This window comes from Ranitomeya variabilis, chromosome 3 (genome assembly GCF_051348905.1).
Source record: "Ranitomeya variabilis isolate aRanVar5 chromosome 3, aRanVar5.hap1, whole genome shotgun sequence".
Lineage (NCBI taxonomy): Eukaryota > Metazoa > Chordata > Amphibia > Anura > Dendrobatidae > Ranitomeya > Ranitomeya variabilis.
The window spans coordinates 21766438-21838526 of record NC_135234.1 but is presented as its reverse complement, the minus strand read 5'-3'; the positions used below and the strand labels follow the sequence as shown (position 1 = coordinate 21838526).

General features: G+C 46.5%; 2 protein-coding genes across 3 annotated transcripts in view; one reads left to right on the top strand and one right to left on the bottom strand.

Annotated features, from left to right (window-relative positions):
• The window catches only part of MPZL1 (myelin protein zero like 1), a 24382-nt gene extending 20397 nt beyond the window's left edge, over window positions 1–3985 (top strand). The window contains exons 5-6 of one of the 2 annotated variants that reach the window (XM_077293734.1): window positions 1924–2038; window positions 2708–3985. In XM_077293734.1, the coding sequence (XP_077149849.1) occupies window positions 1924–2038; window positions 2708–2809 (217 nt within the window). In that variant the 3' untranslated portion in view covers window positions 2810–3985. Of the gene's footprint in view, window positions 1–1920; window positions 2039–2707 lie in introns of both variants that reach the window. The other variant, XM_077293733.1, reaches the window with a different exon arrangement.
• Window positions 3986–17645: 13660 nt separating this feature from the next.
• On the bottom strand, window positions 17646–44153 carry TMEM39A (transmembrane protein 39A). The gene is made up of 9 exons (XM_077293732.1): window positions 43871–44153; window positions 33998–34185; window positions 30379–30601; window positions 23937–24020; window positions 23197–23351; window positions 21493–21841; window positions 21139–21326; window positions 20936–21056; window positions 17646–18363 (listed from the first exon to the last, which is right to left on the bottom strand). Exons 2-9 carry the CDS (start codon window positions 34108–34110, stop codon window positions 18130–18132), a joined length of 1467 nt encoding a protein of 488 aa, XP_077149847.1. The 5' UTR covers window positions 34111–34185; window positions 43871–44153; the 3' UTR covers window positions 17646–18129.
• Window positions 44154–72089: the final 27936 nt, after the last annotated feature.

The window sequence follows — 72089 nt, the reverse complement described above, 5'->3', positions numbered from 1 at the left end:
CAATGGAGCCCGTCAGCAAGCAGTGTGCAATAAAGCAATAATCCCACCTGGCAGACATTGTGTGCTCACCTTGATTTGTGATAATTATGCTCCATTCACATCCTGAGCTGTCTTTGTAGTTTTGCTAGAATCTAAGGGTATGTGTCCACGTTCAGGATTGCATCAGGATTTGGTCAGGATTTTTCATCAGTATTTGTAAGCCAAAACCAGGAGTGGAACAATTAGAGGAAAAGTATAATAGAAACATATGCACCACTTTTGCATTTATCACCCACTCCTGGTTTTGGCTTACAAATACTGATGAAAAATCCTGACCAAATCCTGATGCAATCCTGAACGTGGACACATACCCTAAGGCTTGTGTACAGACTTTGCAGCGGATTGTTTGTTTTTTTTTTTTGCAGGAAAAATAGTGCGTAATACTTGTTTTTGATGTCTTTTCTTCCCACTGATTTAACGTTCTGCAGATTTAAAAAAAAACAACAACTTTTTGGGTCAAACCTGCAAGGAAAGAAAAATGCGCTGAAAGCTTGAGACTTCAGCGAACGCATTAGTTTTGCTGGTAATGTAAAACACTTTTTTTCCCCCATGGTAAAAAAAAAAAAAAAAACTTCGTAGAAAAAAATCACCAAAAAATGTAGTTTAACAAGCCCTAAGGCTATGTGCATGTAAGGTTTTTTTTTTATTTTATTTTTTTAAAATTATAGTTTTTAGGTTTCCCAAAAATGACAAACTTTCCACTTTTTTTTTTTTTTTTATTATTGAAGTAGTTTGAAAGTGTTTTGTTTTTTTTTTTTGTTTGTTTTTTTTTAACATGCTCAAGAGATTTTTTTTCCTGAAGTTTTTATATATTTGAAGCAGGTGTTTTTGTTTGTTTCTTCTTTACTTTGCCCCCCAAAAATGTGGATTCCGAGAATTTTGTTATTTGACCATATCAGTTGCAAAAAAAATTCTATGTACACAGGGCCTGCGGTTGCAGGATGGGACAATATTGTTCCTGGACACGTGATTTCCTGCGGTGCTGCATTGTGGGTAATGTACTGTCTGCCAGGAAAATTGCCTGTCAGCAGAATTTTGAATACAGCTCTTGATGTGACTGGAGTATGATACATACAAGGTAGATACGGTTTCTCCATTGCAGATGTTTTCACGGTCTGAGTACGGACCGCATTGTCTGGACGGGCCTGCAGATCTCGCCCCGAATGCACAGCCTCCTGTATCCCAAGGGCGTGTTGACTTTGGTCAGGAGAGACGCGGCCGCTCCGTACTCGGGCCGTGAACTTCGGACACCTGCTTCCTGTGATCTGCAACCAGGAGAATTGTGAATGCAGCTTTGGGAGTGACTAGAGTACATGGGACCGTATAATATTCAGTTTCGATTTAGTGGTTGCAGTGGAAATCTCCCTTTAAAGGGGTGGCTCAGGATAATAAAAAACATGGCTGCTTTTTTCTCAGTCGAGTTCCAGTAGGAGATGCTTCCCGTGGTCAAGGGCGGCACTGATTATACAGGCATTGCTTCCTCACCCTGGACAACCACTATAAGTCTGTCACTGGTCGTTCTGCTTCCTCCTAGACGTTACCAGGGGCCCTGTTTGGGGGCCCCACTGTGCCTCTGTGTAGTGCTTACATTGTCCTCCACATCCGGTGTTGAAGTGCATCCCTGTGTTGTGTTTTACACCCCCCTAAGTCCTGTTAGACGCCATTTTTTTTGTAACTTGTGTGTTAGTTTTTTGTTACACATTCCTCATTATTTCATCATTTGTTTTGTGTTTTGTTTTTTTTTTCTTCCCTTCTTTCTGTGTTTTTTTTTTTTGTCTCCATCATTTCTACCATTCTGCCTTTTTTTTTTTTTTTTTTTTTTTTTTTTTTTATATTGTCTGGCTTCATTTGTGTACGGTCCACCATTCCTTCGCTTGCTAGCAGCGGCGGTGACGGCGGCCAGACGGAAAGCTTGATGTCCCCCGTTAAGCAGCCGCCACGCCGGTCTCCCTCTGATACTGAGGCTTTGGTAACCGGCGCCCCCTCTGGAACCGTGCAGGTAAATGCTGAGTGTCGCACGTCTTATCTGCCGCTTTGATTTGCTTCAGCTTTGCGAGGTTTCCTGCTGTGACGTTTGCCGACTGAAATGGACCCTGGGACCCCCGTGCAACATAGATTTTCTCAATCAATGGACCTGTCCGTACAGCAGGAGAGGCGGACATTACTGCATCAGTTAAAGGGGGTCACAGTCATTAACTATGGAGACAGGTGGGGGGTCCGACCTCTGAGACCTCCGAGCCGGTCGTACGTGTAAATGTCGCTGCCATCAGAGCTGCAAAAGCTGCGGTTTATTGTTGGGTTGAGCTTAAAAAAAAGAAAAATTACAGGTAATGGGAAAATTACTACCAGTTACCCATCCAAGCGGACGCGACATTGGTGCGATCCAAAGATAGGAGAGGAATAATCCATCATCTGCTCCCACTGTAGGAAGACCACCACGAGGGAGCCTTTATAGGGGTCATTAGGCTCGTGCAGGAGGGGTCCACATGCCTTAGTCAGACGCCCACTCCCCAAACTGCTGTCACCCTGATCCTTAGCATTGCAGACATATGAATTGCCTTGAATTACTAAGGAGTTTCACCTTTAATGGGAACATCGGCGAGAGTCGCCCCCGATACCCCGGGCAGCGATGTCTCAGAAGTAACCTCGCTCTCTTCTGTTTTCTCAGGGACCAGTAATATACGCTCAGCTGGATCACTCGGGAAAAGCCGGCAACCAGATCAACAAATCCGAAACCGTGGTTTACGCCGACATCCGGAAAAACTGCTGACTTTCCCGCCTTGGACATATAGATGTATATTCCCATAAGCAACTTTTTTTTTTTTTTCCTTTTCCCGTAAGACTTTTATGCGACACGCCATGATTGTCGCTCACACTCGGTGTGCGCCGCTCGGGACCAATGCATGTGACTATAGAGATGTGTATCGTGTATGTAACGTACAGCAGGGTCTACGGCGGAGAAAGGTTCACCGGACCCTCGAATGTACAGCAATGGTTCTAGGTGCCTTCACCAGCGTCGCCCGTGGACCCTGCAGCCGTGAGTAATTTGTGTCCGCTGGTGTCTTGTTGGGTTTATTCACATTTCTGAGGATTATTTCTTCTCCCCCTTCACCTAATCCTGCAGATCCAACATGAACATACATGTGTATCGGAGCCGGAGGGTCTGCTTCATCTGCGGACAGTAGTCTGTAGTCCGGGGGCTTTATCCTCATTGGTGCTGCCCTAAAGGGTCATCCGTGGGTTTCTACATATTTCGGATGTAGCAGAGCCGAGTGTGTCTTGCTCTGCCGTATCATCTGTGCTACTCTGAAAAGTGTCGCCTCCCTTGGCACTCATGGTGCCGTTCCTCTTCTTCCTCCTGGAATTAATTGCTAACTGCTTAATCCCTTACAGGCTAATAGTCAGTCATTTGTTGCGTTTTTATTTTTTTTCTATTTCCAGGAGGAATAGTAGAAGGACTAGATAGTACAAAGAAGAACAAACTGGGTAAAGTAAGGACTTCCTGAAGTTGCAGATCTTGTATATTAATCGCACGCTCGGGTCTGCTACATCTGGACGTTCACTCCCAGATATGTGCAGTTAGTCTCTGACGTCTGCCGCCTGTTACTAGTGCATGGGATTTTTCTTTTTTTTTTTTTTTTTTTTTTTTGCGTCCTCATTTCATATTTATTTTGTATTATACTTTATTTTTTGGAGGGAAAAATATAAAAAACAAACAAAAAAAAAAAAAACTGCCCCCTTAACCCTCTGCAAAGCATTAAAACAAAACTGGATGGGCTGTGACATCACTAATGCTCCATAGAAAACTCAGTTGCTTCACTCTATGACATCACAACCCCACCTTCTTGCTTTACACTACATCTGTACGCTAATCATCACGCATTAATCTTGGCTGTAAAGCCAGATTCTTCTTTTTTTTTTTTTTTTTTTCTTTTATAATTTATTTTTAACAAAAACAAAACACAACGCACTGCCAAAAATAACGGTGTCCCTTTTCGAGGCAGAACTCGGCACCAATAACCTTCCACCTGCAGAGCCTTACTCTTTGGATGTCGGCGATGTCGCAGCTGCTGGGCCTGTTAACATTAAAAAAACACTATTTTACCAGTGTATATTTTGCGTCTTTTGCTAGAATTGCATCCAATTCTGCAATTTTTGAGGTACTACAGCACTCTCTTTTAAGCCGTGGTGAACGATTGCAGAATTGCAAATGCAGCTCTGGGTGCAACTGGAGAATAAAGTAACTTATCGAGCAGTTTAATCCTAGAAAGCGATTTACTCCTAACTAGAAATGTCCTTTTAATCCTCCGTCTGCATTAATCTGTCAGCACTAGAATATTGTACATACTTTATTTAACGTCACTCTGAGCTCCGGAGCTGCATGCCTCAGCGTGGTTTGGCCATATTTTTTTTATATTTAATAGAAAAAAATAATAAAAAAAAAATATATATTGAAAAAGTCAAACTGTTCTGAAAGTAATTTTTAGAAACCACCCTGAACGTGAAGGGGATGTGTAAGGGAGAAACTTCATGAGACGTATCTCCGTCTCCAGGTAGGAGAGACGTGAGACGGACGCCTGAGCGCGTCGCAGTTGAACACTAAGGGACCCGAGGTCAGTTGGCGTCACGGGAAACTAATCGTACGTGTGGTGGGTGTACAAAAATGTCCGCCTTTCTTCCTCTCGGCCCGTTTTTAGATGTTGTATTTGCAGTTATTTGCCGGTGATCGTTCGTCATCCGTTTCCGCGTTGCTTGCCAATAATTCCGCCTGCCAAGAAACTTGTGTATGTTCATAATCTACGCTTACAGCAGCGTTTCATGGTTATTTGGGCAACCTTAAAGCGTATCGATATGTGCACATGAACCTCCTGGGAGAAAAAAAGAAATCTCATGTAGTGTAAAAAATGGTAAATTGTAAAGGAGGGAGGAGGGAGATGCAGCTGCAGATTTTCATTCATTTTCTTCCTGTCTCAGGATGCAATACAGTGGGAGCTAAGCCGCAGTCTGCACATTACCCCCGTATACAGCGGCCTAAGGAGAGATTGGGTATGCTTTAATGGGGTTCTTTATTATCATCAGCATCATCAGTGGCAGCTGAAGCAAAACCATAGGTCACCAATGAATGTTTTATACAGCCGTACCCGCAAAGGGAATGCAAGAGCCGCGCAAAACTGGTGCTTTACTTTTGCTTGAAGTGGCGGATGTGGGGTCTATTTAAGAATTCAAGCTAGCCGTGAATTTAAAGGACACCCCTAAATCAGTTGGGAGTGTTTAATTACTCATTAATAAGAATCATTCACTCTATGGCTGCCCTTAAAGAGCCTAATCATGTTGTGAAACTTTATAATCTACTTGTCTCCTTTTTAATCACCTTTTACACTACATGCATCATATTCTACTCCAGAGCTGCACTCACTGTGTACATACATTACATTACTGATCCTGAGTTACATCCTGTATTATACCCCAGAGCTGCACTCACTATTCTGCTGGTGCAGTCACTGTGTACATACATTACATTATTGATCCTGAGTTACATCCTGTATTATACCCCAGAGCTGCACTCACTATTCTGCTGGTGCAGTCACTGTGTACATACATTACTGATCCTGAGTTACATCCTGTATTATACCCCAGAGCTGCACTCACTATTCTGCTGGTGTAATGTGTGCACTCCGTATCGCTTCTATTTTGTTTTATAGGTTTTAGTATGTCACTTACTGTGTTGAAGAGATCACTCATCTCACAGACAGAATTACAATTAGAGGTGACATCTCAATATAGCTAACAAGGGATCCAACATTCACAATAGGGGATGTCACAGCTCACCTTCTCCACCTACCCGCACTGTGACCTCTGCACAGGATACAGAGCATGTCTACAACACGCTCCCCACAAATAAATGAGACAGGTCTATGTATCTGTTGTGCAGTTTCTGTAAATACAGTGAGATGTCCACCCCCCCCCCAATAGTCATGTACAGAATATTAAATTAAAGAAAATATTAATCAATTTCTTGAATTAATTATTAAAAATAATATATTGTAGATGATCCCTTTAATTTGAAGTTCTGTACAGTAGAAGCTCCTGACACAGACCTGTGCTCCAACCAGCTGATTAAGGGCGGCCATACATACACGGGCCGATGTAAGGGCGGCTGTACACGGGCGGGCCGATGTAAGGACGGCTGTACACGGGCGGGCCGATGTAAGGGCGGCTGTACACGGGCGGGCCGATGTAAGGACGGGCATACACGGGCGGGCAGATGTAAGGGTGGACGTACACGGGCGGGCCGATGTAAGGGCAGCCATAGGGCCTTGTATCATCTGTTCATCCTCTGACCTTTAAAAAAAAAAAAAAAAAAAGAGAGAAAAAATTACCTGAAAATGTCTGCGCTACATGGACGTCAGATCCTCCCCATCGCTTGTTAGTAGGGGGTCATTATGAGAGGGGCGTCCGCTCATGGGGTAGATGTCAGGGCAGACTCTCCCCCTGGCACCACCATCGCAGGAGGCCGCCGATACTTTATAACATTCCTGGTGAATATTTGCTCTTGTTTCATAATCGCTGCGTTACTTTTGTTTCCATTTTTTTGTTTCTTTGACTTGTAAACTGGAATTGTATTTTTCATGCCTCGGATTGCATTCAGATGTTGTCTGCTGTAAGGTGCCAGGACCGGAGGTGGGGTCCCCTGTCCCCCCAACTACCACCACCACCAGCTCCTGAACATCCTGCGGATTTCATATCAGTGCAATTGTCAAAATTATATTTTCTGTATTTTTTACAGTTAATTATACTGGAATAAAGTTATTTTGAAAAACTGAGACGTCGTCCCGACTGTTGTCGTCTCGATTTGCCGCCGATCAGTTGGGGGTCACCGGATGTCTGCGCTCTCGCTCGCTCATGGCTGAAGTTTGACAACTCTTGTGAACCATAAACGTGCTCAGCAGTTGTCACTTTCTCTTCCTTTACTTAGAAGGTGAGAACGCTCCAACAAAGACAACTGCGGGGCGATGCGAGGGGTCGTCAGAAGTTCCTCCAAACTTTTTGATGCTCTTCTTTGCTTGGTCACTGATCTTAGAGGACAAGTTGGTAAAACAAGTCACTTACAATGGCCTCCTCCAGACTTGTCACTAAGCAACAGCCCAAATACGAGTGACGCCAGCCCCCGAGTGACAGATCCGGCTTTGTCTTCGCGCTGGGATGGAAATCTGTATTTATATGGGCCGAAACAGATGCAAAGGAGAATGTTGGCGGGTCCCAGAGCTTAACCCTTGATGGGGGTTCTCCTTCCATTTTTAAGTGTCCACCTGCCTCCTGGCCTCATGCTTTCTCTGCTGCGATGCGCTCCTAATTGACAGTACAGCACGGGTGCTGCGCCACATTTTTGTCACCCTCAGAGCAGCACTTACAAGCTCTACAGCAGAGAGCTTGTAAGTAGTGATCAGTGAACCCAAAGTTTGGGATTGGAACCTAGTGTCCGATGCTGAACTCTCAACACGGACTTATCCCAGAAGTCTGTTTTTACAGTTTGTGAGTTGAGAGAGGAGAGAGATTTACCAACTCCAAAGTTCGGGTCCCCATTGATTTCTATGGGGTTCGGGTACATTTTGGTCTAAAGCTCAGCTGCTCCTGAACTTCCACAAGTCAGCTCATTGCTATTTGTAAACACTGCACTCCTTGCTTAGGAGAGCGACCCCCAATAGACTGCAGCGGTGGTCAGTAATGTAAGCTACAAGCATTTCACTATCAAATTAAAAATTTTCAGGAATTTGCTTGCATTTTACCAGATGAGAAGAAACCACCCTTAAAGTGCATCGCCACAGTTTCCATGCACATCACCTATCAATTCCATTGTGAGTCGAGTCTAATTGCGGGGCTAAAAGGCTAAAATGTGTCCACATGCTATCCATTTAAAAAAAGAAAAAAAAAAGTAAAACGGCTGTGTGAATGAGCCCTTCATGGTCTGCATGTAATCCTTCTAGGATGTTAATAAACCTCATAACATGATACCTGATTCTCCAGTAGTCATGAACCTGCTGGAAGCGAGAGCCCAAGGTCCGTTATTGCCAGTGAGAATACTGCGGAGTGAGATGATAAAACGGTGTCTGCTAGATACTTGGTCATAACGTTTTACCAGTATTCAGTGCGCTCCCCCTAGTGGTGGCTGCAGACAGGATCTTATCATGTATCTCGGCATACAGGGAGCTCCCCCTAGTGGTGACTGCAGACAGGGTCTTATCATGTATCTCTGCATACAGGGAGCTCCCCCTGCTGGTGGCTGCAGACAGGATCTCATCATGTACCTCTGCATACAGGGAGCTCCCCCTGCTGGTGGCTGCAGACAGAATCTCATCATGTACCTCTGCATACAGGGAGCTCCCCCTGCTGGTGGCTGCAGACAGAATCTCATCATGTACCTCTGCATACAGGGAGCTCCCCCTGCTGGTGGCTGCAGACAGGATCTCATCATGTACCTCTGCATACAGGGAGCTCCCCCTGCTGGTGGCTGCAGACAGAATCTTATCATGTATCTCTGCATACAGGGAGCTCCCCCTAGTGGTGGCTGCAGACAGAATCTTATCATGTATCTCTGCATACAGGGAGATCCCCCTAGTGGTGGCTGCAGACAGGATCTTATCATGTATCTCGGCATACAGGGAGCTCCCCCTGCTGGTGGCTGCAGACAGGATCTCATCATGCACCTCTGCATACAGGGAGCTCCCCCTAGTAGTGGCTGCAGACAGGATCTTATCATGTATCTCTGCAGACAGGGAGCTTCCCCTAGTGGTGGCTGCAGACAGGATCTTATCATGTATCTCTGCATACAGGGAGCTCCCCCTAGTGGTGGCTGCAGACAGGATCTTATCATGTATCTCTGCATACAGGGAGCTCCCCCTAGTGGTGGCTGCAGACAGGATCTTATCATGTATCTCTGCATACAGGGAGCTCCCCCTAGTGGTGGCTGCAGACAGGATCTTATCATGTATCTCTGCATACATGGAGCTCCCCCTAGTGGTGGCTGCAGACAGGATCTTATCATGTATCTCTGCATACAGGGAGCTCCCCCTAGTGGTGGGTGCAGACAGGATCTTATCATGTATCTCTGCATACAGGGAGCTCCTCCTAGTGGTGGGTGCAGACAGGATCTTATCATGTATCTCTGCATACAGGGAGCTCCCCCTAGTGGTGGCTGCAGACAGAATCTTATCATGTATCTCTGCATACAGGGAGCTCCCCCTAGTGGTGGCTGCAGACAGAATCTTATCATGTATCTCTGCATACAGGGAGCTCCCCCTAGTGGTGGCTGCAGACAGAATCTCATCATGTATCTCTGCATACAGGGAGCTCCCCCTAGTGGTGGCTGCAGACAGAATCTCATCATGTATCTCTGCATACAGGGAGCTCCCCCTAGTGGTGGCTGCAGACAGGATCTCATCATGTATCTCTGCATACAGGGAGCTCCCCCTAGTGGTGGCTGCAGACAGGATCTCATCATGTATCTCTGCATACAGGGAGCTCCCCCTAGTGGTGGCTGCAGACAGGATCTCATCATGTATCTCTGCATACAGGGAGCTCCCCCTAGTGGTGGCTGCAGACAGGATCTCATCATGCATCTCTGCATACAGGGAGCTCCCCCTAGTGGTGGCTGCAGACAGGATCGCATCATGCATCTCTGCATACAGGGAGCTCCCCCTAGTGGTGACTGCAGACAGGATCTCATCATGCATCTCTGCATACAGGGAGCTCCCCCTAGTGGTGTCTGCAGACAGGATCTCATCATGCATCTCTGTATACAGGGAGCTCCCCCTAGTGGTGGCTGCAGGCATGATATTATCTGGTATCTATATAGGGAGCTCCCCCTAGTGGTGACTGCAGACAGGATCTTATCATGTATCTGTATACAGGGAGCTCCCCCTAGTGGTGACTGCAGACAGGATCTTATCATGTATCTCTGTATACAGGGAGCTCCCCCTAGTGGTCGCTGCAGACAGGATCTTATCATGTATCTCTGTATACAGGGAGCTCCCCCTAGTGGTGACTGCAGACAGGATCTTATCATGTATCTCTGTATACAGGGAGCTCCCCCTAGTGGTGACTGCAGACAGGATCTTATCATGTATCTCTGTATACAGGGAGCTCCCCCTAGTGGTGGCTGCAGACAGGATCTTATCATGTATCTCTGTATACAGGGAGCTCCCCCTAGTGGTGGCTGCAGACAGAATCTCATCATGTATCTCTGCATACAGGGAGCTCCCCCTAGTGGTGGCTGCAGACAGGATCTCATCATGTATCTCTGTATACAGGGAGCTCCTCCTAGTGGTGGCTGCAGACAGGATCTCATCATGCATCTCTGTATACAGGGAGCTCCCCCTAGTGGTGACTGCAGACAGAATCTCATCATGTATCTCTGTATACAGGGAGCTCCCCCTAGTGGTGACTGCAGACAGGATCTTATCATGTATCTCTGTATACAGGGAGCTCCCCCTAGTGGTGGCTGCAGACAGGATCTTATCATGTATCTCTGTATACAGGGAGCTCCCCCTAGTGGTGGCTGCAGACAGGATCTCATCATGTATCTCTGCATACAGGGAGCTCCCCCTAGTGGTGGCTGCAGACAGGATCTCATCATGTATCTCTGCATACAGGGAGCTCCCCCTAGTGGTGGCTGCAGACAGGATCTCATCATGTATCTCTGCATACAGGGAGCTCCCCCTAGTGGTGGCTGCAGACAGGATCTCATCATGCATCTCTGCATACAGGGAGCTCCCCCTAGTGGTGACTGCAGACAGGATCTCATCATGCATCTCTGCATACAGGGAGCTCCCCCTAGTGGTGACTGCAGACAGGATCTCATCATGCATCTCTGCATACAGGGAGCTCCCCCTAGTGGTGTCTGCAGACAGGATCTCATCATGCATCTCTGTATACAGGGAGCTCCCCCTAGTGGTGGCTGCAGGCATGATATTATCTGGTATCTAAATAGGGAGCTCCCCCTAGTGGTCGCTGCAGACAGGATCTTATCATGTATCTCTGTATACAGGGAGCTCCCCCTAGTGGTGACTGCAGACAGGATCTTATCATGTATCTCTGTATACAGGGAGCTCCCCCTAGTGGTGACTGCAGACAGGATCTTATCATGTATCTCTGTATACAGGGAGCTCCCCCTAGTGGTCGCTGCAGACAGGATCTTATCATGTATCTCTGTATACAGGGAGCTCCCCCTAGTGGTGACTGCAGACAGGATCTTATCATGTATCTCTGTATACAGGGAGCTCCCCCTAGTGGTGACTGCAGACAGGATCTTATCATGTATCTCTGTATACAGGGAGCTCCCCCTAGTGGTGGCTGCAGACAGGATCTTATCATGTATCTCTATACAGGGAGCTCCCCCTAGTGGTGGCTGCAGACAGGATCTCATCATGTATCTCTGCATACAGGGAGCTCCCCCTAGTGGTGGCTGCAGACAGGATCTCATCATGTATCTCTGCATACAGGGAGCTCCCCCTAGTGGTGGCTGCAGACAGGATCTCATCATGTATCTCTGCATACAGGGAGCTCCCCCTAGTGGTGGCTGCAGACAGGATCTCATCATGTATCTCTGCATACAGGGAGCTCCCCCTAGTGGTGGCTGCAGACAGGATCTCATCATGCATCTCTGCATACAGGGAGCTCCCCCTAGTGGTGACTGCAGACAGGATCTCATCATGCATCTCTGCATACAGGGAGCTCCCCCTAGTGGTGACTGCAGACAGGATCTCATCATGCATCTCTGCATACAGGGAGCTTCCCCCTAGTGGTGGCTGCAGACAGGATCTCATCATGCATCTCTGTATACAGGGAGCTCCCCCTAGTGGTGGCTGCAGGCATGATATTATCTGGTATCTATATAGGGAGCTCCCCCTAGTGGTCGCTGCAGACAGGATCTTATCATGTATCTCTGTATACAGGGAGCTCCCCCTAGTGGTGACTGCAGACAGGATCTTATCATGTATCTCTGTATACAGGGAGCTCCCCCTAGTGGTGACTGCAGACAGGATCTTATCATGTATCTCTGTATACAGGGAGCTCCCCCTAGTGGTGACTGCAGACAGGATCTTATCATGTATCTCTGTATACAGGGAGCTCCCCCTAGTGGTGACTGCAGACAGGATCTTATCATGTATCTCTGTATACAGGGAGCTCCCCCTAGTGGTGACTGCAGACAGGATCTTATCATGTATCTCTGTATACAGGGAGCTCCCCCTAGTGGTGGCTGCAGACAGGATCTTATCATGTATCTCTGTATACAGGGAGCTCCCCCTAGTGGTGGCTGCAGACAGGATCTCATCATGTATCTCTGCATACAGGGAGCTCCCCCTGCTGGTGGCTGCAGAACCACAGTCCGCAGGAGGTGTAAGGCTTAGAAAAAACAGCTCTTTGATTCCTATATAGATACACTGTGAAATAATTATTAGCACCGAATATGATGTGAATGTTACTATAGAATATGACTTTGCTCAGCTCCAGCTGGTTGATATAAGGATCTGGACAATGTGTTGCAAAAGTCATGGCTGAATGCCCCCATCTCTTGTCCTCCCTCTTGAGTGAGAAGTGGCATTAGGCCGCCGTAAATCTCACCAGGTGTTTGGCACAAGGAGAAGGAAGCATGTGAAGAATGTCAGGGATTCATTATGGGATCGTCTTATCTCACAGACGCCTGCACTGGAAGCCCTCACTCTTCACAGGGCAGCAACTGCTCAGTATGAATCCTAACATGCAAGACCCTTCTTTCCCCAAGAAAAAAAGATAAGGGATTTCTCCCATGTGAGGCTCCCCCCCCACTGCTCCATTTTTTTAAATAAAATTGTGTATAAAGGACATCAGCATCAGGGGTCAACATGGGCCCTCTGCCTGCTCTGCACAGCCCAACACTCGGCAAACTGCAGAGCTCTGTGTGTCCTGATGCTGGAAAGATATATATCTTGGTGCAGTGTTAGGCTACTTTCACACTAGCGTCGTTTGCAATGAGTCGTTCAGGAGAAAAAAAACGCATCCTGCAAAGTTGTCTGCAGGATGCGTTTTTTCCCCATAGACTAACATTACCGACGCATTGCGACGTATTGCCGCACGTCGCAACCGTCATGCTTTGGTGGAGCGCCGCCACAAAAAATGCTACATGTAACTTTTTTGTGCGTCGAGTCCACCATTTTCGACCGCGCATGCACGGGCGAAACTCCTCCCCGGACCTTGCAATGGGGCAGCGGAAGCGTTGTAAGACTGCATCCACTGCCCACGTCGGGCATTTCTTTCACAGCATGCGTCGGCCCGACGCACTGCGACGGGCCCGTACCGACGCTGGTGTGAAAGCAGCCTTAGCCAGTAGATAGAACAATATTCAGAATTGAGAGTCCTCAGTGGTTGTTACCTTTTTAATGGCTAACTGAAAAGATTGTAACACGTTGCAGCTTTCAAGACTACTCCGGTCTCTTCATCAGACATACAAAATCTGAAGAATCACATATTTATACACAACACAGCACAGAACTGTCATTATGGGAGAGTGATAAACAGTTGTGTCCATAAATATTGGAACAGTTCATAGATATGGAGAGTGAAAGTTTTAGGGTATGTGCACACGATTTGGTGAAATTTGCATCTGAGGTCACTGGCACGTCAGCTGTGTTTTTGATGTGTTTTTTTTCAGTGCATGTGTTTTTTTTTCACTTGAAATAAAGCTAATTGAAAGTTGCCTTCTGGAATGGAAAAAAAAGTGATTTCCTGTTTGCAGATATATTGGGGTATGTTCCCACAGTCAGTAAATGCTGCGGATTGGAAGCTGCGTACATTCCCAGCGACCAAACTGCAGCATCGTGGATGGAATTTCAAGAAATCTCATCTCCACTATGCGTACACCGATGCCTGCGGCTCACCCGCAGAGACTGACATGCGGCGCGTCTTTCCAGACTGCAGCACGTCAATTTATGTAGTGGAGATGCTCCATCTCCGCTGTGTAAAATTACCAATACACTTTCATTAGATGCGGTAATGCAGTTTTATCTTCCTAGTCACAAGCGTATTTAGGCCATGTGCCCACGCTGCGGATTCCATTGTGGAATTTTCCACAGCGGATTTGATAAATCCGCAGTGCAAAACCGCTGCGGATTTATTGCGGTTTCTGTTGTGGGTTTACACCTGCAGTTTTCTATTGGAGCAGGTGTAAACCCACAGCGGAATCTGCACAAAGAATTGATATGCTGTGGAATATAAACCGCTGCGTTTCCGCGCGTTTTTTTCCGCAGCATGTGCACTGCGGATTTCATTTCCCATAGGTTTACATTGTACTGTAAACTCATGGGAAACCGCTGCGGACCCGCAGCGTGTGCACATACCCTAACTGCAGGAACGCAGCTTACTACTCATGTAGTAATTTAAATAATAGTGAATCTTGTGACACAGCCAGAAGTACACGACACAAGAAGTGGAGGAAAGCACAAAGAGGGGACCCCTCCTTTTTAATAAACTTGTATAAAGTAGCGTTGGGTCTATATATGTAAACCAGACCACTGAGGCTGGTATTTCAGGCTGGTAAGGATCCAATATCCATGAACCTTACCGGCCTGATAATACTAGGCTGCAGCAGTCTGCTTACCTTGGCTGATTAGCAAAAGTAGTGGGATTCCCTCCAACAACAAAAAAAAGTGGGATCCCCTTATTTTTTATTCTTAACCAGCGAAGGAAAAAGCAGACAGCTGCGGCCTGGTATTCTCAGGCTGGTGAGGCCCATGGATTTTGGCTCTCACCAGCCTAAAAACAGCAGCCCGCAGCTGCCCCACAATTGTCACATCCAAAGATACGCCAATTGTGGCACTTTACCTGGATCTTCCCACGTGCCTGGAGCGGTGGCAAGTGGGGTAATATTTGTGGGGTTGATGTCACCTTTGTATTGTCCGGTGACATCAAGCCCACATCTTACTAATCGAGAAGCGTCTAAGACACCTATCCATTACTAATCCCATAGTTATATGGTAAACACACAGCAAGAACAAAATATTTTAATTGAAATATTGACAGATTCCTCTAATAGATCTTAATTAAGCCGTACTTACTGCATCGCCTATTCTATCGATGCTCTCGTTCTCCTGTAAGAGGATTAAAATAATAAAAGCAACAATACCCTTACCTATCCGCCGAGAAGATAAGCCTACTGTCCCATGACACGCCCAGCTCTGCTACATCTGGATGCCGTTGGCTGAACGGTGGGATTATGCCACCATCCAGCCTGACCCAGCAGAGCTTGAAGATGACACCGGAGATGTCCCCGGCGGTCACGTGCACGGCTGTTCTCGCGGTCAGATCATTGCGAGAACTGCAGTGTAGGTGGACTTCCGGCTGAAACAAGGTACACCATTATTTAAATTAGTACACGTGTAGTAAGCTGCGTTCTCACACTTAATATGAATGTGGTTAGGAAGATACTGCGGTTTTATTGCATGTAATGAAAGTGTATGGGTAATTTACACAGCAGAGACTGAGCGCCTCCACTACATAAATAGACATGCTGCAGTCTGGAAAGACGCGCCGCACGTCCGTCTCTGCAGGTGGACATTGGTGCACGCATAGTGGGCATGGGGATTCTAGAAATCCCATCTCCAGTATGCTGTAACATCTGGCCGCTGTGGATGTACCCTTATTGTCAAGATTACAGCACGTCCCAAACATCAGAAAAATGACGCCCCAACCAGGATCCTATGGGCCTCGTTCATTATTTCCATGTATTGGACGCAGTGAACACATGCGCATTCACCTGCATTCAATAGACAATAAAACATTCCCTCTCCTTATCTATGAACTGTTCCAATCTTTATGGCCACAACTGTTTATCCCTCTCCCATAATGATACTTCTGCTTCACTTCACTTGTCTTATCTATGGCATTATTTCTCTGCTGTGTTGTGTATAAATATGATTCTTCGCATTTTGTATTATACACAGCACTGAAATAATGCAACAGATACCGAAGCTGTTCTGCTTCTGATGGCCCCTTGTTATCAGGCTGGACACTCACTAATATAGACCATGCTAAGATTGACTGACAGGTGGGCGACCGACCAGTGGAATTTTGTAAGCAGATTTGGACAGGAACAAAGAATAATTAATTTTATGCAATAATTTTTTTTTTATAATTTAGATATTGTTGCTTTATTACCTTCAAAAAAAAAAAAAAAAAAAAGCGGTTCGGACGTTGCAATTTATATATAAATATATGGAGTAGAAACCCAGAATCTGACTACACAGGGTCTGTTTGTAGTCTGTAGCCATGGAGACACATAGGTCTGCATCAGAGCTGAAGGCATAAAAGCAGGAAGGTGATGATCCATCGATTGTGTGTCCTGTGCGCCACCGAGTGGACAGTCTAAGACGACATCACAGTTTTTCTCATTCCTGGTAGATGTGTAATAACCGGCGCCTGAATTTTTCGAGGTGGTGATGCTCCTGTAACTTAAAATAGCTGCTAATCATTATTCTCCCGGAGAAAGGAAAACCTTAAATCTATACTTTTTTTTTTGCATATGGGAGAGGGAAACAGTGCAATAGGATATGCCATAAATGTCTGACAAACTGCTTTCGGTACCTGTCACCAGTGCTGTAAATATTCAGAGGATGGCACTGAGGGGTTAACGACTGATTCTCATCATGTACGCCTCTCCAGCAGCGCCACCTAGTGCTCATCTGCAATTACAGCAAGTCCCAAACTTACAAAAATCAGAAACTGACGCCCCAACCAGAATCCTATGGGCCCCATTCATTATTAGTCCACGTATTGGACGCGGTGAATCCGGACGGTTCAGTGACCGCATGCGGATTCACCTGCGTTCAATAAACGGCAGCTCTTGGACGCAATGGACATGCGCTGCTAGGACTGGATCGTGGGCAGCCGGCCTTAAACGTTTCTGCAAATTTTGCAACATTTTATTGGAATCTGCAGGGGATTTTTTTTTTTTTGCTTATAAAAAGGTGCAAATTTTTTTTTTTTTTAAATTTTGTGCAAAAATTCAGGGTGTACCTGTCGTATTTAAGAATTTGGTGCAAAAAACATCAACTAATATCACATGAAAAAATGCTGAACTGGGTCCTAGTGCACAGAAGGATCCAGTGACTAATACATGGGAGGGTTCGTCCAGTCCTAACACTGATAGTTTATATAACGGACACGCGGCGCACCTTTAACTGCTATAAACTAGTGCTCGGTTTCCCTGCAGCGCCACCACTGGACAGATAAAGTATTGCACTGAAATATCTGGACTCTGCACACTCTTTAGCACTCCTATGGGTAACAGACGATTGCTGCTCCAAAATTGTCCCTGCCATGTAATCATCAGACACCTCACATCAAAATAGCAAATTACCTCTTTGTCCAGGGGATAATCACTTGTTCTCAGGACCCCCAGCAATAAGGCTCGAGTCCAGTCCCCACATATTCAACCTCCGCTCCAATCATGGTCTATGGGACTGATGGAAATATCCGCTTTCTCCTGCGGCCCAACAGGCAATAAATGGAGGCGCTCCACTCCCGGGACCCCTCAGCGATCACAAATAATGACCCCACCAGAAAAGACAACACAATTATGAAAATGAAGGGTTTTTTTATTCTTATTATTTTCTTTTCAATACTATTAAGCTCTGCGATAACACAGGCAAGTGGCACTGAAATCTGCTGAACACTGGGAGGGCCTCCGGGGGGCGCTGACAACACCCGCGGGGTGGACGCCCCTTCTCACATAATACACGGGAGCGCTACCGCTCTCTTTGGGACATGCACGTCGATGGAGAATTCCTGCATTTTTGGGGTTTTCCCCGGTGACAGCTTATTCCCGACAAAGTGAACACAAAAAAAAAAAAGAAAACAAATTGTATACAAAATATAAAATATCTTAAATATTTATAAACATTGGCAGAAAAAAATAGAAGTGTATGAAAATATTTTTAGATTTTTCTCCTCCTTGCTCATCTCTTCCACCGCACTTGCTCCCGTTTCCTCTGCTGCCCCCCAGTCTGTCCACTATGTTGTGGCCGTGCGAGCAGCGGTGGTGGCGTCAGCCGTGGGCCGTCAGTGGGGTTTGAGTCCGTAGCTGTTCAGGGGGTGAGAATACGCTTTCCCCAATACTATTCTGTCCCGGAGGAGCTTAAACAAGACGTAATAGTTGCAGAAGAGGATGAGCGCCATAGACAGGGTGTGGTTCCACTTCTCGGCGCGGAGCAGAGAGTACAGCTGATACATCACCAGGCTGCCCTCCAGCACCACCAGGACGTTCAGTAGTCGTAATGGCCGGTGGAACAGGAACTGCCGGACAGAGAAGCAACAGAGACACCGGGGTCAGAGAAACTTTTTTTCTTTTCATCATGGGTCACATAAATATTAAATCTTTATTCAAAGCATCATTCAGGCTTTCACTCTGTACATAGGCAGCTCCCCCTAGTGGTGGCTGCAGACAGGATCTTATGTATCTCTGTATACAGGGAGCTCCCCCTAGTGGTGGCTGCAGACAGGATCTTATGTATCTCTGTATACAGGGAGCTCCCTCTAGTGGTGGCTGCAGACAGGATCTTATGTATCTCTGTATACAGGGAGCTCCCCCTAGTGGTGGCTGCAGACAGGATCTTATGTATCTCTGTATACAGGGAGCTCCCCCTAGTGGTGGCTGCAGACAGGATCTTATCATGTATCTCTGTATACAGGGAGCTCCCCCTAGTGGTGGCTGCAGACAGGATCTTATCATGTATCTCTGTATACAGGGAGATCCCCCTAGTGGTGGCTGCAGACAGGATCTTATCATGTATCTCTGTATACAGGGAGATCCCCCTAGTGGTGGCTGCAGACAGGATCTTATCATGTATCTCTGTATACGGGGAGCTCCCCCTAGTGGTGACTGCAGACAGGATCTTATCATGTATCTCTGTATACAGGGAGCTCCCCCTAGTGGTGGCTGCAGACAGGATCTTATCATGTATCTCTGTATACGGGGAGCTCCCCCTAGTGGTGGCTGCAGGCAGGATCTTATCATGTATCTCTGTATACAGGGAGCTCCCCCTAGTGGTGGCTGCAGACAGGATCTTATCATGTATCTCTGTATACAGGGAGATCCCCCTAGTGGTGGCTGCAGACAGGATCTTATCATGTATCTCTGTATACGGGGAGCTCCCCCTAGTGGTGACTGCAGACAGGATCTTATCATGTATCTCTGTATACAGGGAGCTCCCCCTAGTGGTGGCTGCAGACAGGATCTTATCATGTATCTCTGTATACAGGAAGCTCCCCCTAGTGGTGACTGCAGACAGGATCTCATCATGTATCTCTGTATACAGAGAGCTCCCCCTAGTGGTGGCTGCAGACAGGATCTTATCATGTATCTCTGTATACAGGGAGCTCCCCCTAGTGGTGGCTGTAGACAGGATCTTATCATGTATCTCTGTATACGGGGAGCTCCCCCTAGTGGTGGCTGCAGACAGGATCTTATCATGTATCTCTGTACACAGGGAGCTCCCCCTAGTGGTGACTGCAGACAGGATCTTATCATGTATCTCTGTATACAGGGAGCTCCCCCTAGTGGTGACTGCAGACAGGATCTTATCATGTATCTCTGTATACAGAGAGCTCCCCCTAGTGATGGCTGTAGACAGGATCTTATCATGTATCTCTGTATACGGGGAGCTCCCCCTAGTGGTGGCTGCAGACAGGATCTTATCATGTATCTCTGTATACAGGGAGCTCCCCCTAGTGGTGGCTGCAGACAGGATCTTATCATGTATCTCTGTATACGGGGAGCTCCCCCTAGTGGTGGCTGCAGACAGGATCTTATCATGTATCTCTGTATACAGGGAGCTCCCCCTAGTGGTGACTGCAGACAGGATCTTATCATGTATCTCTGTATACAGGGAGCTCCCCCTAGTGGTGACTGCAGACAGGATCTTATCATGTATCTCTGTATACAGAGAGCTCCCCCTAGTGATGGCTGTAGACAGGATCTTATCATGTATCTCTGTATACGGGGAGCTCCCCCTAGTGGTGGCTGCAGACAGGATCTTATCATGTATCTCTGTATACAGGGAGCTCCCCCTAGTGGTGGCTGCAGACAGGATCTTATCATGTATCTCTGTATACGGGGAGCTCCCCCTAGTGGTGGCTGCAGACAGGATCTTATCATGTATCTCTGTATACAGGGAGCTCCCCCTAGTGGTGACTGCAGACAGGATCTTATCATGTATCTCTGTATACAGGGAGCTCCCCCTAGTGATGGCTGCAGACAGGATCTCATCATGTATCTCTGTATACAGGGAGCTCCCCCTAGTGGTGGCTGCAGACAGGATCTTATCATGTATCTCTGTATACAGGGAGCTCCCCCTAGCGGTGGCTGCAGACAGGATCTCATCATGTATCTCTGTATACAGGGAGCTCCCCCTAGTGGTGGCTGCAGACAGGATCTTATGTATCTCTGTATACAGGGAGCTCCCCCTAGTGGTCACTGCAGACAGGATCTTATCATGTATCTCTGTATACAGGGAGCTCCCCCTAGTGGTGGCTGCAGACAGGATCTTATGTATCTCTGTATACAGGGAGCTCCCCCTAGTGGTGGCTGCAGACAGGATCTTAATGTATCTCTGTATACAGGGAGCTCCCCCTAGTGGTAGCTGCAGGCAGGATCTTATCATGTATCTCTGTATACAGGGAGCTCCCCCTAGTGGTGACTGCAGACAGGATCTTATCATGTATCTCTGTATACAGGGAGCTCCCCCTAGTGGTAGCTGCAGGCAGACAGCCCAAGAAATTAATTATCTAATTAATTAAGGAAGTAGAAAGACTGGTCATGACTGGAACCAAATAAAAAATAACTGATGTGCAGACTGTATTTACTCACATAAAATCTGGCGTGTGAGATATCTGAAGGCACTGCTACATTATACGGCCCCACAGCTTTGTATAAACTCCGGCTGTGCCGTACGAGGACGCCCTGCGGCCATACTGTGTTGTCTGACCAGCTGTGAATGGAGAGAGGACCCATTAGACCGAGATATAACAGGAGGAACATACGATGCACACGCAGCGCGGCGCTCCACTCACATATGTTGCGGTGCGTTGCTGTACGACCCGGGCTCTAATTTCTGCCACCGGCCGAGATGTGACGCAGACCTGTGCAGCAAGTCGCAATATCTGGGCGGCAGCAGCTGCGTGGTCAACATGACGAAGGCATTGATCCACACCATGATCAGGTGCTCACACGACCAGCGCATGTCGTAATACTGAGTGCTCTGCAACAGAAGACAACGGCTTAAAGGACAACTCCACCTCTTCTACAAACTGCTTCACTTCTTATGCCGTGAAAGAGCTCAGATGTGAGACTCTTGCTGCAGCTTGGGTGGTGTTTGGAGCAATAGGACGTAGAGATATAATTATCTAAACATTACAGGAACTTACTTTTACGAAGCACAGCGGCAGAAAAGCCACATAGTAGGCACTGAATAAAGAGTTGAAGAGGACCTCCTTGATCCTGCGATTGAAGTCCGCTTTTAAGCACTCTACTTCGTTACGTATGAGGTCCGGAGACAGCGGACAGCTGTGAGAGGGGATGGTAGGGGGCGAATTAAACTGCTCCCTCAAAGACTCGCGTAGGAGAGAGAGGAAGTCTTTGGGTCTGACGAGGGTGGCCACGCCATTAGCACCGTCCTCCACTAAAGAGTCCTGGACGAGGTATCCACAGTCTGTGGGCAAAGGCTGGGATCGGTTGTCTTGGTGAAAGCAGCAGAGAGGTACATAAACACCAAACCTGGGGAGGGCAACAAACAAGATCATCAACTCTATAAGAACAAGTCAGATCATTAATGGAAGCTGCATACATCTGAACTTAGTGAGCTCCCCCTAGTGGTGGCTGTATAGATCTGAACCTAGTGAGCTCCCCCTAGTGGTGGCTGTATAAATCTGAACCTAGTGAGCTCCCCCTAGTGGTGGCTGTATGAATCTGAACCTAGTGAGCTCCCCCTAGTGGTGGTTGTATAAATCTGAACCTAGTGAGCTCCCCCTAGTGGTGGCTGTATAAATCTGAACCTAGTGAACTCTTATTATAAAAATACAAAACTTACAATCAATAAATATCTGAACCTAGTGAGCTCCCCCTAGTGGTTGTTGTATAAATCTTTAGTGAGCTTTGTCAAATGAAGACTTTATAAACCTGTATATAGTGAGCTCCTCCTAGTGCTGGCTATAAATCTGTATGTAGGTAGCTCCCTCTAGTGGTGGTTGAATAAAATCTGTACGTACTGAGCTCCTCCTAGTGGTGGTTGAATAAATTTTTACATATTGAGATCCCCCTAGTGGTGGCAGTATAAATCTGTGTGTAGTGAGCTCCCCCTAGTGGTGGCTGTATAATCTGCATGTAGTGACCTCCCCCCTAGTAGTGGCAGTATAAATCTGTATGTAGGTAGCTCCCTCTAGTGGTGGTTGTATAACTCTCTATGTAGTGAGCTCCCCCTAGTAGTGGCTGTATAAATCCATATGTAGTGAGCTCCCTCTAGTGGTGACTGTATAATCTGCATGTAGTGAGCTCCCTCTAGTGGTGGCTGTATAAAGCTGTGTGTAGTGAGCTCCCCCTAGTGGTGGCTGTATAAAGCTGTGTGTAGTGAGCTCCCCCTAGTGGTGGCTGTATAATCTGTATGTAGTGAGCTCCCCCTAGTGGTGGCTGTATAAATCTGTATGTAGTGAGCTTCTCCTAGTGGTGGCTGTATAAATCTGTATGTAGTAAGCTCCCCCTAATGGTGGCTGTGTTAATCTGTATGTAGTGAGCTCCCTGTAGTGGTGACTGTATATATCTGTATGTGGTGAGCTCCCTCTGGTGGAGACTGTAAATCTTTATGTAGTGAGCTCCCCCTAGTGGTGACTGTATAAATCTGTATGTAGTGAGCTCCCCCTAGTGGTGACTGTATAGATCTGTATGTAGTGAGCTCCCTCTAGTGGTGACTGTATAGATCTGTATGTGGTGAGTCCCTCTGGTGGAGACTGTAAATCTTTATGTATTGAGCTCCCCCTAGTGGTGGCTGTATAAAGTTAGTGTTTTATTTAAGATTCACTGGTACCAATTTTTAAAGGAGCAATTCAATATGCAGAAAGAGAATAGAGGACACTTACGGGTAGCCCAGGAAGAGCAGGTTCAGAACTGAATGGTTGCGGAACAGATTAACCAGAGTCCAGCAGAAAACCCAGCCGCACATTGTGAGCAGGACTAGGCGGGCGGTGATCAGAGCGCTGTACTGTACCATGGACGCTGATCCTACCTGAGAGGCCTAAAAGGAGAGAAGTTCAAGGGATCGGCTATTAGAAATGTCTCATACTGACGACTTACACAATGGTAACACACAAACCATTAAACTCTCCCATCAAAATCCTCAATAATGCAAGTCATACAGGTCAGTAATTTGTGGGTTTGGGGGTATAGATATAAGCGTAATAGCGCCACACCTGCCCACAGGTTGTGTCTGGTACTGCAGCTCAGCTAAGTTGCAGTACCACAAAATACTGTGGATAGCTGGGACGTGGTTTTTGGAAGAGAGTAGCCGTATTTTTCATTCACTTGACAACCCCTTTAAATCACCCCTGAAAAGTTTTCACTTTCAGGATAGAGCGTTCAAAAGTTAATCAAGAAAGATTCTCTTAATAAAAACACATTTTTTTTTCTGATTTAGTGTCCATTTCTGGGAACGCTGGGTGACAGCACAGCTGATATTAAAGAGGGTGTCATTAATGATCGAGCCCTTGGTATGACAACTGCAAGTCTATCTGCAGAGAATTCCCTATACCTGGTCATCTTCCCTGCAGTGCCCCTACAGGAGAAATGCAGAACTGCATGAAACTGCCGGAGGAGCACCTACCTGAGAAATGAGGGCCCAGACCAGGCGCCGGGCTAACATCACTGTGATAAAAGCTGCCAGGTGATAGTCAATGAGGTGGAAATTCTGCAAGACAAAGAGTCCGCGTCATCTGTCTGAACCCCAAATACCCAGAGAAAGCGCCGAGACATCAGCGACAATAAGGCTACTTTCACACTAGCGTTAACTGCATTACGTCTCAAAACGTCTTTTTTCAGAAAAAACGCATCCAGCAAAAGTTTTTGCTGGATGCGTTTTTTCCCCATAGACTTGTATTGGCGACGTATTGCGACGGATTGGCATACGTCGTGTCCGTTTTACGACGGATGCGTCGAAATTTGGCCACACGTCGTCGGCAAAAAACGTTGCTTGTAACGTTTTTTGTCTCCGCCTAAAAAACGTGTCGCGACGCATCCAGCGGCATACGTCGTTGGCTACAATGGAAGCCTATGAGCGACGGATGCGTCGGGACACGTCGTACGACGCAATGCAGCGCTGCAATACGTTTTTTTGCACTGAGCATGCTCAGAAGCTGGATTTTGTTGCCAATTGGCCAGACACCCCCAAATCTATATAAACCTGGCCTGGGCCTTCAACCCCACATATGCCAGCAAGACCCAGAGAGAAGACTGCCAGCCACAAGACCCCAGCCAGCCACGTATTTAAGTGCCACGTATATAAGTGCCACGTATATAAGTGCCACGTATTTCAGTGCCACGTACTATAAATACTATAACTACGTGGTTATACGTGGCACTTATATACATGGCACTGAAATACGTGGCACTTATATACGTGGCACTTATATACGTGGCACTTATATACGTGGCACTTATATACGTGGCACTTATATACGTGGCACTTATATACGTGGCACTTATATACGTGGCACTTATATACGTGGCACTTATATACGTGGCACTTATATACGTGGCACTTATATACGTGGCACTTATATACGTGGCACTGAAATACGTGGCACTGAAATACGTGGCACTGAAATACGTGGCACTGAAATACGTGGCACTGAAATACGTGGCACTATGACTGTCAGAAAATGTTCATTAAACGGTTAGGGGTGAGGTTAGGGGTAGGGTTAGGGTTTGGATCCCTTTATCATCATCCGTAGTTCATTAATCGGATGTATCCAGAGTCGCCTCCGTCTCCGTTGCTGCAGAAGCATCCTCCGTTTTTCCGCTGCCGCCTCCTTCTCCCGCACTATGATATCCAGGCGATTCGTCTCAAAGATAATGTCGGTAACCAAACTAGCAATGCTCACAAGAACACCTTCCATCGCTGCCACAAAACTAAAACCCTCAAAGATGGGCTGTAAAAACAGTAACTATATAGTTTTCCATATTTTCCAGTAGCCAATCAAATTTGGGAGCCTCCCTTTTAAAAACGGATCAGTCGTAAAAACGGATGCAACGGATGGTAAAAACGGATGCAACGTATGCAACGCATCCAGTATTTTCGACGGAAACGTTTAACGGATTTGCGACGGATCCGTCGAAATGCTGTATGCGTTGCATACGTTTTTCACTTTTTTGACGCATCCGTTTTTTTGGCAAAAAAACGGATTTGCGACGTAATGCAGTTAACGCTAGTGTGAAAGTAGCCTAACATAGAGGACAATGTAATATTCTCCCAGCTGAAGTTTTGTTACAATTGTATCAGTCTACACATCGCTTTATGGCACAAACGCAGCAGTAGCACAAATGTATCCGACCGTCGACAATCATCGAAGCGGGCGACCGCGCGTCAACTACATCATTGGTATCAGATACGGAGGATGGAGGTGACGGGCAGGCACCAGAGATACTGATGATGGAGGGGACGGAAGGCCACCAGAGATAGTGATGATGGAGGGGACGGGCAGCCACCAGAGATCGTGATGATGGAGGGGACGGGCAGCCACCAGAGATACTGATGATGGAGGGGACGGAAGGCCACCAGAGATACTGATGATGGAGGGGACGGGCAGCCACCAGAGATAGTGATGATGGAGGGGACGGGCAGCCACCAGAGATACTGATGATGGAGGGGACGGGAGGAGACCAGAGATACTGATGATGGAGGGGACGGGAGGAGACCAGAGATACTGATGATGGAGGAGACGGGCGGCCACCAGAGATACTGATGATGGAGGAGACGGGCAGCCACCAGAGATAGTGATGATGGAGGGGACGGGCAGCCACCAGAGATAGTGATGATGGAGGGGACGGGCAGCCACCAGAGATAGTGATGATGGGGGGGACGGAAGGCCACCAGAGATAGTGATGATGGAGGGGACGGAAGGCCACCAGAGATAGTGATGATGGAGGGGACGGAAGGCCACCAGAGATACTGATGATGGGGGGGACGGGCGGCCATCAGAGATAGTGATGATGGGGGGGACGGAAGGCCACCAGAGATGGTGATGATGGAGGGGACGGAAGGCCACCAGAGATAGTGATGATGGAGGGGACGGAAGGCCACCAGAGATAGTGATGATGGAGGGGACGGGCAGCCACCAGAGATCGTGATGATGGAGGGGACGGGCAGCCACCAGAGATACTGATGATGGAGGGGACGGAAGGCCACCAGAGACACTGATGATGGAGGGGACGGGCAGCCACCAGAGATCGTGATGATGGAGGGGACGGGCAGCCACCAGAGATACTGATGATGGAGGGGACGGAAGGCCACCAGAGATACTGATGATGGAGGGGACGGAAGGCCACCAGAGATACTGATGATGGAGGGGACGGGCGGCCACCAGAGATAGTGATGATGGAGGGGACGGGCAGCCACCAGAGATACTGATGATGGAGGGGACGGGAGGAGACCAGAGATACTGATGATGGAGGAGACGGGCGGCCACCAGAGATACTGATGATGGAGGAGACGGGCAGCCACCAGAGATAGTGATGATGGAGGGGACGGGCAGCCACCAGAGATAGTGATGATGGAGGGGACGGGCAGCCACCAGAGATAGTGATGATGGAGGGGACGGGCAGCCACCAGAGATAGTGATGATGGGGGGGACGGAAGGCCACCAGAGATAGTGATGATGGGGGGGACGGAAGGCCACCAGAGATAGTGATGATGGAGGGGACGGAAGGCCACCAGAGATAGTGATGATGGAGGGGACGGGCGGCCACCAGAGATAGTGATGATGGAGGGGACGGGCAGCCACCAGAGATAGTGATGATGGGGGGGACGGGCGGCCACCAGAGATACTGATGATGGAGGGGACGAGCGGCCACCAGAGATACTGATGATGGAGGAGACGGGCGGCCACCAGAGATACTGATGATGGGGGGGACGGGCAAAGATACTGATGATGGAGGAGACGGAGAGCCACCAGAGACACTGATGATGGGGGGGGGGGGGATGGGCGGCCACCAGAGATACTGATGATGGAGGAGACGGGCGGCCACCAGAGATACTGATGATGGAGGAGACGGGCGGCCACCAGAGATAGTGATGATGGAGGGGAGAGGCGGCCACCAGAGAAACTGATGATGGAGGGGACGGGAGGAGACCAGAGATACTGATGATGGAGGGGACAGGAGGCCACCAGAGATACTGATGATGGAGGGGACGGAGAGCCACCAGAGATACTGATGATGGGGGGACGGGCGGCCACCAGAGATACTGATGGTGGAGGGGACGGGCGGCCACCAGAGATACTGATGATGGAGGAGACGGGCAGCCACCAGAGATAGTGATGATGGAGGGGACATGCAGCCACCAGAGATAGTGATGATGGAGGGGACGGGCAGCCACCAGAGATAGTGATGATGGGGGGGACGGAAGGCCACCAGAGATAGTGATGATGGGGGGGACGGAAGGCCACCAGAGATAGTGATGATGGAGGGGACGGAAGGCCACCAGAGATAGTGATGATGGAGGGGACGGGCGGCCACCAGAGATACTGATGATGGAGGGGACGACCGGCCACCAGAGATATTGATGATGGAGGGGACGGGCGGCCACCAGAGATACTGATGATGGAGGGGACGGGCAGCCACCAGATATACTAATGATGGAGGAGATGGGCGGCCACCAGAGATATTGATGATGGAGGGGACGGGAGGAGACCAGTGATACTGATGATGGAGGGGACGGGCGGCCACCAGAGATACTGATGATGGAGGGGACGGGAGGAGACCAGAGATACCGATGATGGAGGGGACGGGCAGCCACCAGAGATATTGATGATGGAGGGGACGGGCGGCCACCAGAGATATTGATGATGGAGGGAACAGGTGGCCACCAGAGATATTGATGATGGAGTGGACGGGCGGCCACCAGAGATACTGACGATGGAGGGGACAGAAGGAAACCACAGATACTGATGGAGGGGACTGGAGGCCACCAGAGATACTGATGATGGAGGGGACAGAAGGAAACCACAGATACTGATGGAGGGGACTGGCGGCCACCAGAGATACTGATGATGGAGGGGACGGGCAGCCACCAGAAATACTGATGATGGAGGTGACAGGAGGCCACCAGAGATACTGATGATGGAGGGGACAGGAGGCCACCAGAGAAACTGATGATGGAGGGGACGGGCGGCCACCAGAGATACCGATGATGGAAGGGACGGGCGGCCACCAGAGATACTGATGATGGATGAGACGGGCGGCCACCAGAGATACTGATGATGGAGGAGATGGGCGGCCACCAGACATACTGATGATGGAGGGGACGGAGAGCCACCAGAGATACTGATGATGTGGGGACGGGCGACCACCAGAGATACTGATGATGGAGGAGACGGGCGGCCACCAGAGATACTGATGATGGAGGGGACGGGCAGCCACCAGATATACTGATGATGGAGGAGACGGGCGGCCACCAGAGATAGTGATGATGGAGGGGAGAGGCGGCCACCAGAGATAGTGATGATGGAGGGGAGAGGCGGCCACCAGAGATAGTGATGATGGAGGGGAGAGGCGGCCACCAGAGATAGTGATGATGGAGGGGACAGGAGGAGACCAGAGATACTGATGATGGAGGGGACGGGCGGCCACCAGAGATACTGATGATGGAGGAGACGGGCGGCCACCAGAGATACTGATGATGGATGAGACGGGCGGCCACCAGAGATAGTGATGATGGAGGGGAGAGGCGGCCACCAGAGAAACTGATGATGGAGGGGACGGTAGGAGACCAGAGATACTGATGATGGAGGGGACAGGAGGCCACCAGAGATAGTGATGATGGAGGGGACAGGAGACCACCAGAGATACTCCTGTACTGATGTAATGGCATTGGTACAGGAGGTGAGTATAAGTGTTTTTATTTTAAACAGGACCAAACCTGATGAATGAGAAGTAGTCGTCCAAGTAATGAACAACCCCTTTAACAGATCAAAAATCCCACAAACACAGGTAAAAGCCATTATCATACCTAGAGTGTGAAAAAATAAGTGCTGGGAAATCATATTGTCTTGACCATCAAAAATAACTCATATGGGGAGAAACAATATATGTTATTGACAAACTGCAAAAACAAATAGTCATATAATTAAATGAGAGAGGGACATTAGTTTAGCGTTCAATGTACTTTTAGCATGAAAAAAACTTGCTAATAGGTGAGTGACTCTTATAGACTGGAGGCAGCTACAGACGAGAACGCTGAGACAGTGTCCTTCCTGATCACTGAGAGAACTGCGCTCTCCTTCAGCCCCACATTTATCTGCACACAGGCTGCACGTCCTGAGGGAGCAGGAACCTTTCAGATCATATAATCAATCACATGACCTGGAATGAACTGCAAAATGGGTATTCTATATACAGTGTATGTGTATGCAAATGTGTATATGTAGCAGAACTGTGTATGTAAACATGAATATGTAGCAGAACTGTGTGTATGTAAATGTGCGTATGTCTCCTTCCGCCTAATCCTGTAGAATGTAAGCCTGCAAGGGTCCTCTTCCATTTGTACCAGTCTACCATTGTTACTTTGTCTACTGTAAGTGATATTTGCATTTTGATGTAACCCCTTTTTATGTACAGCACCATGGAATCAATGGTTTTATATAAATAAATAATAATACTGATGATGGCGGTGAACGGAATTCACCAGATACTGATGGGATTTATATTTTTCCTTTCTTCACTCATTTTTCATCTTGTTAATTGGTAAAAATAAACAAATATATTGTGTTCTTACATTGCAGCACTTTTTCCACGCCTGCCTAAATCTTTTGCACAGTACCATATCTATTCACACAATTAATGTTTCCATTCACTGACACTAAACTCTGATCTTGACAATGCATCTACTGCCAGACTGATGGTCTCCAGTCCTCTGGTCTCACGCAGTGTGGTTGCCGCCTCTCCATTCCTTGCCTGCCTGGATTATGGGCAGGACGGGAGTTAAACGGCCCAGCACTTGGCAGACATTCTGCGGAGTCTCTTTAAACAAAATGGTCAAGTCTCTTACTCACCAAGGAAGTGCAGGAGGCCGGGTGATTGTACGGATACCACCAAACCGTCTTGTATATGTTTATGTACTGGATGAAGAGCGACACGAGAAGGTAGATGAAAAAGAGGAACTCGAAGAGAAGACTTCCGTCCAGCGGCAGGTCAGGAATGCGGCAGTGACGCACCGGCTCTGGGGTGATCAAGGCAGTAATCGGAGGGGCAGAAAGGCCAACGGCACTGCAACTCCTACAAGTGAGAGAGAGAACAAGGGTCAGGGTTTTTAACACACAGGAAGCGATAAAAATGTCAGAGGTCCAGGAAGACTGAAAAAGAGAGCACCGAAGACGACGAACCCGAGTAAGACTGAAAAAGAGAAAAGACGACGAAGAACCGGAGCGAGCAAGACTGAAAAAGAGAGCACCGAAGACGACAAACCCGAGTGAGCAAGACTGAAAAAGAGAAACGAAGACGACAAACCCGAGAGAGCAAGACTGAAAAAGAGAGCACCGAAGATGACAAACCCAAGTGAGCAAGACTGAAAAAGAGAGAAACGAAGACGACGAACCCGAGCGAGCAGAGAAGACGACGAAACCGAGTGAGCAAGACTGAAAAAGAGAGAAACGAAGACGACGAACCCGAGTGGGCAAGACTGAAAAAGAGAGCACCGAAGACGACAAACCCAAGTGAGCAAGACTGAAAAAGAGAGAAACGAAGACGAGAAACCCGAGCGAGCAGAGAAGACGACGAACCCGAGCGAGCAGAGAAGACGACGAACCCGAGCGAGCAGAGAAGACGACAAACCCGAGTGGGCAAGACTGAAAAAGAGAGCACCGAAGACGACAAACCCGAGAGAGCAAGACTGAAAAAGAGAGCACCGAAGATGACAAACCCGAGTGAGCAAGACTGAAAAAGAGAGAAACGAAGACGACGAACCCGAGTGAGCAGAGAAAACGACGAACCCAAGCGAGCAGAGAAGACGACGAACCCAAGCGAGCAAGACTGAAAAAGAGAGAAATGAAGACGACGAACCCGAGCGAGCAAAGACGACGAACCTGAGCGAGCAAGACTGAAAAAGAGAGAAATGAAGACGACGAACCTGAGTGTGCAAGACTGAAAAAGAGAAACGAAGACGACAAATCTGAGAGCAAGACTGAAAAAGAGAGCACCGAAGACAAACCCGAGTGAGCAAGACTGAAAGAGAAACGAAGACGACGAACCCGAGCGAGCAGAGAAGACGACGAACCCGAGCGAGCAAAGACGACGAACCCGAGCGAGCAGAGAAGACGACGAACCCGAGCGAGCAAAGACGACGAACCTGAGCGAGCAAGACTGAAAAAGAGAGAAATGAAGACGACGAACCTGAGTGTGCAAGACTGAAAAAGAGAAACGAAGACGACAAATCTGAGAGCAAGACTGAAAAAGAGAGCACCGAAGACAAACCCGAGTGAGCAAGACTGAAAGAGAAACGAAGACGACGAACCCGAACAACTAAGACTGAAAGAGAGAAACGAAGACAACGAACCCGAGCGAGCAGAGAAGACGACGAACCCGAACGACCAAGACTGAAAAAGAGAGAAACGAAGACGACGAACCCGAGCGAGCAGAGAAGACGACGAACCCGAGCGAGCAGAGAAGACGACGAACCCGAGCGAGCAGAGAAGACGACGAACCCGAGCGAGCAGAGAAGACGACGAACCCGAGCGAGCAGAGAAGACGACGAACCCGAGCGAGCAGAGAAGACGACGAACCCGAGCGAGCAGAGAAGACGACGAACCCGAGCGAGCAGAGAAGACGACGAACCCGAGCGAGCAGAGAAGACGACGAACCCGAGCGAGCAGAGAAGACGACGAACCCGAGCGAGCAGAGAAGACGACGAACCCGAGCGAGCAGAGAAGACGACGAACCCGAGCGAGCAGAGAAGACGACGAACCCGAGCGAGCAGAGAAGACGACGAACCCGAGCGAGCAGAGAAGACGACGAACCCGAGCGAGTAGATGACGAACCTGAGAGTGAGGCTGAAAAAGAAAGCAACGAAGGCGAACCAGAGAGCGAGACTGTAGAAAACAATAAGTGTTGGGTGACGTACAGGTTAGTGTGCCGAATGCTACGTTGCATGCCACCATTACAGAAAGCGACTATGTGGGCAAGATTTAGGATGGGTAAAGGCTTTTTCTGATATAGGAAATCCCCTGTTCCACGGCTTTACTCATCCTCCAGAGTCTGGGTCTAGAGCGGTGTCTCCCGCAGATCCAAAGGGAAGAATGAGTGAAGAACAGTTTTGTTTTTGTTTAAATAATAACTTGCATGCGAGAACAGGGGTTTTCCAAAACTGGAAAATACCTTTAGGCTATGTGCACACGATGCGGAATTGGTGCGGATTTTTCCGCGCAGAAATGCTGCAGATCCGCACTGTGATTTACAGTACAATGTAAATCAATAGGGAAAAAAAAAGCTGTGCTAATGGTGGGGAAAAATCCGCTGCGGATTGAAAAGAATTGCATGTCACTTCTTTTGTGCGGAACTGCAGCGTTTCTGCACCCTTCCATTAGAGAAATCCGCAGTAGTAAAATCCGCAGAAAATCCGCATCAAAACTGCACAGAATCCACGGCAAATCCGCACCTGCGGTTTCTGCCAGGAGATGAGGATTTTGTGCGAAAAATTCTGCCCCCCAATCCGCAACGTGTGCACATAGCCTTAAAGTAGTCAAAAAAAGGGCAAGTAAATGAGCAAAAAGTGGACACTAAGTAACGATGAGCACACAAGCCATGCAACAGGCAGGTTAACATGATGGGTTTTTGGGGGGACTAATCGTCAAATGAATGGGTCCAGTAAAAAAAAAAAAAAAAACCACAGCACTGAGAATTGTCTGTTTTTTTCCAGCTGTTTGATGGGTAAGAAAAGTTTGTAAACAGATTTTTTTTATACGAGAAAAACACAGATGGTAAAAATGGACATAGGAGGATACAGAAAACTAATGAAACATGGGGACTTTTATTCCCATACGCAGAAAAAAGAAACCTGTCTGAATAAGGCCAAAAATCAGTAAGTAAAAAAACAGGAAAAGTGCAAGTGAACAACAATAAGCGCATAAAAGTGCAAAACATTGTTAACATAATCAAGGAGCGGAAAAAGTTATAGCAAGAGAAAGATAAGCAGGAGAGAAGGAGTCCAAAGTGATCACACGAACAATCACAAACAGTGCGCCATGCGAGCAAAAAGAAAGAAGATATCGATGGAGAGGAAAAAGTAGAAATGAGCAAGAACGGACAAATAGGAAACAAGAGCCGTGATACGGTGAAGGTAAAAGGGGAAGATGTGAAAGCAGAAAAACGCAAACGAGCACAAAGTGAGAAGATAAAAGCATGTGGGGCGACCAAAAAGAAAGGCGATATCGATGGAGAGGAAAAATGAAAGTGCGCAAAAGTGGGCTTTAATGGCGACCGTGATCTGCGGCGGCCGAGGCTACGCTTTCAGCTCCTAAATGACTAAGCAACAAAATTCCTATAAAATCAGACAGATGAGGATCCTTTCGGATATCGGCCGATCATGCAGCTGATGTGATGCACAATGGCGCCACCTAGTGGCACTTGGACATTATTTGCCTAATATATATTTTTTTGAGGGTCCTTTAAGGCTCTGACCTGTTTCTCAGCCCTGTGCCATTGCCACAAGTCCCACCAACCAAAGTTTGCAGTGAGGGCAAAGCGGAACGGCTCAATTGCTGCCGGCTAGGACCCCTTCTTCCGCCGGGCATGACAAGGTACCGGTACACATCCAACAGTCAGCTCCACTCCGAGGCCTACAAGACAGCGAGCGGGAATTTTCAGCTCTGTTAGAAAAAGAAAAGAAAGAGAGAAAATTAGAAGATTTATACAACCCTGCGAAGAGCGGCTTATAGAAAACATCAGAGGAGACTATGGAGGCGGCCGATAAAGTGCAGAGGGGTGAGGTGACCTCGTTATCATGGGGGCAAACATCTCCGTAGACTTCCTGACAATCACCTCACTGAAAATCACTGCATTCTGCCTCTGATGGCAGAAAAGAAATAGCGGTCAATACCCTCACAGCAAACAGAGGTGGTCCTTACAACCTGCTCTCTGATGTCACTGCACCAAGGCTGGAGCTCACAGTTACCACCGGTGATGTCACTGCACCAAGGCTGGAGATCACAGTTACCGCCGATGAGGGCACTGCACCAAGGGTGGAGCTCACAGTTACCCCCGATGAGGTCACTGCACCAAGGGTGGAGCTCAGTTACCGCCGATGAGGTCACGGCACAAAGGGTGGAGCTCACAGTTACCCCCGATGAGGTCACTGCACCAAGGGTGGAGCTCAGTTACCGCCGATGAGGTCACGGCACAAAGGGTGGAGCTCACAGTTACCGCCGATGAGGTCACGGCACAAAGGGTGGAGCTCACAGTTACCGCCGATGAGGTCACTGCACCAAGGGTGGAGCTCACAGTTACCGCCGATGAGGTCACTGCACCAAGGGTGGAGCTCACAGTTACCGCCGATGAGGTCACTGCACCAAGGGTGGAGCTCACAGTTACCGCCGATGAGGTCACTGCACCAAGGGTGGAGCTCACAGTTACCGCCGATGAGGTCACTGCACCAAGGGTGGAGCTCACAGTTACCGCCGATGAGGTCACTGCACCAAGGGTGGAGCTCACAGTTACCGCCGATGAGGTCACTGCACCAAGGGTGGAGCTCACAGTTACCGCCGATGAGGTCACTGCACCAAGGGTGGAGCTCACAGTTACCGCCGATGAGGTCACTGCACCAAGGGTGGAGCTCACAGTTACCGCCGATGAGGTCACTGCACCAAGGGTGGAGCTCACAGTTACCGCCGATGAGGTCACTGCACCAAGGGTGGAGCTCACAGTTACCGCCGATGAGGTCACTGCACCAAGGGTGGAGCTCACAGTTACCGCCGATGAGGTCACTGCACCAAGGGTGGAGCTCACAGTTACCGCCGATGAGGTCACTGCACCAAGGGTGGAGCTCACAGTTACCGCCGATGAGGTCACTGCACCAAGGGTGGAGCTCACAGTTACCGCCGATGAGGTCACTGCACCAAGGGTGGAGCTCACAGTTACCGCCGATGAGGTCACTGCACCAAGGGTGGAGCTCACAGTTACCGCCGATGAGGTCACTGCACCAAGGGTGGAGCTCACAGTTACCGCCGATGAGGTCACTGCACCAAGGGTGGAGCTCACAGTTACCGCCGATGAGGTCACTGCACCAAGGGTGGAGCTCACAGTTACCGCCGATGAGGTCACTGCACCAAGGGTGGAGCTCACAGTTACCGCCGATGAGGTCACTGCACCAAGGGTGGAGCTCACAGTTACCGCCGATGAGGTCACTGCACGAAGGGTGGAGCTCACAGTTACCACCGATGAGGTCACTGCACCAAGGGTGGAGATCACAGTTACCGCCGATGAGGTCACTGCACGAAGGGTGGAGCTCACAGTTACCGCCGATGAGGTCACTGCACCAAGGCTGGAGCTCACAGTTACCGCCGATGAGGTCACGGCACCAAGGCTGGAGCTCAGTTACCGCCGATGAGGTCACGGCACCAAGGGTGGAGATCACAGTTACCGCCGGTGATGTCACTGCACCAAGGGTGGAGCTCACAGTTACCGCCGATGAGGTCACTGCACCAAGGGTGGAGCTCACAGTTACCGCCGATGAGGTCACTGCACCAAGGGTGGAGCTCACAGTTACCGCCGATGAGGTCACTGCACCAAGGGTGGAGCTCACAGTTACCGCCGATGAGGTCACGGCACGAAGGGTGGAGCTCAGTTACCGCTGGTGAGGTCACATGGTAAAGTGTGGGGCATGTCGGTACAGCTGGTGATGTCACTGCACATGTCATGTTCTCTCCTTGTCCGCTCTTCTCAGCCAGAGATCTATTTTCACTGGAACATGACATCACCATTCACAATGTCGCACTCCATGTCACAAGATATATTTTGGGGCTCCATCTTGTGACACAGCAGCCGTACCTAGCTGAGCGCCACCTTTCATCCCTTTACATCACCAGCCCTTTCTAAAGAGCTCCATCCCCTCCATCATGGGTGAACCCAGATAACTCAAACTGTGAATTCTGCTCTGTTCACACTTATGGCTGACACTGTATGTCTGGGCCACGGGTGTTAATAGCGTGGGAATTTGTGAAAAATGCAGTTTCACAAGACCTCCTCTTTTTTAAACGGGGGTGACAACATTTTTTGGAGGCAAGCAGTCATGTTTTTCCAATTCTGGGAAACTTCTTTTTATCTTTCTACAAAGTATAAGGGTGACGTTAAATTTCACAGCAAGATGTAAAGCGAAACGTTTTCGGTGTCCTTGTTTGGCCACTAGAGGACAGCACAGCTTCTATACTTGGCACAAGGACATCAATTGGGTCAGTGCTTCCCGGAGAAGTGTGGACACGTTACTTTCCATGTCAGCAAAGAACACATGTAGTGGAAAATTAGAAGGAAGAAAAGCTGGATCCCGACCAAGGAGGAGTCTCAGCTCAACTCAAGAACTTTATGTCTTCAGCAACCCATCGTGTAGGTACGAAGGGCCAATCAGACCCAAAATAATGGGTGGAACGGTTGGAAAATGAGACAAGAGCACAATTGGACGGGAGAAAATCTGAGATTCCCAGGACAGAGGGCACAGCTCATCAGCAATCAGTTAGCGGCCACCCGAAAAGTGAATTTTCCAAAAATGTCTGTTTGGAGTTGAAAAATAAAAATGTCTTTTCTTAGTTTTTCCTGACGTTCCAGGGAGTTGTCAATATCCAACAAGAGGACAACCCCTTAGATTTCCATAGAGTTATGGCTCAGATTTTCAGTAACTGACATTTATTTAGGGCTGAGAAGTTAGCTACTTCCTCCCGTACTCACCGATTATACAGAAAAGTTATATACATCACCAATGAGATCTAGGAAGAAGTCAGCTACTTCCTCTTCCACTATTTTCACCAATGAATTACATGCCCCAGTTATAGAATTTACTTGTCACGTTTCCTACTGCTGTCTCCAACTATATTAAATCTCCACATAGGTGCAGAAGTTCGCTACGTCCCGATTATTTGGTTACAGATTGAGCTTACATAAACGTAGGTAGGAGACGTTAGCCGCCCTCCTCTTCATTTCTGATCTCTTAACTTTGAGACTTTGTCTCATCCTTCAAAACTTTGATATATATGCAGGTGGAGAAGTTAGCTACTTCCTTCCGTTTTTTTTTTCAGAGCGCAGATTTCTGTTGAATTCTACTTAGAAGTTGGCGATTCCACATTTTACTGCATACCCCAGGTATAAACTCGTCTTGGGTTTTCTGCAATGTGCATTCCGTGTACATTTAGGTGGAGCAGTTAGCTACTTCCTGATACTCTGCCACCAGTGTCCTGCACGTGTCGGTGATCAATTCCTTTTCATTTCTTAGGATGTCCAGCTGTATCCATGTGTATGATGGATACATTTAGCTGGAGGAGTTAGCTACTTCCTCATTTCTTCTGCATCACACACAGGTGGAGAAGTTCGCTACTTACTTCCTCACTTATTTTTCAATCAAGCACATCTCAGCACAGTGAGATGAATTGAAGAGTGATCTCTGACTGTGAGTGACCAGGAAATAAAAACAGGAAGTGAAAAGGTTTTCTGGGTGACAAAAGGAGATTCCTAGGAGAGCTATCATGACGGACAATCGTAGCCATCATACTGTTACATCCCGTCCCCAAAATTAGATACCTAGCTCTATGATATACTTCTGTCCCAATAGTTCACACAACAAAGGCCCTTTAAACGACGTGGTTTTCTTAGCTGTCTATTGGAAAACAATCCATTACTCTCTGTTACCAGCCATTTCAAACTGGGAGAGGCTGACAAGTATTCTTTAGAAGGGAAGAGTTTCAGAAAGTAAAAGAAAACTCCCTGTCACTGAAGATAACTGTGTGTCATTTGTCAGTGCTGAGAACCTCCAGAGACATCTACTGAGAAAAATAGAAAGTGTGACTGATAGAAGAAACCGCTGGAGATTACAGGGTTACTGTCTCTTTAAGATGGGACAAGGCAGATAACAGGTAGAGATTTCTGACATCTATTAGTAAAGGTGGATATAGACATCACAATGCTGGGAGTTGTAGTTTCAATATCTAGAGAGCCACAGAGTGCAGATCCCTGCTCTATAGGCACACGGTGACTGCACCAGCAGAATAGTGAGTGCAGCTCCGGGGTATAATACAGGATGTAACTCAGGATCAGTAATGTAATGTATGTACACAGTGACTGCACCAGCAGAATAGTGAGTGCAGCTCTGGGGTATAATACAGGATGTAACTCAGGATCAGTAATGTAATGTATGTACACAGTGACTGCACCAGCAGAATAGTGAGTGCAGCTCTGGAGTATAATACAGGATGTAACTCAGGATCAGTAATGTAATGTATGTACACAGTGACTGCACCAGCAGAATAGTGAGTGCAGCTCTGGGGTATAATACAGGAGGTAACTCAGGATCAGTAATGTAATGTATATACACAGTGACTGCACCAGCAGAATAGTGAGTGCAGCTCCGGGGTATAATACAGGATGTAACTCAGGATCAGTAATGTATGTACACAGTGACTGCACCAGCAAAATAGTGAGTGCAGCTCTGGGGTATAATACAGGATGTAACTCAGGATCAGTAATGTAATGTATGTACACAGTGACTGCACCAGCAGAATAGTGAGTGCAGCTCTGGGGTATAATACAGGAGGTAACTCAGGATCAGTAATGTAATGTATATACACAGTGACTGCACCAGCAGAATAGTGAGTGCAGCTCCGGGGTATAATACAGGATGTAACTCAGGATCAGTAATGTAACGTATGTACACAGTGACTGCACCAGCAGAATAGTGAGTGCAGCTCTGGAGTATAATACACAGGATGTAACTCAGGATCAGTAATGTAATGTACGTACACAGTGACTGCACCAGCAGAATAGTGAGTGCAGCTCTGGAGTATAATACAGGATGTAACTCAGGATCAGTAATGTAATGTATGTACACAGTGACTGCACCAGCAGAATAGTGAGTGCAGCTCCGGGGTATAATACAGGATGTAACTCAGGATCAGTAATGTATGTACACAGTGACTGCACCAGCAAAATAGTGAGTGCAGCTCTGGGGTATAATACAGGATGTAACTCAGGATCAGTAATGTAATATATGTACACAGTGACTGCACCAGCAGAATAGTGAATGCAGCTCTGGAGTATAATACAGGAGGTAACTCAGGATCAGTAATGTAATGTATGTACACAGTGACTGCACCAGCAGAATAGTGAGTGCAGCTCTGGAGTATAACACAGGATGTAACTCAGGATCAGTAATGTAATGTATGTACACAGTGACTGCACCAGCAGAATAGTGAGTGCAGCTCTGGGGTATAATACAGAATGTAACTCAGGATCAGTAATGTAATGTATGTACACAGTGACTGCACCAGCAGAATAGTGAGTGCAGCTCTGGGGTATAATACAGGATGTAACTCAGGATCAGTAATGTAATGTATGTACACAGTGACTGCACCAGCAGAATAGTGAGTGCAGCTCTGGAGTATAATACAGGATGTAACTCAGGATCAGTAATGTAATGTATGTACACAGTGACTGCACCAGCAGAATAGTGAGTGCAGCTCTGGGATAATGTATGTATGTATGGTGAAAATCCAGGTAAGCGCAGTGAAACTTCCAGCCTATCAGGTCCAATCTTAAAGACATATTACAAGTCTGGTTGGGGATGATTACGTGCTAATGTCTGTGCAGTGAGAACCACATTCAGTGCCGTGTAGAAGTGATACCGGGAATACAGAATTGGCTTTCTGCTATAAACCATTCAAGACACCAGTAATAAGGTAACAGCTCCTCCTCTTAAAGGGATTTTACTATCTGCAGCTCCGGCAGTGAGTACAGTATAGACACACATAACACAATAAGATGTTGTGAGTCCGTGCCTCCCGTATCCTGTGACTACTTGTACATTATTTAGGAAGTGAACGCTCCGGTTGCTGAGATCATAATCCTTAATAACTCGATAATTCCCCTTTAAGTCGTAAGAAGAGGTAAATACATGAGGTCACAAGTGACTCCCAAAGCAAATATCCATTGTGTGAGAATCAGAGGAGTATTGTGTGACGATGGGCAGCGCAGCGGCGCGGGGAGACCTACAGGTCTGTGTACTAGTGGGGTCCACACAGCCCACCCCAAAATACCGAGCATATATGAGAAAAGGAAATACTCTGCTTCCTGGAGGGAAGACCCAGAATTTCATTTTTATATCTAATACTCACCCTATAGATCCCGGCTGACAGTGATGACATCACATACATGCATGTGACCGCTGCAGCCAATCACAGACCTCATCAGTGATGCTTCATTGGACAGCAAGAAACTGCAAAGGCCAGTGATTGGCTGCAGCAGTCACGCAGATGTCACGGCTGCAAAAAAAAAAAAAAAGAAGGAGAAAGAATATTTAACCTCTTCAATGCCAGTATTTGTTTTGGCCTCTCCTCCCCCCCAAGAGCCAATTGTTTTTGTTTTTATCGACACCATTCATTTTACCATATAAAAGGACCGCAAAATTATGAAGTTAAGCAATAAAAAACAAATAAATAAATAAAGCAGTTTCTTTTTATTCACTTTAGATTTTAGATTCGTACTTTGGACTTTTAAGGAAGCGACGATAATTTTTTTTTTGGGGGGGGGGGATTGGCAGAAAATAAAGGAAGGCGGGTGAAGCTTTTAGATTTTTTTTTTCTTATTTGTAAAAACATTAATTTTCGAGTCCCAATTTGATCACTCGGACTATATACTGCAATACTATGGTAAGCACCATTTACATGATCATTGGTTGGACTCCCAGGGATCGGATACTTATCACTTGTTATGTGGATAGGTTTTGATCATGGGAAAAACCCCTTTAAGAGGCATTTTTTTTCTATTTTAACCCATTTAATTCTACCCTGGATCACTGCTCTTTAATCAGCACAATTCTAGACGTCACCACTAGGGGGAGCTCTCTGCAGACAACTCGGCAAGATTCCAATTCAGAACGATAATCAGTGCAGAAAAGAAAACAAAAACCGTTGCCACTTGGAAACCATCAGCAAGCAGGCTGACGGATGTAATACTGTGTGTAATCAGCTGCTCGGGCACGGTGACGGGCGGCCATACATTCATGGTCAGGGAGAGGCCGAATCCTTGGAAATCTCTGCGTCTTAGCATGTCGTCAGATGGTAGATATTTGTCCAGGCCGTTTGCTATCGAGGAGCTTCCAGCGTGAGATCGGTTCCCAGCACATCACTAATTGGAAGCATCGGCTCTGTTCATCCAGTACCTCCTGATTCATGAATAGAATGCAAGAAATGCAATGAAGACCAAAATTCCGGTAAACGTTTCATTATTTTTTGGGGAATTGCCTTTTAAGCAAAGTAAAGTGTTATTTTTGTGATTGATTGTGCCCTCCCCCCCCCATCACAGGGTGATAAAAGGGAACATGAAGGGCGACGGATGGGACGATTGCCCGGCTGATATAAGTGCAGGGACGGTTTGGGTTCAGGGTTTATTTGCTTGGCGCGCAGGGCACCATGCCACAAGTGAGGGGAAGCAGGGGCCCGGGAGTCACAGAAAAGAAATCCATTCTTTCATGGCGTTTAACCCCTTTCCCTCCGCAGCCAATTTTCAATGTTTGGATTCAGATCCGATTATTATAAGATCTCTGCTGCAGTCAGTGAACGGACGCCTCATTAACGAAGACTGGACACAACCTCATCAGAGGGATAATAGGAGGCAGAAAGTTCTGATCTCCCGTCACCACCGGAGCAGAAATCACAATTCAGCTCACAGCGCCATCTCCTCCAACAGCGGCACTGATTAGTATAGATGGGACGCCCCGGGGGACAGGTTTAAGGATCTACAAATGAAGTAACGTGACAAAGATGAATGAGACCTTAAAAAAAAAAAAAAAAAAAGTCAGCACTACAGCTCCCAGCAATTCCCAACACTGCTGAATAGGAACCTGAATCTGGGAACATAACTCTGCAGCGCTCATCCTGAGCCTCCTAGTTCATGAAGTCTGACTCATGTTACAGGTATCACACGGGAGCAGCACGAAACTTGGGGGTCGGCGGAGACTCGAACGTCGTCATGACATGCTGGGACTTGCAGTCCTACAAGAATTAGATGGCCGCATGTTGCGGAGTACTGCTGGTCATCGTTGCATCCCTCTGCTATAATGCAACATATATGACTGGTCTGTGGCACTCCAGGACAAAACTACAACTCCCAGCATGTCCACACAGGAGCCAGGAGGTGTGATCATGAATTGTATGTGCAGGCATGTGTATGAACTACAACTCCCAGCATGTCCACACAGGCGGCAGGAGATGTGATCATGAATTGTATTGCTTTGTCGTGTGCAGACGTATGTGTATGAACTACAACTCCCAGCATGTCCACACAGGCAGCAGGAGGTGGGATCATGAATTGTATTGCTCTGTCATGTGCAGACATATATGTGTATGAACTACAACTCCCAGCATGTCCACACAGGCGGCAGGAGATGTGATCATGAATTGTATTGCTCTGTCATGTGCAGACGTATGTGTATGAACTACAACTCCCAGCATGTCCACACAGGCGGCAGGAGGTGGGATCATGAATTGTATTGCTCTGTCATGTGCAGACATATATGTGTATGAACTACAACTCCCAGCATGTCCACAAAGGCGACAGAATGTATGATCGTGCATTTTACTGTTCTGTCTTGTGCAGACATATGTATATGAACTACATCTCCCAGCATGTCCACAAAGGCGACAGAATGTATGATCGTGCATTTTACTGTTCTGTCTTGTGCAGACATATGTATATGAACTACATCTCCCAGCATGTCCACACAGGCCGCAGAATGTATGATTGTGCATTTTATTGTTCTGTCTTGTGAAGACGACAGTGTATGAACTACAATTCCCAGCACGTTCAGTTTGCAGCTTTAGGCGCATCCAGGGATCTCGGATATATCCTGTTGATGAACTACAACTCCCAGCATGCCCTAACAGCTTGCATCTGATGCTACATGATAATAATGGCATGCACATACGCATGCATTCTGCAACCCAACCATAGCAGGACTACAACTCCCAGCACGTCCTCACAATCTGCAGCAAACTATAACTCCCATCGTGCCCTGAGCGTGTGATCTGCAGTCCGACCCCTGTAGCACTACAAGTCCCAGCGGATGACACCGTGTATATAGCGGGGGATACAGAAGTAATCTGCAACCTGTGGCTGCACAGCTGTTGGGAAACTACAAGTCCCAGCACGCCCTGGCAGGTGAGGAATGTCAGTGCACGCTGGGAGTAGTAGTTCCACAGCAGCTGGGCAGCCACAGGTTGCAGGGAGGCTGGCGGAGCCGCATGTGCACGGTTGCAGCGCTCTGTGGTGACACACTGCAGCACAGGAGCGGGCTGTACTCACACATGGAAGGGCAGCTGCAGCAGCTCAGTCATCGGTCGGGGCTGGTCTCTGGCGCGGGGCTGCCTGCCGCATAGTGAGCCCATGCAGGGTGCACGTCCTGGGGGAGGGGGCAGGGGAGCGGGACACCCCTCTTCCTGCAGCCTCTGCCTCCCCAGCTCGCTTCTTCCCTTTACTCTCCGCCGCTGCCCAGGAGAGACGTGGCAGAGCGAATCGACGGCGTCATCACCGAGCGACGCTTGGCGCATGCTCCGTGAGTAGCTGAGGCTCCGTTGCGCGGCAGCGTAAAGCGAGAGGGGAATTCCGGCGGCCATGTTGGTGGTGGCACAGCTGGATGAGTGTATAAAACATAAATGTGATGAAATATAATATTTATTACTTTTTACATATTTCTTTAATTAAAAATCAATGACAAGTATAAAGATAAATAATAATCTCTCTATATCTATACCTATATACCGAGAGGGATGCGTGAATCTCCTAACATTTATTTGCTTAGGTCCAAATAAAAAACAAACATTATATCCCGCTGTCATAATGCAGTTTTCCTTTCTTCACAGCTGAAGGCCATGTAGTTATGTGAGGGGTGACAGTCATTAACGTCAATGATGTCTGTCACCCCTATGTGACCGTGTGAGAACTGAAGCTGCGGCGGAGGAGGCTTATGGGGGTATTCATGTCTCCAAGATCCTATCCCAATATGTAGTAGGTGTAATAATATTATTATTAGCAAATCCCTCCAATTAGAAATGTAGGATAGTTCTTCTGATTCGCTATGTCACTTACCCAGGGGCGGATTATAAGAGGGTCAATCTGGGCGGTAGCCCAGGGCCCAGTGGTGTGGGGGGGCCCTGGGCTACCACAAAGATTGCCCGCCGGCCACTGCCATCAGGGCATATACTGCACGTGCCCCCCTGACTGGCGCATGTGTCATTTATGGGCCCGGACCCGGTGGGCAGAGAGAGGGGGCCCACATCGGGCCCCGTCTCATCTGCTCACCGAGCCCCTACCGGCGCTGTGGCGGTTTCCTATTGACGTGCGGGCGCACGCCCGCACGTCAATAGTTAACAACAGCCGCCAGCCAATTGGAGGCTGGCAGCTGAAGTCGGCCGCAGGCGCAGCGCAAGTCGCCGGCGTCTGACATCATTGTCAGTCGCCGGCGAGTCCACGCTGCTGGAGGGAGCTCGCCGCTGGAGCATGGACAGGTGAGGAGAACTCATTTTTTTGTTTTGTTTTTTTTTGCGAATGGCAATCCGGGGGGCCCGGGGCAAAATGCTGGAGAGACTGGGGCAGATTGCTGGACACACTGGGGCAGATGATTGCTGGACACACTAGGGCAGATGATTACTGGACACACTGGGGCAATGCTGGAAACACTGGGGGCAATGCTGGAGACACTGGGGGCAATGCTGGAGACACTGGGGCAATGCTGGAGGACACACTGGGGCAGATGATTGCTGGAGACACTGGGGCAGATTGCTGGACACTGGGGGCAATGCTGGAGACACTGTGGCAATGCTGGAGACACTCCTGCAGATTGCTGGACACACTGGGGCAATGCTAGAGACACTGGGGCAATGCTGGAGACACTGGGGCAGATTGCTGGACACACTGGGGGCAATGCTGGAGGACACACTGGGGCAGATGATTGCTGGAGACACTGGGGGCAATGCTGGAGACACTGGGGGCAATGCTGGAGACACTGGGGGCAATGCTGGAGACACTGGGGCAAAGCTGGAGACACTGGGCCAGATTGCTGGACACACTAGGGCAATGCTGGAGGACACACTGGGGCAGATGATTGCTGGACATACTGGGGGCAATGCTGGAGACACTGGGGGCAATGCTGGAGACACTGGTGCAGATTGCTGGAGACACTGGGGGCAATGCTGGAGGACACACTGGGGGAAATGCTGGACACACTAGGGGCAATGCTGGAGGACACACTGGGGCAGATGATTGCTGGAGACACTGGGGGCAATGCTGGACACACTGGGGGCAATGCTGGAGGACACACTGGGGCAGATGATTGCTGGAGACACTGGGGGCAATGCTGGAGACACTGGGGGCAATGCTGGAGACACTGGGGCAGATTGCTGGAGACACTGGGGGCAATGCTGGAGGACACACTGGGGCAGATGATTGCTGGAGACACTGGGGCAATGCTGGAGACACTGGGGCAGATTGCTGGACACTGGGGGCAATGCTGGAGACACTGGGGCAGATTGCTGGACATACTGGGGCAATGCTAGAGACACTGGGGCAATGCTGGAGACACTGGGGCAGATTGCTGGACACATTGGGGGCAATGCTGGAGGACACACTGGGGCAGATGATTGCTGGACACACTGGGGCAATGCTGGAGACACTGGGGCAATGCTGGAGACACTGGGGCAGATTGCTGGACACACTGGGGGTAATATGCTGGACACACTGGGGGTAATATGCTGGACACACTGGGGCAGATTGCTGGACACACTGGGGGCAATGCTGGACACTCTGGGGCAATATGCTGGACATACTGGGGCAGATTGTTGAACACACTGTCTGGGGGCAATGCTGGACATAGGGGCTAATTAAGGGATATTAGGGTACCGTCACACAGTACCATTTTCATCGCTACGACGGCACGATCCGTGACTTTGCAGCGTCGTATGATTATCGCTCCAGCGTCGTAGACTGCGGTCACACTTTGCAATCACGGCGCTGGAGCGATGCCGAAGTCCCCGGGTAACCAGGGTAAACATCAGGTTACTAAGCGCAGGGCCGCGCTTAGTAACCCGATGTTTACCCTGGTTACCAGCGTAAACGTAAAAAAAACAAACAGTACATACTTACATTCCGGTGTCTGTCCCCCGGCGTTCTGCTTCTCTGCACTGTGTAAGCACCATAGCCGGAAAGCAGAGCGGTGACGTCACCGCTGTGCTCGCTTTCCGGCCGGCAGGCGCTCACAGTGCAGAGAAGCTGAGACGCCGGAGGACAGACACCGGAATGTAAGTATGTACTGTTTGTTTTTTTTACGTTTACGCTGGTAACCAGGGTAAACATCGGGTTACTAAGCGCGGCCCTGCGCTTAGTTACCCGATGTTTACCCTGGTTACAAGCGAACACATCGCTGGATCGGTGTCACACACAACGATCCAGCGATGTCAGCGGGTGATCAAGCGACGAAAGAAAGTTCCAAACGATCTGCTACGACGTACGATTCTCAGCAGGGTCCCTGATCGCTGCTGCGTGTCAGACACTGCGATATCGTAACGATATCGCTAGAATGTCACGAATCGTACCGTCGTAGCGATGAAAATGGCACTGTGTGACGGTACCCTTATTACTGCAGTGATGTATTTATTTTATTTTTTGAGTATACTGTTTTAAATGGGGGGGTGGTCCTGTTACTGTGCAGAGTGACACTATGTCGCCTTTTTTTCTTCATGTGGTGTAATGTAGAAGTTGGGAAAAATTAAGTAATGTGTTCTGTAAGCGGAGCTCGAGATAACTGTGTTATTTCCTGCAGAAACGAGTCCTGGCTGGAAGAAATGATGGCGGTCTGTGCTGGATGAAAGATGAAGGACTTCACCTAGAGACGTCACTGGTGAGTCAGTGTTACCTATACACTGACACTATACACTGTATACTATATACAGAGGTCCTGTGTACAATGTCACCAGTGATCACTGTATTACCTATACATTATATACAGAGCTCCTGTGTATAATACCACCAGTGATCTCTGTATTACCTGTACACAGACACTGCATACTAAGTACAGATCTCCTGTGAATACTGGCACTTATGGTGATAGTATTGTGTTGTTGTTTTTTATTACTGATCAGTATTGTAGTATTCAGTCACTATGTGGTGGTAATATGTGGTCTGGAAATGGTGTTGTGGTATTTGTCCCTTGTATGTGCTATTTGGTCACCAAGTGGTGGTAATATGTGGTCTTGACATGGTGCAGTGGTATTTGTTCCTTGTATGTGATATTATTCGATCACTGTGGTTGTAATTTGTGGTCTGGTCATGGTGCGGTGGTATTTGTTCCTTGTATGTGATATTGGTCATTTTAAAAATTGAAAAATAAATCCAAATATACCTAAACTGTATTGGATATTTTAACAAATATTTAATAGGTTACAGTAGAGTAGGGCCTGGCATTTTTCTGGAATAATCTAGTTCAGGTGTCACATGACCCCCGTCACATGACTCCCGTCACATGACCGGGAGGGGCCCACAGTGTCTGAACAGCCCGGGGCCCTGGCTACCCTTAATCCACCCCTGCACTTACCCCATGTGCAGGCATTGCAGGACCTTAGGTATCCATGGTTACGACCACTAACAACTAACTAACTGTCACTATATGGGTAAGTTCACACTGGGCGTTTATGCTACTTTTTTTCTGCAGCAAAAGCTGATCATCTTGGCATGGCAGGAAAGAAGCTGCGGCAAAAAACGCAGGTTTTGGTGCGTTTTTTGTCTCGTTTTTGGTGTGGTTTTTTTTCATGCGTTTTTTTTTCTCTTTGTGCATGCCACTAAAGGTGAGTGCACACAGAGAAAAAAAAACAACTTCCTGTAGATAGAATGAATAGATAGAATCTATATATATAATTGGCTAAGGGTCACTTCCGTCTGACTGTCTCGGATATTCATTGGTCGTGGCCGGCCAGCCAGTGGACGTAGACAAAAGGGCAGGGGAGGCCAGGAAGTATGCAGAGCGACTCCCCGCCCACTCCGTACAGGCCCGGCCAGAAGCGCTGCAAAGAGGCCGCGACCAATGGATATATACTCACCTTCCGTCCGCGGCTGTCACCGCCACATGTGCTGCGCTGTTTTCTGCTGTCGCGGCCGTCATCACTGACCGCGGCCGCTAATTTAGTCCCCGGATGTCACCGCTGCATGTGCTGCGCTGTTTCCTGCTGTCGCGGCCATCATCACTGACAGCGGCTGCTAATTTAGTCCCCGGCTTTTGGCCGCGGTAGGCCCAACAGCGCCCATGGTCCCGGCCGGCTCCGCCCTCCACACGGTGACTCCGCCCCCTTTGCAGCGCTTCTGGCCTGCACGGAGTGGGGGGGACTCGCTCTGCATACTTCCTGGCCTCCCTGCCCTTTTGTCTACGCCCACTGGCTGGCCGCTACCAATTTAAGGGGGCGGAGTCGCCATGAGGAGGGCGGAGCCAACCGGGACCATGGGCGCTGTTGGGCCTACCACAGCCAAAAGATGGGGACTAAATTAGCGGCCGTGGTCAGTGATGACGGCCGCGACGGCAACAAACAGCGCAGCACATGCGGCAGTGACAGCTGCGGACGGAAGGTGAGTATATACCACATGGCCTGTGCAATATACTACGTGGCTGGGCAATATACTACATGCTCTGTGTTATATACTACGTGGACATACATATTCTAGAATACCCGATGCGTTAGAATTGGGCCACCATCTAGTAGAAATAATGAATAGATAGATTGATAGATAGAATGAATAGAATAGTTACATTACCTGCGGTATTCTCTTCCCCGGCATTTTCCCACGGTCCAGAGGTTACCTCCGGTCGGCAGTGATGGAGCGCAGGTTCGGTGACGTCACCGCTAGTTCCTGGGCCTGTGCCCGCTCCACCTCATTCATTCCCCAGTCGCTTACAGCCGGGAGCGGTCTCATTAGCAGCTTTATCTCCCCCAGATACTGTGTGGGACACTCGTAATATCGGACTACGACGGATCAGGGAGTATTTGTGCTGGTTTATTATTTTATTTTTATTACAGAAGATCGAGGGCTTCACTTTGGAATGGCAGAATAATAAAATGGTAAAACTGTGTGGTGTTTTATTTCATTAACCCCTTCACCCCTGGAGCTTTTTTCGTTTTTCGCTCCCCTCCTTCCCAGAGCCATAACTTTTTTATTTTTCCATCAATATGGCCATATAAGGGCTTATTTTTTGCGGGACGAGATGTACTTTTGAGTGATACCAATGGTTTTACCATGCCGTGTAACAGAAAACGGGAAAAAAATTCCAAGTGTGATGAAATTGCAAAAAAAAGTGCAATCTCACACTTGTTTTTTGCTTGGCTTTTTTGCTAGGTTCACCAAATGCTAAAACTAACCTGCCATTATGATTGTCCAGGTCATTACGAGTTCATAGAAACCTAACATGTCTAGGTTATTTTTTATCTAAGTGGTGAAAAAAAAATTCAAAGTTTGCTAAAAATAAAAAATAAAAAATTGCGCGATTTTCCGATACCTGTAGCGTCTCCTATTTTCGTGATCTGGGGTCAGGTGAGGGCTTATTTTTTGCGTGCCGAGCTGGCGTTTTTAATGATACCATTTTGGTGTAGATACGTTCTTTTGATCGCCCGTTATTGCATTTTAATGCAATGTCGCGGCGACCAAAAAAACGTAATTTTGGCGTTTTTATTTTTTTCTCGCTACGCCATTTAGCGGTCAGGTTAATCCTTTGTTTTTATTGATAGATCGTGCGATTCTGAACGCGGCGATACCAAGTATGTGTATGCTTGATTTTTTTTTTAATTGTTTTATTTTGATTGGGGCGAAAGGGGGGTGATTTGAACTTTTATATATTTTTTATTTCTTTATATTTTTAAACACTTTTTTTTTTTAATTTTGGCATGCTTCAATAGCCTCCATAGGAGAAGTACAGATCACCTCTATGTAGTAGAAATGCAGGTGTACTTTGAACGCCGACCATAGGGTGGCGCTCAAAGCAATCGGCCATCAACAACCATAGAGGTCTCAAGGAGACCTCTGGTTGTTATGGCAATGCACCGCTGACCCCCGATCATGTGACGGGGGTCAGCGGTGCGAGCACCTACGTCCGGGAGCGCTAGTTAAATGCCGCTGTCAGCGCTTGACGGCGGCATTTAACTAGTTAATGGGTGCGGGCGGATCGCGATTCCGCTCTCGCTCATTGCGCGCACATGTCAGCTGTACAAAACAGCTGACATGTCGCGGCTTTGAGGTGGGCTCACCGCCAGAGCCCACCTCAAAGCAGGGGATCTGCCAGCTGACGTACTATTCCGTCAGCTGGCAGAAAGGGGTTAAAAGACTTTCTGCATGTGTGTGTGTTTATTTAACCCTTTCACTACTGTAGGATTAGTAATGGATAGGTGTCTTATTGACGCCCCTCCATTACTAAGCCGGGCTTAATGTCACCTTACAAAAGGAAGGTGACATTAACCCCTCATTACCCCGCTTGCCACCACTACAGGGCAAGTGGGAAGAGCCGGGCAAAGCGCCAGAATTGGCACATCTAATAGATGCGCCTTTTCTGGGCAGCCGCCGGCTGCTATTTTTAGGCTGGGGGGCCTATATCAATGGCCCCTTACCAGCCTGAGAATACCAGCCCCCAGCTGTGAGCTTTAGCTGGGCTGGTTGTCAAAAATAAGGGGGACTACACGCCAATTTTTTAAATTATTTATTTAAATAATTTAAAAAAAAAGCGTGGGGACCCCTCTGTTCTTGATAACCAGCCTTGCTGAAGCTGACAGCTTGGGGTTGCAGCCCCCAGCTGTGAGTTTTGTCTGGCTGGTTATCAAAAATAGGGAGGAACCCACGCTGTTTTTTTTTTTTAATTATTTATTTATTGTGCAGAAGCGACAGATGAAAACTCCCATCCGCCGCTCCTGCTGTCACTGTAATTAGCGGCTGTAGGTGACAGATGATGGGATCAGTAGTCCCATCCCCTGACACCAGTGATCGGAGGTGAAGTTTATACCTGTGATCACAGCTGAGCGCTCCTGCTGTCTTCTGACAGTGGGGGAACCGCGGCTCTGACTGGTGGGGATGGTTTCACCTCCGATCAGAAGCCGTGTTTGCCGTGCTGCCATGCATATGACAGCGTGTCACACACTGTATTGTCGGTCCCCCATTCAAGTGAACGGGGTTGGGGTCCGCTCTGCTGGACGACAGGCTGTATGGACGCATCATGGAGGTAGCAAAGCCGAGTGTGAGGTCACATCCGCCTGTCCTTGAGTTTTCTGCTACAAATACGCTGCAAGAAAAGTCAACCTGCGTATGTGCAGCGTTTTTCACCATCCATTCAAGTCAATGGGTGGAAAACGCTGGAAAAACATTGAAAGAAGTGACATGTCCTATGTAAAAAAACACAGCAAAGCACAAAATCCTGATGACAAAAAACAATGTGTGCAGGAGATTTCTGAAATCTCATAGGCTGGTACTGTGCAAAGCAGCTGAAAATTAGCATAAAAAAACACAGCAAAAGCGCAGCAAAAGCGCCCTGTGTGATCTCACCCTATGAGTGCCGCCATGGTCTAACCACTTAGATACTATGGTCACTGCGACATATAGGACATTAAACTGCCGTGATCAGTCGCAGCGGTTACCAGAGGGTGACTGGGGAGTCAAACAGGCGGCACCCACCATGTGTGGAGCGGGGTCAGTGTGTGAGCCCCATAATTAAGAATCGTCCGGACTTCTGCCATATTTATACAGTGGATGTCAGGAGAGATAAGTGGACGCAAGGCCGCACGACCTTCCGCCATTAGATACCAATATCACCGTCATTGGTAAAATGTTTAATTCCACCCTCTTAGCGCTAAACCCTGACCCTTTAGGCCATGTGCACACGTTGCGGTTTTTGCTGCGGATCCGCAGCAGTTTTCCATGCGGTGTACAGTACCATGTTAACCTGTGGAAAACAAAAACCGCTGTGCACATGCTGCGGAAAAAAACGCGCGGAAACGCTGCGGTTTATTTTCCGCAGCATGTCAATTCTTTGCGCGGAATCCGCAGCGGTTTTACACCTGCTCCATATTAAAAAAAAACGCTGGTGTAAAACCGCAGAAGAATCCTCACAAAAACCGCGGAAAATCCGCAGAAAATCTGCAGCAAAAACGCAGTGTTTTTGCCCCTCGGATTTATCAAAATCAGTGCGGAAAAATCTGCACACCAGTCCGCAGCGTGTACACATAGCCTTAGTCCTGCATTTTAGCGGCAGAAATTCGAGTTATTCCAGGCAAATGCTGGACTGTTGGAAAATATTTATCCAGGAATATTTTCAGAAAAATATATATTATTTTTATATCATTTATGTTAGGGGTAAAAAGAGCCCTTCCCTTTCTTGTATTGTTCCCCCAATAAAGTTTGTAAAGCGAATTACCCTTCCCCATACCCCTCTATTTCCCTATTTCCTTACCTATCCTATCCTAGTGTATGTTAAAAATGTCAATAAAGTTTGTTTGAAAAAGGGGTAAAAAGAAAAGTGATGTGAACTTTCAGAATTTTAAAAAATATTTTTTATTTATTTATTTTATTTGTAATCTTAGCTCTTATTTTTGTCAAATCCTGGAAAATCCCAAGATTTAACCATAAATATCACTTGTCCGCAAACGCAGAAGTCAAAAACCACAAACTTTCACACAACAGTGACTCCTGCTGGCAAAACCACCGAAATACAACCACAGTTTAAAAAAAAAAAAAAAAAAAACAACACAGTGACCCCTAGTGGTGAAGATGCAATAATACAAACACCATAAACCGCAGGTTTTAATGAAGCAGTGACTCCTGGTGGTCAATCTAGAACATGCAGGTATTATTTTACAATGTGGAGAGATGCTGCAATTTTGAGAGTTGCATTGCAAAGGAATTTTGGAAGTATACCTTTAAACTTAGGAAATAAGAAATATATAATGAACACGTGTTATTACTTATGTCGTTACAGCTGCTCACATTATGAATGTAACCACTCCTTGTACCGGCTCCCAGGAGGGATAAAAGTTTTCTTTTCTCCTGATAGTCAAGTTTTCAGGAGGTTGCCGGGCCACATTGTATCACTACTAACCTGCAGATTAACCCTATATCTGCAGCTTAATAGCATATCTGCAGATGACAACGTGCATTGCAAAATGTTTTATTTTTTTTGTGGTGGTGGTGGGGCGGTGGGGTCTGGGTCATTTCTTTCTCCTTTTATTGATGTAATCACAACTATAGGATTTTTACAAAAAAACAAACACCTAAAAAATTGACACAATGCTCCTGTTTCCAAATATGAAAAATAAACATGTAAAAAACAGGCCCACTTGCAGTCTCATTGAAATGATTAAGTGACTCATTCATATACTATTTGAAAACATTTTATCATGGGTTTTTTTTTCAGAATATGATTTTAGGACACATCTAAGATTGTGTATACTGGAAATTAACCAGATTGTCTGATTTCAGAGAAAGAGGAAAGTGTTGGAGACAGGAATGGGAGGTACGGGTTATAGAGGATGTTAGTCTTAGATTAGTAGCATAGCAGAGGGTATGGGTAGGGTGGTAGGCAGAGATGAGGGAGATGTAGGCTGGTGCGCTTTGTGGAGAGCTTTGTGGGTGAGAGTGATGTTTATATTGAACTGTATAGTGAATGGGTAACCAGTGCAACGACTGGCACAGAGTGGAGGCACCTGTGTAACTGCTGGACAGAAATATGATCCTGGCTGCCTCATTCAGGAAGGATTGGAGAAGACAGGTAAGAGGGAGATTGATTAGTGGAGAGTTGCAATAGTCCAGATGAGAAAGAATAAGAGTAACAGTAAGATTTGTACAGAGTAAAAAAAAGTTGAATTCTAGAGATGTTTTTTAAGATGCGAGTGAGTGATTGGATGTTAGGGGTGAAGGAAAGATCTAGGTCAAATAGGACCACAAGACAATGGGCGTGCTGCAGGGGAGTAATGGTTGGACCACACACAGAGATGGCAATATCAGGCACAAATAGGTTAGTGGAGGGAGGAAACAAGGAATTCAGTGGGAGAAAGATTCAGTTTTAGACTGAGGGAGGACATGATGTTAGAGACAGCGGACCGTCACTGGTGTTGTGTCGTAATCTCACTTGGGGTGAAGGTCCCTCGCTGTCAGAAAAGCGGGATGTTATTATGTCCTTACTGTCTCCACATCAATTAGATCCAGAATCAAGTTAAGTTTTACTTACAGCAGATTCCTGGTTCAATGATATCCCCCATCCTCTGGAATTCTTTGCCCCAACACGTCCGACTATCAACCACATTCGGATCCTTCAGACGGAACCTGAAAACCCACCTCTTCAAGAAAGCCTACAGCCTGCGCTGACCCCGCTGCCTCCTCACCACAACCGGAGCTACCGCCTCACCAACACCGGAGCTGCCGCATCCCAGACCTACTGTCTCCTTCCCCACCATTCTGTAGAATGTAAGCCCCCAAGGGCAGGGTCCTCGCCCCTCTGTATCAGTCTGTCATTGTTAGTTTGTTTACTGTAAGTGATATCTGTAATTTGTATGTAACCCCTTCTCATGTACAGCACCATGGAAATAATGGTGCTATATAAATAAATAATAATGATGCCTCTGGGCAGAGAGGGGGTGACATTTTTTGCAGTGGGAGGCATGGACCCACGTGGTCTTCTATTTTGTCTTGAGTAGCCTCTGTACCTGGCAAGCTCCTTCCCATCTAAACTGCAGAGATCCAGACGTCTTTGAACCACCTCATAATCACCAGAAATCGGCAGAGATGAGTCCGTCGCTGAGTTTTTGGTGACTTTTTTTTTTTTTTACAGAGTATTTTCAAAAAAATGCAAGTAACCTATTCTACTTAATGGGTGCAAAAAATATGCAACATCAGAAACCCCACAACAAAGAAGAACACCCGAAATATGTCCAGTGATTAAAAATAAAAACAAAATTTTATTTATACATCAATACAAAAAATAATAATAAGGTGGGGACAATACCAGAACTAGAGGGGCACACCACAGGGACAAACAAGCTGCAGGATATGCAATAAAACATTAAATATTAAATAAAGTGAATTAAATAGGAAACGGCAGCGGACATGTGCTAAAAAAATTAAATAAATGGCAATGATGCCAAATATACTGCCACTCAAAAGAGAGGTACAATGAAGGTGCATGAAAAAGTGACATGTGCCAGGTATACAGTGCAAAAAATACTACTAAGGTGCATATGCTTAATAGAGCGTAGAAGAGGGAAACCAGCACAATTGCTGGATAATCCAATGTCCTGTGATAATACACATATAAATATATGCTGCCCAAACAAAATCTCCAAATAAATACCTTAAAGCATGCTGCAGAGTCCCTAGGATGCACCCAACCCCGATGCGCGTTTCGGCGCCTGCGTTCGTCAGGGGATCAGAAACTCAGCACAAGCTCATCATGGGAACGTAGCCTTAGCGTCAGATGTAACTACACAAAATAATCAGAGTCTCGAGGAAGATACGGTGCAATCTTAGGAACTTCTCCAAAGAGTATCTCAGCTGGGGACAAGTTCCTGCATAGATATCAGTATCAAACTCAAAGTTTGAAACTATTTTTTAACTGTTCACAGACTTTAGGAATCTTGTTATTTCGAGTGAAGTTATAACATTTAGGTTGGAAAACACCAAAATCTCCCACAGCCATAACTGCATTATCTGTCCTGTGAAATATGGACCTTTATCGCTATCGATTACCTCCAGTTCCTCAAATCCGCAAGTAACCTCAGTCAGATACTTTTGCAGGAGATTAGATTATCCTTGTTCCTCCCTGACATGACATCCGCACACACATCCTCACGTCATTCACATTTGGATAGTTACAGTAGATGAAAATCATCAGTAACAGTGTTTCTAGCAAATATTTCTGAGGAGCTTTCCCAAGTTTTTCCCCATTTAGTTTTTCACCCTTTAGAGAGGACTGACATTGTGTAGCTGCATCTGAGTTGAAGGAATTGAAGTGTGTCAATGACGCTGTATCAAGTAAATCATCCATCATCATGAATCATGCATGATACTATGTAACATAATAATAATAATCTCTTTATTTATATTTATATAGTGCCATTAATACATAGCAGCCAGGTAAGGGAACAGAGACCGAGGAGCCCCTGGACGCCCATAAGTATGTCTCCAGAGAGGTTGTCATGAACCCCTACCTTGCCTGACATCACTATGACGTCAGACGGATCACGTGATGAGGTCTCCCCACTTTCACCAATGTGACATTCCGCAACCCCCTGGGACAGGTGAGGTCAGCTTGGCACAGTTTTAAGTGGTTTGTGGATGTAATCAGCGCTGCCGAAATCGATGTAGAATCAGGATATCCAGATAACAGAAAGTGGATTATTCAACGCGTTTCAAAGTTCAAATGCCTTCTCCCTCAGGACATAACCTCATGTACGGGCTTGTGGTCCCCTCTGTTACTTGACTCCTCCCCACACGAAATGTTGTTGCAACCTCCCCAGAGAAAAAGCAATATTCCATGCCTTACAGAAGCATTTACCCCTTTGGCTCACTTCACTCCTGCCCTCTGGGCTGAACCTAAATCCCCTCCCCTTGCTTCTAGCAGCTAAAAACTCCACAACCTAAGATTACCATACCCCTGGGTGCTAGAACAGGTCAAGACCCAGGTGGGCATTTGCCATGTTATGGGGATCTCGGAAATATACACAATGTACAGCTAGGACATATAGCATCTCCATAACCTGTTATGGAATTATGTTTCTGGAATGTTCTAGAAGGTATCTACAGCTTGAGCAGGACTCTACATGGTAAGCAGGTCTTTGTCTTGCTCTGAGAATGTCAAGGTTTGCGATCTGTCACTCACAGCCTTTGAGGTTTGTCCCCCTGCTGAGCTAGGTGCTAGCTTTCTCCTTGAGGCTTTGAGAATATGGGCTTCCTGCTGAACCCGGTTTCCTGTCCCTGCTGGACAAAAAAATGTTTTTTTATAATCCCAGGAAAAATAAGATACAAATTATTGGCATGAAATTATATCTCCAATACTTTTCACACCTCCCTTCTATAGAGGGTGCCCGGGGGCAGCACTTTCCAGTGTTGCACCGCACACCTGTCCGCAACGTCCTCTCGTCAGCGACGTGGTACTGCTGGAGCGCATGGCTTCCGCGTAGGAACTTCCCATTTGTTCCGGATATGAGGCCTACCATGAGTGCCATCATACAGTGAGGAGACTACTGAGAAAGCCATTATAGAGTGTGCGTACCATTATACAGTAAGAGGACTACTGTGAGGTCATTATACTGTGTTTTGGAAAATCAATGGGCCCATCATACTTTGTATTAAGGAGATGTGGGGTATTATATTGTGTATAGGTGAGCTGTGGGGCCATCATACTGTGTATAGGGGAGCTTAAGGGCACTATTCTGTGTATAGGGGAGCTGTGGGGCCATCATACTGTGTATAGGGGAGTTTAGGGGCACTATTCTGTGTATAGGGGAGCAGTGGGGCCATCATACTGTGTATAGGGGAGTTTAGGGGCACTATTCTGTGTATAGGGGAGCTGTGGGGCAACCATACTTTGTATAGGCGAGTTTAGGGAAATTATACTGTGTATAGGGGAGCTGTGGGCCCATCATACTATGTATAGGGGAGCTGTGGGGCCATCATACTGTGTATAGGGTAGTTTAGGGGCACTATTCTGTGTATAGGGGAGCAGTGGGGCCATCATACTGTGTATAGGGGAGTTTAGGGGCACTATTCTGTGTATAGGGGAGCTGTGGGGCAATCATACTTTGTATAGGCGAGTTTAGGGACATTATACTGTGCATAGGGGAGCTGTGGGCCCATCATACTATGTATAGGGGAGCTGTGGGCCCATCATACTATGTATAGGGGAGCTTTGGGGGCATTATACTGTGTATAGGGGGAGTTGTGGGCCCATCATTCTGTGTATAGGAGCACTGTAGACGCATCATACTGTGTATTGGGGAGCTGTGGACGCATTATACTGTGTATTGGGGAGCTGTGGGGGCATTATACTGTGTATAGGGGAGCTGTGGGCCCATCATACTTTGTATTAAGGAGCTGTGGGGTATTATCTGTGTATAGGTGAGCTGTGCGCCCATCATACTCTGTATAGGGGACCTTAGGGGGTAGCCTATCATGCTGTGTATAGGGGAGCTTAGGAGCACTATACTGTGCATAGGGGAGCTGTGGGCCCATCATACTGTGCATAGTGGAGTTGTACATGGGGCGTCTCCGAGGACATTATTATGTGTTAATTCAGCACTTAAGAAGCATTATTGTTATAGGGGCATTATTACTTTATTTAGGGCAAAATGTAGGAACTGTTTTCTAGGACGTGCACAGGGCATTAATGTTTTCTAGGTTCAATTTTACCATCAAGAGGGCACAAAGGAGGCATTATCACGATGTAAGGGGCACAGTGGTGGTATTATTACGTGGAGCAGTAAGAGAAGTTATTCTGCCACACAGTAGGTGCATTATTAGGGACACATATGGCAGCAGCGCTCAGTAGTGAGGAGTTTGTGCAGGTTGGGAATAGATGGTGATGGGGCTGGAATGTCAGAAGTGAAATGTGTCTTTGTTGTATTCTCTGCAGCCGAGTTCAGGCGGGAGAAGTCGTCATGTCGGTCTGGGCCAGATGGAAAAGACGGGAAAAGTGAACGATTCCATCAGAAAGAACGTCAGCGGTAAGTCACCATCAATAACTGTCCTGTAATCACTTGCATGTTCTGCAGGACTGGTATCTACCACTATATGTCACCATATGGCGGTAATAACAGTGTTGATCTTTGTATAGTGATTTATTTTACTAACAGCACAGTCACCATGGCTGTAAACAGGGGTACCCGGTACTCCTGAGCTGAACCCCTAGCTACGCCTTTGGGCAGGACTGTTATGATTTCTCAATAATAACTCAGCCTAATTTGGAGTTGTAAACTCGACCCAAATGTAAGGAAGGGATTTGGCCGAATCACTTTCCGTATTCCAAATCACCCGACCACGGTACTACGGAGTTAGCCTGGGCTTTGTGGGCACTTGCTGAGTACCCCTTTCTGGGCCACTTACCATATCACATCCGATGTTCTCGCATTGGTTGTGATATGCTAGTGGGTCCCCGGCCTAATGGTGTATTTCTTTGCCCACTCAATATCTCTCACTTAGTCCTCCAGGATCAGTTTGACACATTGTCAGTAGCCCACTCCACACTAGCTGCCTACGGGATCACACCTCCGTCAGCTCTATTTAATGCCATAGCAGGTACTCACTATCAATGAAGAATCCCCTTTTATATCACAAACATATAAAGTTGCACTCTGTAGCGCTATAGCATGTAAATATGAAATATATGAAACACATAGCATTACTGCTCTAGATGATAAGAAACAATGGAGATGCTTAGTACATAATTTGGAAAATTCATGTATGCCCAGCAGCCAACGACAAGGCGACCTCTGGTGTGTTGGGTACCTATCTAATGTGAATCCTCTCTTAGCCTAAAGCCTGAATTTCTGGGTAGGTAGGATCCTGCTGCAATTAAAACCACCACAGACTGGAGGGCGGAGTGCTAATATACAAATGACAAAAGATTGACTGGCACTCTCAAGCTAGAAAACTGGTGTGTACAGGTGCGAACTAAGAGTAGCTATTTCTATATATATATAACTGACTGGTACTTCCAAATCAGAAAACTGGTGTGTACAGGTGCGAACTAAGAGTAGCCACCTCTATACATAACTGACTGGTACTTCCACATCAGAAAACTGGTGTGTACAGGTGCAAATTAAGAGTAGCCATCTCTCTATATAACTGACTGGTACTTCCATATCAGAAAACTGGTGTGTACAGGTGCGAACTAAGAGTAGCCATCTCTATATATATAACTGACTGGTACTTCCAAATCAGAAAACTGGTGTGTACAGGTGCGAACTAAGAGTAGCCATCTCTAAATATAACTGACTGGTACTTCCATATCAGAAAACTGGTGTGTACAGGTGTGAACTAAGGGTAGCCATCTCTATATATAACTGACTGGTACTTCCATATCAGAAAACTGGTCTGTACAGGTGCGAACTAAGAGTAGCCACCTCTATACATAACTGACTGGTACTTCCAAATCAGAAAACTGGTGTGTACAGGTGCAAATTAAGAGTAGCCATCTCTCTATATAACTGACTGGTACTTCCATATCAGAAAACTGGTGTGTACAGGTGCGAACTAAGAGTAGCCATCTCTATATATATAACTGACTGGTACTTCCAAATCAGAAAACTGGTGTGTACAGGTGCGAACTAAGAGTAGCCACCTCTATACATAACTGACTGGTACTTCCACATCAGAAAACTGGTGTGTACAGGTGCAAATTAAGAGTAGCCATCTCTCTATATAACTGACTGGTACTTCCATATCAGAAAACTGGTGTGTACAGGTGCGAACTAAGAGTAGCCATCTCTATATATATAACTGACTGGTACTTCCAAATCAGAAAACTGGTGTGTACAGGTGCGAACTAAGAGTAGCCATCTCTAAATATAACTGACTGGTACTTCCATATCAGAAAACTGGTGTGTACAGGTGCGAACTAAGGGTAGCCATCTCTATATATAACTGACTGGTACTTCCATATCAGAAAACTGGTCTGTACAGGTGCGAACTAAGAGTAGCCACCTCTATACATAACTGACTGGTACTTCCAAATCAGAAAACTGGTGTGTACAGGTGCAAATTAAGAGTAGCCATCTCTCTATATAACTGACTGGTACTTCCATATCAGAAAACTGGTGTGTACAGGTGCGAACTAAGAGTAGCCATCTCTATATATATAACTGACTGGTACTTCCAAATCAGAAAACTGGTGTGTACAGGTGCGAACTAAGAGTAGCCATCTCTCTATATAACTGACTGGTACTTCCACATCAGAAAACTGGTGTGTACAGGTGCAAATTAAGAGTAGCCATCTCTCTATATAACTGACTGGTACTTCCATATCAGAAAACTGGTGTGTACAGGTGCGAACTAAGAGTAGCCATCTCTATATATATAACTGACTGGTACTTCCAAATCAGAAAACTGGTGTGTACAGGTGCGAACTAAGAGTAGCCATCTCTATATATAACTGACTGGTACTTCCATATCAGAAAACTGGTGTGTACAGGTGCGAACTAAGAGTAGCCACCTCTATACATAACTGACTGGTACTTCCAAATCAGAAAACTGGTGTGTAAAGGTGCAAATTAAGAGTAGCCATCTCTCTATATAACTGACTGGTACTTCCAAATCAGAAAACTGGTGTGTACAGGTGCGAATTAAGAGTAGCCATCTCTCTATATAACTGACTGGTACTTCCAAATCAGAAAACTGGTGTGTACAGGTGCGAACTAAGAGTAGCCATCTCTCTATATAACTGACTGGTACTTCCAAATCAGAAAACTGGTGTGTACAGGTGTGAACTAAGAGTAGCCATCTCTCTATATAACTGACTGGTACTTCCAAATCAGAAAACTGTTGTGTACAAGTGTGAACTAAGAGTAGCCATTTCTATATATAACTGACTGGTACTTCCAAATCAGAAAACTGGTGTGTACAGGTGCGAACTAAGAGTAGCCATCTCTATATATAACTGACTGGTACTTCCAAATCAGAAAACTGGTGTGCACAGGTGTGAACTAAGAGTAGCCACCTCTATACATAGCTGACTGGTACTTCCAAATCATAAAACTGGTGTGTACAGGTGTGAACTAAGAGTAGCCATCTCTATATATAACTGACTGGTACTTCCATATCAGAAAACTGGTGTGTACAGGTGGGAACTAAGAGTAGCCATCTCTATACATAACTGACTGGTACTTCCATATCAGAAAACTGGTGTGTACAGGTGGGAACTAAAAGTAGCCATTTCTATATATAACTGACTGGTACTTCCAAATCAGAAAACTGGTGTGTACAGGTGTGAACTAAGAGTAGCCATCTCTATATATAACTGACTGGTACTTCCATATCAGAAAACTGGTGTGTACAGGTGGGAACTAAGAGTAGCCACCTCTATACATAGCTGACTGGTACTTCCATATCAGAAAACTGGTGTGTACAGGTGGGAACTAAAAGTAGCCATTTCTATATATAACTGACTGGTACTTCCAAATCAGAAAACTGGTGTGTACAGGTGTGAACTAAGAGTAGCCATTTCTATATATAACTGACTGGTACTTCCAAATCAGAAAACTGGTGTGTACAGGTGTGAACTAAGAGTAGCCATTTCTATATATAACTGACTGGTACTTCCAAATCAGAAAACTGGTGTGTACAGGTGTGAACTAAGAGTAGCCATCTCTATATATAACTGACTGGTACTTCCATATCAGAAAACTGGTGTGTACAGGTGGGAACTAAGAGTAGCCATCTCTCTATATAACTGACTGGTACTTCCAAATCAGAAAACTGGTGTGTACAGGTGTGAACTAAGAGTAGCCATCTCTATATATAACTGACTGGTACTTCCATATCAGAAAACTGGTGTGTACAGGTGGGAACTAAGAGTAGCCATCTCTCTATATAACTGACTGGTACTTCCAAATCAGAAAACTGGTGTGTACAGGTGTGAACTAAGAGTAGCCATCTCTATATATAACTGACTGGTACTTCCAAATCAGAAAACTGGTGTGTACAGGTGTGAACTAAGAGTAGCCATCTCTCTATATAACTGACTGGTACTTCCAAATCAGAAAACTGGTGTGTACAGGTGGGAACTAAGAGTAGCCACCTCTATACATAGCTGACTGGTACTTCCAAATCAGAAAACTGGTGTGTACAGGTGTGAACTAAGAGTAGCCATTTCTATATATAACTGACTGGTACTTCCAAATCAGAAAACTGGTGCGTACAGGTGTGAACTAAGAGTAGCCATCTCTATATATAACTGACTGGTACTTCCATATCAGAAAACTGGTGCGTACAGGTGCGAACTAAGAGTAGCCATCTCTATATATAACTGACTGGTACTTCCATATCAGAAAACTGGTGTGTACAGGTGTGAACTAAGAGTAGCCATCTCTATACATAACTGACTGGTACTTCCAAATCAGAAAACTGGTGTGTACAGGTGTGAACTAAGAGTAGCCATCTCTAAATATAACTATTTATCTCTCTAAATATAACTTATATTTATCACCTCTAAATATAACTATCGTCTATATATAGCTATCGTCCCGGGCACTTAAACCCGTGCAGGTGGTTTGGGCACCTCTGGCCCGAGTTCTACTTCTCTCAGCTGCAGCTGACCCCTCCTACATTAACTATTTACAGTGCTATAGCGGAAACTATAATGTACCCCATCTTGTGGCTAAACTTGGGTACTACACTTTCCCTATGACAACGAACCTCTTCTAATACAAAGCAGTAATAAATACGTGCATTATGAAACATTAAATTTACATTAATATACACTATAACATACAGTATCGGTGCGAGCAAGACATGCAAGGACATAATATATCCCCTTACATAGACAAGAAAAAAAACCAAAACACTAGATTTGAGTTTATGTTCCGCTGTTGTCATCCGGGGGTGTTGAGAAGTCTGGGAAAATCCAGTCCTTGTTCATTTTGATAAGAGTCAGAGTGTCAGCATTTTCAGTTGACGGGCGGATGCGCTTATCCGTTATAGTACCCCCGGCAGCACTAAAACCCCACTCTGACAAAATTACAGTGGCAGGGCAGGCTAGGACCTCCAAGGCATAGAGAGACAGTTCATGCCACGTGTCCAGCTTGGATACCCAGTAGTTGTAAGGCACAGAGGAATCACGGAGGAAGCTGGTACAGTCGGCAAGGTACTCCTTCAGCATCTTCCAAAACTTTTCAGTCCTTATCAGAGTACCCCACGCATCAGGGCCTGGGCGATGGGCGGGTTTGAGAAAACTGTCTCAGACCTCTGAGAGTGTTCCCCTGCCTTTGCTGCATCTCGATAGTCTCCACTCCTTTTTTTAATCAGCTACATTTTTATTAAACATAACCAGATTTAAAACAAACATCACATGACAATACTCGTTTTACAATTTTGCAGTAAATTACCTCCCCCTATGGAGACCATTCCAGGAGCAAACAACATTTCGTCCATAATTGACCATATCAAACAGTATTCCAATTCGCCGTAAGTTTTACACTACAATATTCTATACAGGTGTTACGTTAGTTAATCCTATCCAACCACGGCTGCCATAGTTTATGGAAGAGTTCCAACTTATTTCTCTTGGTGTAAATACGGTACTTCTTTCAAGTTGAATTATAAGGTTCGCTTGAGCAATAAATTCGCGTCTGGACGGGGGCTCTTCTGTAATCCAATATTTTGCAATCAATTTTCTAGCAATAAACAATAATCTTGCAATTACTATTTTGGTCGTGTTGTCAGTTTTTATTTCTTCCACATACCCTAATATACATGTCAACAGATCCCTAGTGACAGCACTCCAATGCGGTTCAACACTACAATCCAAAGGGAGGACAATCTAGGACAATGCCAAAGCATATGCAATATGTCTGCCTGAGATTGCGAGCACCTTGGGCAATCAGAGTTAGACTTCATCCCCGCTTTAAATAACATATCAGGGGTTCTATACACCCTGTGTATCACATACAATTGTGACATTCTCCCAGGCTCACTCATGGATATGTTGGGCACATACTCTAGAATAGACTCCCACCTATCATCGTTTCTAGTCTCCACTCCTTGGTTGTCCAAAGAACTGTGATCTCTGCTGCCAGCGTTGTCAGATGGGAATTTTTAAAATAATTCTTCAACTAGGGCTTTCTGGTACTGAAACATTTTATTAGACCTCTCCTCCACAGGAAGGAGAGATGTAAAGTTCTCCGTGTAGTGTGGGTCTAGAAGGGTGACCAACCAGTAATTAGTGTTGTCCAAAATGCGTACAATGTGAGGATCACGGGAAGGGCAGCGGAACATAAACTCAGCCATGTGAACAAGACTGCCTGTCCCCACCAAGAGGGTGACTTTCCATGTTGTCCTCCTCATCCTCCCTCTCCTCCTCATCATCTTCAGGCCATCCATGCTGAAAAGACAGGATGAAGGTTCCTTCTCATTATTACCCAATCCGCATTGAGAATATGAGTTGAGGCTGGGCTGCGCAACATCATCCAGTATAGTTTCTTGCTCTATCTCAAATTGCTCCACCTGCAAAGCTTCTTCTTTAATTGTGAGCAAAGAGCGTTTCAGTAGACAGAGAAGCGGAATGGTGACGCTGATTATGGCACCATCGCCGCTCACCATCTTGGTCGAATCCTCAAAGTTTTTGAGAACTGCACAGACGTCAGACATCCATGTCCACGCATCAGCTCTAATGTGCGGAGGCTGACCAGAATAACGACATGCATGGTGTAGCTGGTTTTCAACTACTGCCCTCTGCTGCTCACAATGCCTTGCCAATATACAGTACAGACCAAAAGTTTGGACACACCTTCTCATTTAAAGATTGTTCTGTATTTTCATGACTATGAAAATTGTACATTCACACTGAAGGCATCAAATCTATGAATTAACACATGTGGAATTATATTCTTAACAAAAAAGTGTGAAACAACTAAAATTATGTCTTATATTCTAGGGTCTTCAAAGTAGCCACCTTTTGCTTTGATGACTTCTTTGCACTCTTGGCATTCTCTTGATGAGCTTCAAGAGGTAGTCACCGGGAATGGTCTTCAACAATCTTGAAGGAGTTCCCAGAGATGCTTAGCACTTGTTGGCCCTTTTGCCTTCACTCTCCGGTCCAGCTCACCCCAAACCATCTCGATTAGGTTCAGGTCTGGTGACTGTGGCGTAGCACCCCATCACTCTCCTTCTTGGTCAAATAGCCCTTACACAGCCTGGAGGTGTGTTTGGGGTCATTGTCCTATTGAAAAATAAATGATGTTCCAACTAAGCGCAAACCAGATGGAATGGATGCAAAAACCCTAGTGCATGCCCTCATCATCTCTCGCCTTGACTACTGCAACCTCCTGCTCTGTGGCCTCCCCTCTAACATTCTCGCACCCTTCCAATCTATTCTAAACTCAGCTGCCCGACTAATCCACCTGTCCCCCCGCTATTCCCCGGCCTCTCCCCTCTGTCAATCCCTTCACTGGCTCAGCTATTTTACCATGAAGGCCTGCTGCACAAAGTCTCCTCTTAACAGTTGTTGTAGAGATGTGTCTGCTGCTAGAACTCTGTGTGGCATTGACCTGGTCTCTAATCTGAGCTGCTGTTAACCTGTGATTTCTGAGGCTGGTGACTCGGATAAACTTATCCTCAGAAGCAGAGGTGACTCTTGGTCTTCCTTTCCTGGGGCGGTCCTCATGTGAGCCAGTTTCTTTGTAGCGCTTGATGGTTTTTGCAACTGCACTTGGGGACACTTTAAATGTTTTCCCAATTTTTCGGACTGACTGACCTTCATTTCTTAAAGTAATGATGGCCACGCATTTTTCTTTACTTAGCTGCGTTTTTCTTGCCATAATACAAATTCTAACAGTCTATTCAGTAGGACTATCAGCTGTGTATCCACCAGACTTCTGCACAACACAACTGATGGTCCCAACCCCATTTATAAGGTAAGAAATCCCACTTATTACACCTGACAGGGCACACCTGTGAAGTGAAAACCATTCCCGGTGACTACCTCTTGAAGCTCATCAAGAGAATGCCAAGAGTGTGCAAAGCAGTCATCAAAGCAAAAGGTGGCTACTTTGCAGAACCTAGAATATAAGACATAATTTCAGTTGTTTCACACTTTTTTGTTAAGTATATAATTCCACATGTGATAATTCATAGTTTTGATAGATTCAGTGTGACTGTACAATTTTCATAGTCATGAAAATACAAAAAAATATTTAAATGAGGTGTGTCCAAACTTTTGGTCTGTACTATATGTAATGTTGAGTTCCAACACGTAGTGACATCGCACAACAGTCAGTGAGGTGGAAGTTGCAAATGCTGCGGCAGCACTGTCAGGGCAGTGGCAGCTGTAGCCAACTTGTGGAAATGGGCAACATACTTTCAAAAGTAGCTCATTCAGATCTGAGTAAGTTTTGAGAAACCACTAAGTTGAGCACATGGGCCAGGCATGGTACGTGTGCGAAGTTACCAAGCTTCAGAGCTGCCACCAGGTTATGGCCATGGTCACACACGACCATGCCTGGTTGTAGGTTCAGGGGCGATAGCCACAGTTCAGTCTGGTCTGTTAGATCTTTCAACAACTCCGTGGCGGCGTGTTGTTTGCCACCAAAGCTGATTAACTTCACAGCTTGTTGCTGCTTGACCAAGGCAGTGCTGCAGTGCTTCCAGCTTGAGACTGATGTTGATGTTTATGAGCTCGAGGGTGAGGAGGAGGTGCAGGAACTGCTGTAGAAGGTGGGGGAAACCTTGATTGAACAAGGACCCAAAATCCTCTGTCTCCTTAACACATGTTCTGTCACATTGTCCGACTGTGTCCCGGATTCCACAATGTTCACCCAGTGTGCCGTCACGGAAACGTAGCATCCCTGGCCACAAGCACTTGTCTAGGTGTCCGTGGTTAAGTGGACCTTCCCAGGAACAGCGTTGGTCAGGGCATGGCTGGTATTATGGGACATGTGCTTGTATAAGGCAGGGACAACACATTGAGAGAAATAGTGGCGGCTGGGGACTGAGTACCGAGGGACAGCCGCCACCATGAGGTTTCGGAAAAGTTCTGTCTCCACAAGCCTAAATGGCAACATTTTCATGGCAAATAGTCAACACCACTTGCTGGAAATTGTCCAGCTCTTGCAACAGTAATTGCATTTTCCCACTGTCATCTTCTTATGTGCATGGCTGCTCAAATATTTGAGCATCGCTGCTTGCAATGTCCCCATGTCTATGTTGGAATGGGCAGGGCGAGAGACCAAAATCTATAACGGAAATGTGAACAGCTCTTTGGAGGGTCCAAGTGTGGGATCACTTGTTTCTGGGCACTTGGCATGGTCGGAGGAAGAAGGATCAGGGTGAGGATTATGTGGTCCAGAATCATGGCTACTTAGACTCGACCATGCGGTAGACAGGTTAGTGCTGGCAAAGTGACTGGAAGCATTATCTGCTATTCATCCAACAACATTTTCACACTGGTCTGGCTTCAAGAGTGGTGTTCTGCGCATCCCTAGAAAGTGAGACAGGCAGCAAATTGACATGATGTGTGTGCTTGTTGTGTTCCAGCAACAGGCAGAGTTTCCCCTTGCCCACGTCCTCGGCCTCTGCGCTCACCATCAGCATCACGTCCACTTCCCCGTCCCTTGCCATGTGCCTTGCCCATTTTAAATTACGTATGATATGTCCCTGTTAAGAAAACGTTGCAACACAGTATTACAATGCCAGCAAAATTTGCCCACTACAGATGGACGTATAACACTAGAGTATCAATATAGCAATGCTATTTGAAACCAAATTTTTATATTGTGTTTTGAGGCTCAACTCTTTTACAATAAATGCAGTTTAAAAGTTCAGTGCTGAAAAAAATTGCAGTGTTATATTGCAAGCAAAATGTGTCAACTTAAGATGGACGTATAAGACTGCAGTATCAATATAGCAATGTGATTTTTTAACAAAGATTTTTTTTTTTTGGGGGGGGCTTTTGAGGCTCACTCTAGCACTATAAATGCTTTATAAAATGTCACAGCTTAAAAAAAGGCTGTATTACAATGGCAGGCAAATTTGCACACCTCAGACCGACATATCAGACTGCAGTATATATATATATATATATATATATAGCAATGCGACTTTTTAAACAATTTATTTTTCGGGGTTTGAAGCCCATCTGTAGCATGCTAAATGCCATATAAAATGTCAGTGCTCAAAAAAATTGTAGTATTAGAATGCCAGGCAAATTTGCCCAATTGAGATGGATGTATAAGACTGCAGTATCAATATAGCAATGCGATTGAGATCCAACCATGTCTGGCTGTATGCTCTCGATGCACAACTGCAGTTGTGTTCAAAAGTTTACATACCCCTGCAGAATTTTTACTTTCTTGTCATTTTTCAGAGAATATGAATGATAACACCAAAACCTTTTCTACCCTCATTGTTAGTGGTTGGGTGAAGCCATTTATTGTCAGACTACTGTGTTTTCTCTTTTTAAATCATAATGACAACCCAAAACATCCAAATGACCTTGATCAAAAGTTCACATACACTGGTGATTTTGGCCTGATAACATGCACAGAAGTTGACACAAATGAGTGTGAATGGCTACTAAAGGTAACATTCTCACCTGTGACTTGTTTGCTTGGAATCAGAGTGTGCATAAAAGCTGAGGGAGTTTCTGGGATCCAGACAGACTCTTGCATCTTTCATCCAGCCACTGCAAAAATGCAGCAAAAACAATACGTGCGAACATAGCCCAAAGTGTGGAGAAGCATTTTTTTTTCTTATTTACTTTGTCTTATATACAAGTCATTATCCTGGAAAGAATGTTTCTTAACATTTTTTCCAGTCAAATCCATTTTATCTTCAGTTTTGTATGTGTTATTGTCAGTCCATAAAAGTGGTGTAATTCTCTGACAACATTGTTCCCAGCAGTGACCTGGGATTCAGAGATGCTTGCAGGGGTCTTCCCCTTGCTGTTCCCATGCTATTTCAGTGCTGTTTCCATCATTTTCAGCAATTTTTAGACTCCCTCCAGACCTCAGAATCTGGCGGTTTTACTTACAGCAGGATCCACCTTGCCATAAAAATGTAGACTATCAGCCCATGAGAGGATTCTCGAATAGAATAGGTCCTAGTAAGGAAAATCACCTTAATGCGTCTGCCGGGTACACATGAATTGGCCAATTTATGCGCTAAGTATTCTTCATTTTCTCCTTTAATCTAGAGCAGTAATGTAATTCAAATTTCATGTTTGCATGCTGTAGTGCTACAGAGGGCTATTTTATTTTGTTAGCCATACACTACTACTCCCCTCTTTCCTGGGTTGGGGAGAAAGCAGACTGAGGGCAGAATCAGGAGCTCAGCAAGGTGCGTGGCCCCGACATCTTCACCATTAGAAGTAATCAAGGGAACAGGGATAGATAGGGCACCTATAGCTTGAAGGACAGGGAAGGAGCCCCAGGTCCCGGGATATCTGGCAACAGAGTCGTAACAATGATCAAAAGTATGTGTGGAGAATAAAAAAAGGAGAGAATTTCGGGAAAATAACATCTCGCCTACCATTAAGCATGGGGTGGATCAATCGTGCTTTAGGGTTGTGTTGTAGCCATTGGCACAGGAAATATTTCACAGGTAGAGGGAAGAATGGATTCAATTAAATTTCAACAAATTTTTAATACATACATAACACCATCTATAAAAAAGCTGAAAGTGAAAAGAGGAAGAGGATGGCTTCTACAAATGGATAATAATACTAAACACATGCCAAAATCCACAATAGACAACCTCAAAAGACGCAAGCTGAAGGTTTTACAATGGCCCTCACAGTCCCCTGATCTGAACATCAACAACATCTTGAGAGGTATGGAGTAGATCAGCATCCGTGGTGATCACAGATTTTATTTCGACATTTAAAAAACCCTCTATGATATATAAACTACTCTATGGTGTATGAAATTCTGAATCATCCTTCTTAAAGTAGTAAATTAAGATAAAAATCACAGAGAAAAAAGCAGAGATGTTTACCTGCTGAAGACTCCAAACAAATGCATTAGCAGGGCGCATCGGACCCGATTAATGATGGCAAAAACACAGGTGCAAAAAATACCGATGAAACAACCACTTTCAATCCAGTGTTAGCTGTTTGGCATTAGTGCACAAAAAGATAAGCGATAATAGTCTGTATGTGGCATTGTTCACACAGGCAATGCAATTTATCCTGCAGGGCGCAGTCGGATCAAGATGGCTCTGTAAACTGTAGGCCTCTATTCACACAGCATGCATTTTGTAGCACTGGGCGGCCGGCCTGTATGTGCGTTAGTAATAGGCTGTAGACCAGATGCTCTGCATTGCCTGTGTGAACAATGCCACATACAGACTATTATCGCTTATCTTTTTGTGCACTAATGCCAAACAACCAATACTGGATTGAAAGTGGTTGTTTCATAGGTATTTTTTGCACCTGTGTTGTTGCCATCATTAATCGGGTCCGATGCGCCCTGCTAGTGCATTTGTTTGGAGGTTTCAGCAGGTAACCATCTCTGCTTTTTTTCTCTGTGATTTTTTTCAATTTTCTGGAGGATTTTTAAGTCCTCTTTTTGTGTCTGTGAGCTTTTAGCAAATTAAGCCTACTTTCACACTAGCGTCGTGCACTGCATGTCGCAATGCGTCATTTTTTAGAAAAAAACGCAAAATTGCAAGATGCGTTTTTTCTCCATAGACTTGCATTATCGACGCATTGCGACGGATTGGCACACGTCGCAACCATCGTGCGACGGTTGCGTTGTGTTGCGTCGGACCGTTGGCACAAAAAAATGTTACATGTAACGTTTTTTGGTGCGTTGTG

Bases quoted from the DNA above. Each gene is read 5' to 3' on its own strand.
- TMEM39A (XM_077293732.1), bottom strand. From the start codon at position 34,110: ATGCCCGGCGGAAGAAGGGGTCCTAGCCGGCAGCAATTGAGCCGTTCC. The intron at 24,021-30,378 runs GTGAGTAAGAGA...TTTGTCTTGCAG, and splicing joins CGGCCTCCTGCACTTCCTTG to AATTTCCACCTCATTGACTA. The intron at 21,842-23,196 runs GTAAGTGTCCTC...TGCCCTCCCCAG, and splicing joins CTGCTCTTCCTGGGCTACCC to GTTTGGTGTTTATGTACCTC.